The sequence below is a fragment of the Megalobrama amblycephala genome, linkage group LG5 (assembly GCF_018812025.1).
Source record: "Megalobrama amblycephala isolate DHTTF-2021 linkage group LG5, ASM1881202v1, whole genome shotgun sequence".
Taxonomy (NCBI): domain Eukaryota; kingdom Metazoa; phylum Chordata; class Actinopteri; order Cypriniformes; family Xenocyprididae; genus Megalobrama; species Megalobrama amblycephala.
This window is the reverse complement of record NC_063048.1, coordinates 22,581,619-22,653,089: the sequence shown is the minus strand read 5'-3', so window position 1 is coordinate 22,653,089 and position 71,471 is coordinate 22,581,619. Positions and strand designations below refer to the sequence as shown.

At 36.2% G+C, this 71,471-nt stretch overlaps 2 protein-coding genes across 2 annotated transcripts; both read right to left on the bottom strand.

Annotated features, from left to right (window-relative positions):
- Positions 1–321: 321 nt before the first annotated feature.
- shtn1 (shootin 1) lies at positions 322–33,055 on the bottom strand. Its single transcript, XM_048191282.1, is given in 18 exon segments — positions 322–1,264; positions 5,719–5,865; positions 5,947–6,073; positions 6,259–6,309; positions 7,005–7,111; positions 8,311–8,396; positions 11,561–11,615; positions 11,618–11,686; positions 12,610–12,763; positions 13,409–13,555; positions 13,696–13,790; positions 14,430–14,511; positions 14,867–14,964; positions 16,359–16,524; positions 21,400–21,494; positions 30,377–30,437; positions 31,235–31,287; positions 32,879–33,055. Coding segments are annotated over 17 exon segments (1,638 nt in total). The 5' UTR covers positions 32,937–33,055; the 3' UTR covers positions 322–1,264; positions 5,719–5,731.
- A 1,497-nt stretch (positions 33,056–34,552) lies between these two features.
- On the bottom strand, positions 34,553–69,044 carry atp6v1ba (ATPase, H+ transporting, lysosomal, V1 subunit B, member a). The gene is made up of 14 exons (XM_048191268.1): positions 68,811–69,044; positions 58,051–58,106; positions 57,121–57,219; positions 56,900–56,993; positions 56,718–56,795; positions 55,860–55,999; positions 49,851–49,952; positions 48,962–49,059; positions 48,753–48,876; positions 41,908–42,058; positions 40,557–40,639; positions 38,550–38,654; positions 38,323–38,452; positions 34,553–35,606 (listed from the first exon to the last, which is right to left on the bottom strand). The coding sequence occupies exons 1-14, from the start codon at positions 68,917–68,919 to the stop codon at positions 35,455–35,457; spliced, it is 1,521 nt and encodes a 506-aa protein (XP_048047225.1). The 5' UTR covers positions 68,920–69,044; the 3' UTR covers positions 34,553–35,454.
- Between the last annotated feature and the right edge of the window lie 2,427 nt (positions 69,045–71,471).

The window sequence follows — 71,471 nt, the reverse complement described above, 5'->3', positions numbered from 1 at the left end:
ACACACACAGTAGTGGCAGATACAGTAGTATTTGTTTTTGTACAACCCTACAAGTTTGATTAAATAATTAAAATATGAAGACTAGATTTTATAATTGTTAGATATTTTAAATATGAAGGAAAACAAAACAATAAAACTTGGTTACAATTATTACCAAATGTGACTGACTGCATACTAAAACAGTGACAAAATTTCAGTTTAAAATTTCCAAAAATCATTTAAAAACACTAGAATTTGTCATTTCAGCCAATCATAAGATGTCACTTAAATTTTGAAAAAAAAAAAAAAAACCCAAACATAATTTAAATAAAGCCCACCCAAAATTTTTGATATATTTTAATGTCACAGTAGTCACAGTAAACATTTCCAAAAAGACTTGTTCTGGAACATTAACATGTATTAGATATGAAGGCAACACACCAACAAATACTTCATAAATAAAGGTGTACAATGGAGTTATTAGAAAAAATGCATACAAAATATATCTTAGCCTTTACAAAAGACTTTTAAACCTAAACTCTTGAAATATCTATATATAACAATAACAGTATATATTGTTTTTCGTGAACAACAGTAGATTAACCAACATTTAACATTGTTCTTTACCAGATTCACAATATGTGGCATTACAAACCACCTCATGGCTTTCCTTAGACTTGAAACTGCAAAAATTCCACAAAGCTCTTCAATTCACAATGAAATAAAACACTTCTCAAACACAGCCCTGAAATAGAGTGTACAGTGTGTGTTATTCTCTGTTGCAGACCAGGGTCAGGTGAGGAACAGAGTGAAAAGGGGAGAAAGAGAGAGTGAGCAGGGAATAAAGTTTCATCTTGTGTCCGGGAAGATTTAACCCCATGAAGAGCTCTAAGCCGCACTGGAAATTGTGCCTAAGTGTGTGAAAGCAGTGGAAAGGCGTCACTGAGCCTTAGCACAGACACACACATCTCTTGTTTCACTGCACAACAACATCACAGCAGCTGCAGCTCACCGGAGGAAATGAAATCCTGTTGTGTAACGAGGCATGACAAACGTCACACCATTGTATAAATTTGATCTAGTGTGCGTTTAGGACAGAATAAAATGCTTCTCTGTGGAGTGGATGGGGAAAGATACAACATTTCAAGGATCAAATTCACAGCAGACAATGTGAAACATAGAAGTTGTTTATCTAAAATGCCAGTGAATGGACCGAGCAAACATTTAATCACTGACCTCAAGTCAACAGGAGATGCTTTAAACCCATCCTGAAAGATTTTCCAGCCTTGTAAGACAATCAAAAAGACCTTTAGATCCCATCAAGGTCTGAAAGACCTTATTCACTTTAAATTTATTTGTTTTGATTAGTTTTACACACACAATACCATCAGTAAGATTTGTTTTTAAAGAAATTAATAGTTATTATGAGTAAGTCTGCATTAAATTGATCAAAATAAGACAGTCAAGACATTTGTTACAAAAGATTTTAATTTCATAAATTAATGAAATTAATAAAAATAATGCTGTTCTTTTGAACTTTCTATTTATCAAAGAATCCTGAAAAAAAAAAAATGTATTAGTGTTCACAAAAATGTTTTCAACATTGATCAGCATTCTAGAATAACTTGTGAAGGATCACAATATTACTGTTTTTACTGTATTTTTGCTCAAAAAAAAAAAAAAATTAAGCCTTGGTGAGCTTTAAAGACTCCTTTCAAAAACTTTTGAATTATAGCGTATATAATTCTATAGACATCTAAAGTTTTGAAGGGCATTAAAACGGCATCATCCAATACTTTTTTCTAGTAGCTTTCATGTTATACTATTTTTTTTTTTTTAAATGAGTTTTTTTATATTGCACTTCAGCCCTACTTAATGGAATGTGCAACCACTTAGAAATCATAATTTGACTGCATGAACATTTTGAACTTCAGACTGAAAAAAAAAATATGAATCTTTAAAAATTTGCTCCTTCCATTGACGTTTCAAAAGAAGAATCTTATGTTGTCTTTCCTGGAGGCAGGCATGTGTTTAGCTCCAGAAAAGGGGTTCATTTCTAACTAAACCAAAGTATTTTTCTGTATAACAACACCTTACGAAAGTCTTACCTCCTTAATGAAGAATTTAATGTCACAAAGATCAGCCACCTCTCACAATGTCTCTTCAGGGTTGCCATAAATGAAACCTCCTCAGGCCCATGGCTATAGGCGCTTTCAGAAAGCTTCAGACACTTAAGCCACCCATTTAAACTGCTTTATATATACCATTCAATAGCGCTTTATTGTCATGTTGGCATGTGAACAATTTGAAAAAGAATAACACATTTCATTACAGCTCAGTCAATAGATGTATAAATAGCATCAATTTATTGTCTGTTATTTTAAAAATTTGTCTCCAGAATAATAGTTGTGTGATTGATGACCCAAAATTGTTTCTCTTCTCTATTGTTGGCAAAAACACCAATTTCTGTGAGAGAAAGACCAATACTGAATGAAAAAAATATCCAGGTTCATGAAACAGTAAAAAGACTTTTAAAGGGGGATAAGTTCACACTAGTGGCTTGTAATTACAGAGCGGGACATTACAAGGTTAATACTAGTCTAGCCAAAGCCATTTGAAAACACACTAGGCTGGCACATGTTCAAGGCTAGTCACCAACGCCCCTCTAGAAATGCTTCTCACATAAACAAAGCATGTGTCAATGACTTTGTTCAGAGAGGATGGTCCAGCCAATGTATAAGACTGTGGGACCGAGGGGATTTCGTTTCACTGCTATTAAAACCATTCAGACATTCAAAGTTCATCAAAGCGAAGAAAATATTCAAACATTACACCACTAAAAGATTTGTACATGTACTCAAGCTAATACTTCAACTAATGTTTCTTCTTACAAACAGAAGTTATTGCCCAGGGGTTGCTCTTTCACAGCTTAGGAGGATATATTTATCAGCTTTAAGTATCAACTTTGTGTCTTCTGAAGTTAGCCAGAAAAAACTAAAACAGACTCAAATTGTTGACATGCAGGAATAGTATAAAGATAAAAAACGATTATGGATGAGACAGTTTAGATAATTAGATATGTGAAGAATATTTGAGCTATTCTGAAATCCCAGACTTTGTCTCAAACTGTGCTCAAATTTGCTAAACAACATTGTTGAGATTACTATAATAATATCTGAGATCTCTTGCGAATTTCAAGCAACCTCTTGTACAAGTGAAATGTTCAAAAGTTTGGGGTCGGTAAGATTTTTAAAAATGTTTTTGTAAGAAGTCTCTTATGCTCACCAAGGCTGCATTTATTTGATCAAAAGTACAGTAATAATCTAAAATATTATTACAATTTAAAATAATTGTTTTCTGTTTAATATATTTAACCCTCTACCGCATAGTGTTGCCATATGGCAAAAACTCTTTGTGCTCATTTCCTTACCACTGTCTCTTTAAGAGAACATTCTCGTTTTTTTTTTTTGTTGGCAAGAGAAGACCTTAATTTAGCTAATGATGTGCTTTGGTTAAGTCATATGACATGCAATTTTCTGACAGACTGCAGTCTCTTGTCGGTAGTTGCTGAAAGCAAACTAAAACGTCAGTAACAAACAAGGACCCAGTCATGTCACATTCACAAAAAAAAATTGTTAACATCATCTCAGGTAAGTTATGATGACATTCACCACTCAAAAAAGTTATGAAATTAGTTTTTGGTAAATAGATAAAATGTCTGTGTTGCCATATGGCAACACTGTGCAATAAAGAAATGACATTATTATAATAGGTTAGCTAGCTAGCAAAGGTCAGCTGCAGTCTGTTAAGCTGTAACAATAACAACATTAATGCTAGTGATATAATGTTGATTAGTCATATGTTAAGGACTGCCATGGCATTTGTATTATGGATTAAATCAACATCAGAGACCTGCCACCACAGCCAGTACTACTGGCCCAGACCAACCACTGGCCTACCATGGTGTCTCAAAAAGGCAGGTGCAAGTGGATGTAAGTGTATTGTTAGGGTGAAGTGCACCAAATGTGATGTGTACATGTGCCTCACCTCTTAAAAAAAATGCTTTTTGAAGTTTCGTACAGAAAAAAGGTGAAGTTTCAAGGATTATGGGGGGGTTCATGTTCATAATCTTCCTCTCATAAGATTGCGTAATGTTGAATTTTTATGAACTGCAATGTTTTTGGTTTTATGTCAATGTTTTATGATACATGATGAACAGTATTAGATTTGTTTTTAACTGTCTACATTTGCAATTTAAATAATATTCACAAAAAACGTAATGAAATTCAAAGAATATAAAGCATTATTCAGCAAAGGAGAATGGAATAAATAAAAGCACAATATGTTGGAAAATAAGTATAAGGTGTTGTTTATATTTACTGCTAAAGCTTATAATATCACCAGTTGATTCAATACAAACAACATTTCTGAGGAAAAATATTAACTATGTACACTTACACTTATTCCAAGTTATTTCCACTATTGTATGTTGTTGCCACATGGCAACATTTCATAAAGTACCTTAAAATAATATGTTTTTCCAGTTTTTTTTTTTGTTTTTTTTTACAGCACTTCAAGTTAAGCCATTCTAAGAAAAGAAAAAGAGTCAAATATTTTTTTCTATAGATTTATCATAATGTGTGCAGTGGAGGGTTAAAATGTAATTTATTTCTGTGATTTCAAAACTGAATTTTCAGTAGCCGTTATTCAGTCTTCAGTGTCACATGATCCTTCAGAAATCATTCTAATATGCTGTTTTGGTGTTAAAAAACATGTTATTATCAACATTAAAAACAGCTGTGCTGCTTAAAGGCGCTCTAAGCGATTCTGAGCGGAGTAACTTCCTGTTGACGTTCGAAGTGTTGTCAAACAAAACAGAGGCTAGCTAGACCCTCCCTCCTACTCCTCCTGGCCCTCCCCTCCGTGCTTCCTGAAACAGTCATGAACGCGCATTTAAAATGTAAGTAGCTTGCGTATTGATGCTGCTTGTCGGTTATTGGCTGGAGCATGTTTATTATGTTAAGTGGTCCAGGCTGCACCAGTTTGTTTTTATTGCAGTTTTCGGAGCTTGTGGCGACTACAGAGACCGCGTTTTTTTACAGTGTGTTCAGGGGACAGGCAGCTAGCGCATAGTGAGGAGATGTTTGCGGTATGTGACAAAAAAAAAAATTAGGCCTAAAAACACGTCAAATCGCTTAGAGCGCCTTTAATATTTTTGTGGAAACTTTGATACTTTGAGTAGAACATTTATGCGAAAGACACTTTTTTTTTTTTTTTTTTTTACAATGTAAAAGTCTTTACTGTCACTTTTGATCAATTAGTGATCAAGTATTTTTTTTTTTCAAAAAAACATTTTTTTAATGACAATGTATGTTAATATGCTGAATCATACAGTATATAAAATATTTTCTGTTATGCATTTGGAAGATATGGAAATTGAATATAGAAACTATTTTTGAACCAAGCAAAAAAGAAAAATTAACTGAACAATTGGGATTAAATGGTGTGACCCAAAACTAACAAAAAAAAACAAAAAAACAGCACACACATTTTCTTGCCGCTGTCAAGTCACATTACGGCAGAACTTCTGCAAGTATTTTAAAAATAGTATGTAACTCAAGGCATTTAAACTTTGTAGTCGCACGTGTTTGGTTAGTTTGGATGAATTATGCTGGTGCAAGAAGACATATTTTGTGTGTGTTTTATTGTATGGCTCTGCATAAAAGAGCAGATACTCACAACCTATGAGCTCCTATGAGGGCTTGAGTAGGTCAGTGCATACTGTGGTTGGTGTGTGTTGCGGTGTGTCCTGTTCCCTTGTGTGCTGGCCTGGTTCTGGCTGGCTTTGCTCAATCTGCGTCAGATCCAGAACACTAATGGGATTTGCTGGAGGGGAAGGGTTGAAAAGTTAAACGGATGATCTGACTCAAGAAAATGTGGTGAAATGTGTGTGTGTTTTTGACTGACTGTTATTCTTTGCAGCCTTCAATGCTTCCCTCCGTCTGTGCAGGGCTTTCTCTAGCTCCGACTTCGGTGATGGTGATGGAGGGCGTGTCCCAGGCGAGGAGGAGGGAGGAGGGCGCTTGACGGAGGTCTAAACAGAAAGATTCCATTACAATGCTAACAGCTAGTTTTCAATTCCATTGCAATATTTTTGTTACATTATTTGTTTTTTTTTTAATTAAAAACATATTTACGTCCATATAAAAATCTATACATTTTTAAGTGATGATAATAATAATTTATATATTAAATAAAAATAAATAAAGCAATCCTGACCAGGATTCCCTGAAGTTCCTGTATAGCAGAATTTGACGGTGTCTGTTCTTTCTGCAGGGAAACCCATCAGAAAAATAATTAAGCAGCATGTCATGAAATCAAAGACTATGTAAATGGGTGTTATTATTTTTAAAATGTAAATGTTTTTATTAATAATAATAATAATAATAATAATAATAAACTGTTATATGGCCTACTCACAAGGCTGCATTATTTGAGCAAAAATACAGTAAAAACAGTAATATTGTGAAATATTACAATTTATTCCTGTGATGGCAAAGCTGATTTTCATCAGCAGTCTTCAGTGTCACATGATCCTTAAGAAATCATTAATATGCTGAGTTGTTGCTTAAGAAACTTTTATAGTTATCAATGTTGAAAAAAGTTGTGCTTCTTAATATTTTTGTGGAAACCATGATTCAGTTTTTTTTTTTTTTTTCAGGATTATTTGATGAACTTGTAACTCTTGTAATTCTTTGTAACAAGTATTTACTGTCACTTTTGGTCAATTTAAAGCATCCTTGCTAAATAAAGAATTAATTTCTTTAAAAAAAAAAAAAATGAATTGACCTCAAACAATTAATTGGGAGTAATTTGATCAATTGGTCCCCAATCATAAGTAATTTAATTTAATTGCAATATTTATCTGTACAGAACATAAAGTCAAGTACAGTTAAAGTGGAGAATTTGTGTGGCAAGTTGTATTCAGGCTGTGAGTGTTTTGTTTGAGTTTTTATGAAACGTACCGGTCCAGGTCTGGCTCTGTCGGTTGTCTGGGTAACACGTCGGAGTTGAACTCCGTTTTTGATTCGCTGCATCATCTCATCCACAGCTTGCTGTTTGATGTCCTTCTCTGTCAGATTAAAACACAGATCAACACACATTCATTGCGTGAATGTTACTTCAGTTATAGAATATGCAGATGCACTTATGATAAACAGCATTTATGTAGATGAACACGCGTCTGCCGCTTTTCATCAGCGGTCAATTTAGATACAGAATAATATCAGACATACTGACACAACTAAACAGAATTACGAGGGTTTCTTTTTGAGCTGGCAGGCACAAATACTAAAAAACAAACCAAAAGAAAGGTGATCTATGATGTTTGTCTTTGTTTAGCGGCCTTGAAAAACACTTTTAATCATTCCGTCATTAACTGGAACAAAAAATCTGAATATTATCTGCTTACCAGTATGATGTTTTTCTGACATGATAAAAATCTCTAAAAAACATCCTCTTTTCCGAAGACATGAAATTGGCAGTGCGTTTCAGAGCTCAGTATAGTCCAATAAAAACCTTCTATTCATATGAGATCATAAAAATGTTGTTTGACATTAACAAGAACACCAGAAAGAAAACCGCAATTACGAGAAAGTATCTAAGCTTTGGCCTGCACTTATACTTATTATAGGATGTGAAAGAATTTTAGTCAGTTCGTTCAAAAGATTGGATTCCTCGTAAATATTCAAACCCAGTGAAAAAGTAAATCCAGTGCTAGTGATAAAGGAAAGGCTAAAGTTCACCAGTCAAACTGTATAAACCTGAACTTTGTGCCAATAATTGAAGAACTGTTGTAAGCATAAAGTGTTTGTCCTTCAGCAAAAAGCTGCAAGTCTTTTTTTTTTCCTTCTCTTCCATCTTTTTTTAGTATAAGGCTGAAAGAAATGGCTCAGGACAAACTTGAACTTGACCCAAGTCTTTTACTTTTACCCACTGCTGTGATGAGGAACAGAACTTTACTAGTATGCATTAATTACATTCCATCTGATTGAATTTACTGCAGCATTTTAATTGACACTTAACACTGATCATAAAGGTCTGAGATCTTTCACGCGGCTCGATGATGACGAACACAACTGCAGCCCTGCTAAAGAAACAATGAAAGAACCCTGAACCATCAGCCATTGCTGATTACGGTGCTTTTAAATTATCAATCTATGTAAACTTTGTATTTATTAATTATTAGACGCATCCTTCAAACAGCAGAACTTTTAACCCAAGTAGATTTATAGAATTGAAATGGAAATGTGCCAGAACTTTGCTCTTTACCTGGGGTTTTCTCAGAGGAGTCTTTCTCCACTAATGCAATTTCAGCGCTCACATTTTTTTTCTTACGAAGTATAGACAGTAATGAGCTGAAGGAGACAGAGAAAAAAGAAAGAATTAGAAAAATAGCTACTGGCTATTAAACTATAAAAAAAGAGAAGAAAAAACGACAAAAGGACAAGCCCTTCAATATGTCCTGCCCAAACTTCCTGTTTCAACAAGAAAAACTGTCATTAAAACTTCCCAATGAGCAAACAGCCCAATGAGTGCAACCAGTTTCCATCAGATCTTTTAAAGGGCTAGTTCACCCAAAAATGAAAATAATGTAATTTACTACTCATGAGTCACCCTTATGTTGTTCTACACCCGTAACACCTTCATTCATCTTCGGAACACGAATTAAGATATTTTTTAGAGATGCACCGATTGCAATTTTCTTGGCCGATTCCGATTTCCGATTTTTTGTTAGTGAGATCGGCCGATACCGATTTTTGCCGATTCCTATTATCTTTCTAAGAACTATAATTGACATTATATACAAACAAAAATCTACTTTTCTTCATTGCAAAGTTTTATTTTCATTAAAAATCAAGTAAAAGTCAGTAATAAAATATAAACAGCTCAAATAAATGCAATAAAATAAAGAGAGCTATGAAGCTAAGTTTTTTGGGTTAATGGGTTTCTATTCAGGTAAGAAATACTACAGAAATTAAAGTAATCAAATGTAAAATGACACATTCAGTGTTATTTTACATCGGTTACCTTAATTTCTGTAGTCTTTATTGTAAATATTAATACAAATAAATTCTTACCATTAAAGATATAAAACGTATTCAGTCAAGAGCAGAAAGGGATTTTCTTTGTCTGTTCTTTGATTAACATGACAGACAGCAGCAGAAATATTGGACTGCTGTCCCTTTAAGAGTTTATGAACGGTGTTCAACAGACCCAATACTGTTACACACAACATGGGTTCACTTTGACGTCACGCCGCGTTGAGTTCTGGGTAACTTCTTTGTTTATACGCCATCTTGACAGGATCGCGCAGCCTTTCCGTCATTGAGTTTAGTTCAGTAATTTGTTTTCTGTCGTGATTGTGAAAAATTTCACCATTGTATGTCATTAATGCTGCATCGATAATGGTGATAGTAACTCTGATAATCATTCTGAGAGAAAACTGGACAATGAACAACGTTTTTTGCCTTTTCTACGTGTAAAAACAGCAAGGGAAGCAGTTCGAGGAGATGACGAGAAGACGCTGGATGGCAAATCTTTTAGTAATGGCACTGATTAAACCCACTGCATATCACTCAATAAAAGAATCACATTGCTGAGTGTTTTTTGAAATTTTTGGTTTAATAATTAACATTACCTTTTGCGAGTCTGACTCTCACTCCGCTCGTGAATTAGTAGAACTTGAACGGGGACATTCAAATGCTTTTAAGAATGAAGAAACGCTTAATGCACCGAGACAAACACAAGATTCTGTACATATCTGTTAAAGCATACTGTGTGGAGAACGCGTTGCGTTCATATTCAGGGCTCGTCTGCACATATTTTAATATAATGTCATCATAATACACTAAGCCAGCATTTTTAAAAGGTGCCATTGCAAGGACTCACTACTAAACTGTTGACAAGCTCCTAGGGTTTTGATTTTGTTTGTCATTTGTTGAAATAAATATAAAAATACAGTGTGTTCGTGTCCGTCTGTCCGCTGACTGACCCATAATCTCTGATTCTCTGGGATCGTGGAAAGGAATATTTACAATGACAACAGTTGTAGGCCTACTCAATATGCTTGTTTAAGCATCATTTAAACGTTTCCAACAAATAAATGAATCGATTTTTCTCAGCGTGATGAACACATACTTTTATTTGGATATTCATATGGCTGAAGCAGCAGCGAGCGTCCAGTGTGCGACACGGTAAACAGATGAACATTGTAAACGAAATTCTACAAAACTTCAGTGAAAAAATAAAAAATAAATAAAATTATCATGCGATGCTATAAAATAGCTTCTGTTCCCTGCAAACGATACCCTTAAAAATGTGAATGTTCCACTTAATGGCAGAAACAAAACAAAAGGTAAGCAAGTATCTGTATTCATTTCAGTGCAAGTAGTAGGGGGCGATCCTGTCAAAAATGGCGGCGCCGCCCCGGCATGCAACACGACATGACGTCGGTTCGTATTCAAAACTGACTGTGTTTATCTGTATACTCGCCAAGATTGCCTGTGCCGCTGGTTTTGACATAATTTTGTATGTATTTGACAGTTTAAGCGCATTATGCTACTCGTTTTGGTACTTGTGAGTGTGTTTGGCTTCTGTCTCTGTTTGAGACTGAGCGTGGCTTGTTCGCTTCACTAATATAGATCAGTGGGGCGTGTGCTTTCGGTGTGAGCGCGAAACCTGCGGGAATGACTAAAATTTATGCACAGTAAGCACTATTTAACCGGAGTGAATGAGACGAGAGAGAGAGAGGAGGCGCCCGCGCGGATGTGTGTCACTTCACCGTGACAGAGAAGAGAGCGGGAACGCGCAGCTGACGTTATTGCCTGTGCCGCTGGTAACAAAACGGATCGGCTCAGAATCGGTAAGAAGTGAGGGAAATCGGCCGATTCCGATCCCTGGCCGATCAATCGGTGCATCTCTAATATTTTTGTTGAAATCTGATGGCTCCGTGAGGATAGCCAGCAACGACATTCCTTCTCTCAAGATCCATTAATGTACTAAAAACATATTTAAATCAGTTCATGTGGGTACAGTGGTTCAATATTAATATTATAAAGCGACAAGAATATTTTTGGTGCTACAAAAAAACTAAATAACAACTTATATAGTGATGGCCGATTTCAAAACACTGCTTCATGAAGCTTCGGAGCGTATTCTCGTCGCTTTATAATATTAATATTGAACCACTGTACCCACATGAACTGATTTATGTGATTTATATGTTTTTAGTACATTAATGGATCTTGAGAGAGGAAATGTCATTGCTGGCTATGCAGGCCTCACGGAGCCATCAGATTTCAACAAAAATATCTTAATTTGTGTTCTGAAGGTCTTACAGGTGTGGAACGGCATGAGGGTGAGTAATAAATGACATTATTTTCATTTTTGGGTGAACTAACCCTTTAAATGGTATCTTTTTCATCAGATTTTCAGATTATATTATTGGACTTTTGCCAAATGCTAACTCTCATGTATACACTAATTTTGACAGCTTTCGCCAACACAAATAGACACTCACCTGAGTGGGTTGCTTGAGGGGGCAGGGGGTGGAGGTGGAGGAGGTGGGGGCGGGGTGGTGGAGGGGGTGCTGGAGCAGCTGGTGGTGGGTTGGAGATCTGCTGGAGCTTCTTTTTAAGTTCCTCCACTGCAAAACACACAGGGTTCTCAGAGATACAAACACCTGGTTGGTTTTGAGTGCTGTCTGAATTTAAGCAGGTGTAACATACACTACTGTTCAAAAGTTGTTTTTTAAAGAAATTAAATTAATACTTTTATATTCAACAAGGATTCATTAAATTAATTAAAAAGTAACAGTCAAGATATTTATAATGTTACACATTTCTATATCTAAAAAATTTCTATTTCAATTAAATGTTCATTTGAACTTTACTATTAATCAAAGAATCCTGAAAAAATGTTATCATGGTTTCCACAAAAATTGTAAACTGTTTTCAACATTGATAATAATAAGAAATGTTTCTTGAGCACCAAATTTAGCATATTAGAATGATTTCTGAAGGATCATGTGACACTAAAGTCTGGAGTTACCTCCCGTCATAGGAATAAGTAACATTTTTAAATATATTAAAATAGAAAACAGCTATTTTAATATTATTTCACAATATTACTGTTTTTACTGTATTTTTGATCAAATAAATGCAGCTTTAGTGAGCATAAGAGACTTTTTTCCAAATTTTTTGAACAGCGTTGTATCTGCAACTGATATAAATAAGAAAATGTATTTCAGGCATCTGTCCTACAACACACAGCTCAACAACAGACGACACCTGATGAAGTGGTTTATGTGGCTTAAAATTAAAATATGTGAACCTGTCAGGGTTGTACATCATTTTGAATTGAGAATACTGTTTAAATTCCAGCTCAATTCAAGAATTTAAACTGAGGTATCAAACAATATCCAGAATTGAATTTAAACTTGAGGAAGAGGAATGAAATTGGAATGAAATTCCAATTCAACTTCCTGTGGCCAATGGAATTCCAATTGCAGATCAGGAATTCAGAACAGCTTTTAGTTCTTAAACTCTGAATTATTCACAACACCGGTACCTGTGAATCTGAGGTCTTTGGCTTCAGTTTCAGCTTTAGTGTGTTTGTGCTGCCACTCTTTATTTTCCTCCTCCAGCAATTCTGTCTGTCTCTGTAATGCTGTCAGCTGCTTCTTTAATTCACTGCTGTGTATCTGTTCTTCAAGAGCTTTTACCTAGATTCCACCAAAATACACAGAGCACAACAATCGAACACAAAAAAAACATTGGTTATTAAATTGGAACGTGACCTTTGAATCATAAAGAATAGTTCACTTACAAAATGAAAACCCTGACATCATATAAAGATTATGTCATCAAATTAAATGGTGGCCAGGCTCTCTCTGGGTCACATCCACTTTTACAGTATAGAAAACAGCAGCAAGATTTGGGACACATTGGAACGACAGGAGTGTGATGAAATTATGACTTTTTTGGGTACACCATGCCTTTAAGGCAGTACAACATAGTGACTGGTCATGATCTTGTCATAGTAAATATGTCATACATTCTGGCTAAAATTTATAGTGGTGACAGACACCCACAAAGTGAGTCAAGCTGACTCCAGCCATTTTCCCCAATCCTTTAATCATACATTAATGATTGTTTAAATGCAGAACACTGCTCAATTTTTCTCCTTTTACACAAGCAGGTGATAAACTGCATGTGTGAGTTTTTGAGTGACTCTGGGAAGGGCTGGTGTGGTTGATTTGATTGGTTTGTCTGTTATTATTTTAATGACATTCAGTCTGTACCCTCTCAGGACACTGTGACCTAAAGGATACTGTGGGGATTAGTGTGTGTGTGTGTGTGTGTGTTACCTGCTGTTGATGCTCCAATCTTTGTGTCTCTAGAGTGTGTGTCAGTGAGTTGATCTCTGCCAGAGCTTTCTGCAGAGCTTCTGCTGGAGACACAGTCTGGATCAACATCTGGCTTTGTCTTTTCAGCTTCTTCTGTTCTATTAGCATCTTCATACACCCACAGAGAGACAAAGAGAGAGAGCGCACATATGAAACACATTCACACACCACTTAATTAACATATTCCAGAAATACATACATATTCAGAGTTCCTAGAATGTCTTATGCATTTCAATAAATTATTTCACCTCATGTGCAAACTTCTCTGCTTCAGAACGCAGGTCCCTCTCAAGCTTTAGATCTTCCTGCAAGGCTTCAAACTCATCTAAAGCATACTGAGAAACTACACACACATACACAGGCAAGCATTCAGATGGTTAGAGTTTGGATCCTTAATGTCTGTGGCAAACAATCTTTGAAATGTCTATGGTGCACATCAATGAAATGTACATCATTGTTGAATAAAAGTATTTATATTAAAAAAAATTAACTCTGACTTTTAAATAGTAGTGAACGACAACAAATTCAACATGGATAAAAAAAAAGTAGTGAAGCACTAAGGGCCTCTGGAATATTTACCATTATCTTCTATTATAGGTAACAAATGTGCAGTTCTCTCATGCATTTCATATAAAATGGGTATTTTATATTATTAATTGGAAGTTTTTTAAATTCATACATCAAACTGTTGAACAACTCAAAACACAAAACAAACAAACAGAAAATTATGTATTCTGTTCTTTTTCGGATTTTTCATTATCTGTTATGTGTCTATAGTCAAGCAGAAGGTGTCAGAAATCACTGTAAGACTTTTGTAATTTTAATAACAAGACAGGCAACACAGTAAAGGCTTTGAATGAAGCAATGAAGATGTACCAGAGTGTAAGTACAGAGGTTAGGATCAATAAATGTCTGGATTGGAAAGCAGTAAAGAGAGAGAGAGTGCTAAGAGGATATAGTAGAGAACAGGAGCACAACTGACCTCTGTTGTATTTTCCCAAGAGCTTCTTTTGTTGGAATGTTTCAGCTATTAAAACAGTATTATCATGTTTCTCTTTCAGGAGCTTAGGAAGAAAGGGAGAGTGAGGGCTTCATTTATTTGGGTATTAAATTGGGTCATCTGAAACATTGAACAACATGAAACAAAGACAGCCCCCTGTTTTCAATTTGATAGTCGTTATTCTGAGTGAAAGCCACTGTGAAATATGGCAAGGGTTAACGCTAATGACATTAAGGAGGTGGATCAAAACCCTTCCGTTCTGTCATGATGAGAGGTTTTTACATCGATTAAAAAAGTGAGTGATTTTAGACTGTATATACTAGACCTTTTTTTAAATTATGTACAGAAGATTAACCTTAAAGATGAGTATTGTTTCATTAATGCAGTAAAACCCAAGATTAAATGTATTTCTCACATACCTCCTGTCTAGTTTGGCAGAGCTGCTCTCTTGTTGCCTCCAGATCGATCACTATCTGCTTCTTCTCAGCTAGGATCACCTCTAGTTTATCCCTCAGCTCTACCACAAATAAACAAGAAATGTATAAAAAAAATATATATATATATATCACTTAATTTTCAGTCTATTTCCCACACAAAAAGCTGATCTTCTGTTCTTGAAAGCCTAAATTAGGCACGTTAGTATTATTAAAAAAAAATTAAAAATAAAAGGTTTTACTTTTAAGCCAATTATTTATATCTTTTGCTGTAGTGTGTCAGTAGGAAATGTCAGTTTACATTTCCAAACATTCCTTTTGCCATTAATTGTAATAATCCAGTGAGATTTTTGTATGCACAAGGAGTTTGACAACACCCGGTATGCTCCACACCAGAGTCCATCAGGGATTACATGAAGAAAAAAGAAAAAAACTGAAAAAATTGAGACAGACTATATCCAGAAGAACTGCAGGAATGTCTCCAAGATGCTTGAAGAAACCTACCTGCAAAGCTACAGTACTGTGAAAAGATTTAGGCACTTAAAAATGCTGTAAAGTCAGGATACTTTCAAATATAATGTCATAAATAGAATTTATTTATCAATTAACTTTATTAACTAAATCAAATCAATCAGGTACACTTGCAAATAGTTTTTCAGGTAGCCGTGGAGGTAGGTTTCTTCAAGTGTATTGGAGACGTTGCTACAGTTCTTCTGGATTTAGTCCGTCTCAGTTTTTTTGGTTTCTTCATGTAATCCCAGATGGACTCAATTATGGTGAGATAAACACACACATATTATATATATATATATATATATATATAAAAAAGGTGGAGTTTATCATTTCTGCTCTAGTAGTAGCATCAAACTGCAAATATAATGACTGCTTTCTCACAGGTCATCCATTATTTGACTTAACAGGGTGTCCTGCCTTAAAGGTGCTCTAAGTGATCCTGGGCGGAGTAACTTTCTGTTGACTTTCAAAGTGTTGTCAAACAAAACAGAGGCTAGCTAGACCCTCCCTCCTCCTCCTCCTCCTCCTCCTCCTCCTCCTCCTCCCCCTCCCCTCCGTGCTCCGTGCCGTGAACGCGCATTTAAAATCATTCTTGTCGGTTATTGGCTGGAGCATGTTTATTATGTTTTGTGGTCCAGGCTGCACCAGGTAGTTTTTATTGCTGTTTTCGGAGCTTGTGGCGACTACAGAGACCGCGTTCTTTTACAGTGTGTTCGGGGGACAGGCAGCTAGCGGATAGTGAGGAGATGTCTGCTGTATGTGACAAAAAATGTTTTGGCCTAAAAACACGTGACATCGCTTAGAGCACCTTTAATTTCATGAGGAGCCGGTGTTGTTAGACCCAGTTGAGCTGCTTATTCTTTAGCTGCAAGTGGTGTAGAAATTACACACTTCACCTTTAATATTTAGATACAAAAAAAATATTTGATTAAGAAATACATTGTGGGACAGTGCATTGACTCACCTGTGATGACAATCTGACAGTGAGAGGAGCAACAGACACCTGACGACTCCTCCTGTTGATCTTCTTCATCTTCATCGTCAAGATTGATGTCGGCGATGACATCAGCACCAAGACGGGACATAAAGAGCATACTCTTCCTCTTCAGAGAACGGTTCTGTCTGTTCAACTGAGAGAAAGATATACATTTATGTAGCGTATTTGGCAGAAGCATTTATCCAAGGTATACATCTGAACCCATGACCTTGGTTTTGCCAGTATCAAGCTGTACCAACTAAGCTACACTACCGAAATGCTAATTTGCTTAGTCTTGGAAAAGACAGTGTCTTTTGACAGTGCAAAAAAATGTGCAAAACCAGCACAAGCTAATCTAGTGAGGGTAATGTCATCACATTTATAGGAATAATCAGAGATCAAAATGACACCAGTAACACCACAAATGATATAAAACCCAATCCGGTGATTTTCTGCATTTGCCTCGGAGTGAAAAGATATGAGAAATCAAATCAGCAGCATGTAGACAGACCAGCCCACTGGAACCCCAGTGGGCGCCCATGCAATTCCCCTCAATCACACAGCCAAACAAGCACAGCACGAACACTCTGGAAAAGAGCAATAATCAAGGGCAAAATAATAGACATTTCATTACATGTATGCAGGGGCAGCAGCAGCAGACACTCCTGTTTTCATAAATAATTACAGCATTCTATCAGGCACGGCCACGAACCCCCACCCTCGCAACATGTACATACCTGCATCCGAGAAATTTTACCTTTTTGAACATCCAATTAAAGTAATTTAAGACTGGTGATTCACACTTCAATTAGGAAGGCCACTTAATGGAAACTCAGAGAGCCAATGGGGGTGGAGGTATGTAAATTAGTCCCGGATGACATTCCAGTCAAAGAGAGAAAAAGAGCAGGAGGCAGGGATAAAATGCCCCCTCTTTAACAAGCCTTTATTAATGACATCCAAGTGAGGACACACACCACGTGAATCCATTTCCTGATGGCGTCCTTCCTGCTGAATGCATCTTTTAAAAACGCAATCAACAACACATAATATGGGGATAAACACACAGAAACACACACATACACGCTCGCTCTGTGATAATCATCCAGCATTGATGAGAGCGCAGCGGCAAAATTACACAGTGGCAGAAATCAGACGTGCGTCCCGAGGTGGCCAGGCCCCTCATCTCCTCTGATCACACATCAAAACAAAATGTCATGTGTTTGGATTGCACTTTGATTTGCCTGCCACCACCCGCGAACCCTCATCCATTACTGCTTTTTAATTCAAAATGTTCCAGAGTTTAAGAAATTGATTATGATTTTCTTCTTTTTGTGTGTGTGTGGTGGGGGGGGGGGAAATGAGGTGTCTGCCAGCCTCGGGGTCTCTTGGCAGACAAAATTACAGCCATCATACACAATAAATCATACAGCTGAAATGTAGAGACTTTTTGAGACAATTCCACTCGCTATCCTCCAATCACACCTACCAAAATTTTTGGACTCATTTAAATGTAAATTTGGGATGAGCCAATGCTGTAATTTTCACAACGTATCCTTCACATTTTCAGGAAGAGGTGAGATTTTTTTTTTCCACCATGCAGTCTGAGATGCAAATCAAGTCAAAGTCTTTCACACTTGTTTTATAGATATTCGCAAGACTACTTCACATAAATACAACAAGCAACAAGTCAATATCAATATTTCATGTCCAGATATTTATTTACTGGATAAGAAGGATAATGTACAGTCAGCTGGTCATTGTGGCAAAATAAACCTACACTGTGAAAAAGCACTGTTGGTTTAACTTAAAGTAAGTTACCTGGTTGCCTTAAAATTTTGAGTTAATACAATGAAGGTGATTAGTTTAATCATCAGAAACTCAAAATATTATGTTATCTGAACCACATTAATTATTGAAGTTGATTTGACAAAAGAAAATGTTGTCATAAATCATGAAAATCATTTTTTACAGTGTAGGAAAGCAACAATATTACAATTCTGGCCAATACTGACAAGGCGATTATTATTATCATGTTATGGCAGAAAATAGATAAATGTCGAGTATTACAATTTTATTCAAATTTATGTGTATATATATATATATATATATATATATATATATATAAAAATCAAACACTAAAAACTAAAATTAATAATTTTAAATGCAATAAGTTAATATATTAAAATATAAATAATACATTAATTAAAATATTATTAAGCATTTATTTTGAATTGTAGTAATATTTCACATTATTACAGTTTTTTTTCAATATTATTATTTTTGATCAAACAATAAATAAATAAAAATCTTACTGTCCTCAAGCGGTAGTGTAAAAAAAAAATAGAAACTAGCAAGAAACTAGAACTTAAGAGACCAATGCAATGCAAAGTGTTTCCTGCCTTACAATAAAGATAGATGAGGCACTTGAGCTAATTCGTCTATGTGCTGAAAGAGCAACTAGTGACAAAAACAACTGCATCCTCAATCAGACATGTGTCCTGACAGATGGAAGATGAGCAAACCTGTTGAGGTCAAAACCTTGCTGTTAGTTCCACAGACGTGAGGGGCTCGGTGTGTGTCTGTATGTGTGGGGGGGGGAATCGTTCACAGTGCAGCCAGGACAAAGGGCATCTGTACCGGTTTTCATGCACTGTGGCCACCGGCGAACACAGAACAAGCTGGGCTGTGCATTTAAGGATGTCAGGAAACCACTGATTGGTTAAATCAAGCTTTTATCCAACACATAATGCTGGGGCACAAAACGGCCCAGCTGCAGGTCTATTTCCTTCTCACAAATGAAATGCTCTGTGGTCTTCCTCAACCACAGCGTTCAGAAACATCTGTGATGGCTTCACATACAGTACTTCAAGGAAAAAAATGTATACCTCAAAAGAATACCATAGAACTACATTAGGAAGTGATTTTTAAGAAATGGCAGTAACAAAATCTTTGTCGACCATTCTAAATAACCAAGAGTCCACAGGGTTTTGTCATCTCAGTCTATTTTGCCATACAAAAATGGAAGTCCGTTTTCCTTTGCACAGAGAAACGTCTTCTTTTCTTGGACAAAGAAAGACGTCACACGACAGCTAGCCTGCTTCTAAAATGCAGGACAACAGTGTCCTTTTTCAATCTAAAGACTATTTTCTCCTGGTCTTTATCTCTTTTATCTGTGTCTATTCCTTTCACTGCTACTGTTCTCTCATTTCTCTCTCTGTGTGTGGTGATCAGCGCTCATCACCGACAGACATCAGAAGAAAGTTGATTCATCCATCAGAGACAGCAATGAGCCGGTAATCGTTCCCGCTAATTTGCCTCACATCTGGGCTTTTAGAGATCCATTTACCTGCTGAGCGCTCAGCGTAGATGCCACTTCACTTTTCAGACCCAACTGAGCCTGAGCGGCGGAACCGAAACCCGACTAAACAATGTGCGGAGCAGGGACTGATGGCAAATTGAATACTTCTGTAATGAGTGGGTCCAATGAGGTGGACAGGCAGTCAACACCAAGATGCAGGTATACCGGAGGGAGATGGTCTTAAAATTGACTCAAGCGTGAACTGAATGGAGTGACTTCCCATGTGGAGTACAATTGTATGTATTTTGCTCAGGATGGAGGAGGAAATAAATGGAAGGTTGCATGGATGGAGGCATAATGGATCCCTACCTATTTACCATGAAAGCATAAGCGAAAACATGAGAGTATGATTCAAGAAGTACTGTTTCTGAGAAGAGTAGAGCAATGACTCAAATGAATCAGAACAGAACAGAGGAGAGCAGAACGGAAGACAAACAAATGAAACAGAACAATATGGAACCAAAAAAATTAGAACAAAAAGAGAATCACATGTAACAGAACACAAATTAATTAAATGCAACAAAAACATCAGAATCAAATAAATAAGAACAAAACAGACTTGAATGAACCAAAGGAAATTAAATGAAACCGAACAGAACATAATCAACTGACACAGAACAGAATATTAAAAAATGAACCAGAACACAACAGAATCAAATAAAACAGAACAGAGGAGAATCGAATGATACAGAATAAAAAAAAATAAAAAAAAAATAGAAACAAATAAATAAAAAAAAAATTATCAAATGAACAGAACAGAATGGAATACAAAAAAAAAAAAGAGAGAATATCATGAAACAGAACACAAGAGAATTAATTGAAACAGAATCAAACCAAATAAAAAAAACGGAAACAAAAAAGGAAAGATATAATCAAATGAATCAGAACAGTACATAATGAAACAAAACAACATAATCAAATGACACAGAACTGAATCAAATTCACAAGAACATAACAGAATCAATTGAAAAAGAACATAAGTACAAAAGAGAATCAAATGTAACAGAAGAAAATCAAATCAAACAAAAACAGAATCAAATTAAAACAGAAGATAATCAAATGAACAGAACAAGATCAAATCAAACAGAGCAGAATGGAATAGAAACAACAAAAGAGAATAGCATGAAACAAAACAAGTGAATTAAATGAAACAATAAAAAACAATCATAAATAAGAACAGAACATAAACAAATCAGAACAGAACAGAATCAAATAAAGCAGAACAGAACAAAAAAGAATCACATGAACCAAAACAGTACAGAATGAAACAAAAACAACATAATCAAATGACACAGAACTGAATCAAATGCAACAGAACACAACAGAATCAAATGACACAGAACTGAATCAAATGCATCAGAACACAACGGAATCAAATGAAACAGAACAAAAAGAATCAAATGAATCAGAACAGAACAAAGGAGAGTAAAATGAAACAGTACAGACAGAATCAACAGAAATAGAACAAATGAGAATCACATGAAACAGAACAGTCGGAAAAGAGCAGAACAGGACAGGACAATCAAATGACACACAGAACTGAATCAAGCGAACCAGAAAAGAATGAAATGAAACCGAACAGAATCAAATAAATCGGAAAGGAGGAGAATCAAATGCAATATAAAAGAATAAAACAGAACAGACAATCATAACTTTATTGCAAAACCTCACCTTTGAAGCCAAGGCCTCTACACTCTCTCTGCATGTCTTCTCGATCTCTAGATTCTCCTGAATGTTGTTCACCTCCTCTATCACCCTGTGTGACACTGAAGACAAGAAAAATGTCAATTATTTTGATGGTTTCCTCAATAATGCAAATACACTACAGTTGTCACTACATTGTCACTGCATTCATAGACAAGGTCACAACAATTACTCTGCTCTGAAACTTAGAACAGCCCTTTATCCATTGTCTCCAGACTCCTTTCACACAAGTTGACTTGGGACATTTGGTGAACAATCTCAGCAAGGATTTGAACTGTTTGAAAAGTTGAAAACTGTTTGAACAGCACTCACAGCAGTCTTCTGTAGCGTTACGTGCAATACTTCATCTAAAACATCTTTTCAACATTCTTATATAATTATTATACATGCATTTTCTATGATCTAATAAAATGGACATGGGTTTTATATCCACCTGTCTGTCATTCTATAGGACTATTTCCATCATTTGCTGCATATTTTAACCTTTTGCAACAGTGACTATATGATTTTTATATACAGTATCTCACAAAAGTGAGCACACCCCTCACATTTTTGTAAATATTTTATTGTATCTTTTCATGTGACAACACTGAAGAAATGACACTTTGCTACAATGTAAAGTAGTGAGTGTACAGCTTGTATAACAGTGTAAATTTGCTGTCCCCTCAAAATAACTCAACACACAGCCATTAATGTCTAAACCGCTGGCCACAAAAGTGAGTACACCCTAAGTGAAAATGTCCAAATTGGGCCCAATGTGTCAATATTTTGTGTGGCCACCATTATTTTCCAGTACTGCCTTAACCCTCTTGGGCATGGAGTTCACCAGAGCTTCACAGGTTGCCACTGGAGTCCTCTTCCACTCCTCCATGACGACATCACAGAGCTGGTGGATGTTAGAGACCTTGCGCTCCTCCATCTTCTGTTTGAGGATGCCTCACAGATGCTCAATAGGGTTTGGGTCTGGAGGCATGCTTGGCCAGTCCATCACCTTTACCTTCAGCTTCTTTAGCAAGGCACTAGTCATGTTGGAGGTGTGTTTGGGGTCGTTATCATGTTGGAATACTGCCCTGCGGCCCAGTCTCTGAAGGGAGGGGATCATGCTCTGCTCATTCATGGTTCCCTCAATGAACTGTAGCTCCCCAGTGCCGCAGCACTCATGCAGCCCCAGACAATGACACTCCCACCACCATGCTTGACTGTAGGCAAGACACACTTGTCTTTGTACTCCTCACCTGGTTGCCGCCACATACGCTTGACACCATCTGAACCAAATAAATTTATCTTAGTCTCATCAGACCACAGGACATGTGTGCGACGTATGGTCTGAGCACTGACAGACTGCTTCACTATCACTTTTGATCAATTTAATGCATCCTTGATAAATAAAAGTATTAATTTCTCTTCTGTTCTTTTCTTTTTCTTTTTTTTTAAATCTTACCACAAATGTTTGAACGGTATCACAAAAATGTTAAGCAGAAAAAAAAATAGTTTTAAACATTGACAATAATAAGAAATGTTTCTTGAGCAGTAAACCATCATATTAAAATTATATTTCTGAAGGATCATAAAACACTGCAGACAGGAGTAATGGCTGATAAATTCAGTTTTGGAATAAACAGGAATAAATTACATTTTTAAATTAAAAAAGAAAATGATATTTTTATTCAGCAAGGGTGCATTAAATTGATGACAGTAAAGTGACAGTAAAGACATTTATAAAATAACAAAAGTTTTCTATTTCAAATAAATGCTGTTCTTTTGAACTTTCCATTCATCAAAGAAAAAAGTAATCCCGAAAAAAGTATCATGGTTTCCACAAAAATTTTAAGCAGCACAACTGTTTTCAACAGTGATAGTAAGAAAATGATTCTTTAGCAACAAATCAGCATATTAGAATGATTTCTGACTCTGAAGACTGGAGTAATGATGCAGAAATAAATCATATTTTAAAATATATTAAATTAGAAAACAGTTATATTAAATTGTAATAATATTTCACACTATTACTTGAGCATAAGCCTTGATGAGCATAAGAAACTTCTTTCAAAAACCGACCCCAAATATATAACCTGATGCTGAAAAATGTTCATGTCCATCTTATTTAGCAACATCTTTCAGACTCTCTTTTTTGATGTTGTTGTATCACCTCTCCACCTTGACCTTCAAACAGCTGTTGTCTGCTGTATAAATCTGTTCAAGTCAGCTCAGTGCTGCCCTTCATACTGATCCTATAGGGCCAGGAGACAGAGATCAACACAGACCTTTCTAGCCGTGCTTATTGTTTGTTATAGGATTGATAGAGTTGTCTATGGTGTCTCTTTGCTTTCATCGACAAATACAAGAACCTTCAAAAGGTCCACAGTGTCTCTAAAGATACATACATATATATGCATATACATATTATATACACGGAAAGTATTCAGACCCCCTTAAATTTTTCACTCTTTGTTATATTGCATTTAAGTTCATTTTTTTTCCTCATTAATGTACACACAGCACCCCCATATTGACAGAAAAACACAGAATTGTTGACATTTTTGCAGATTTATTAAAAAAGAAAAACTGAAATATCACATGGTCCTAAGTATTCAGACCCTTTGCTCAGTATTTAGTAGAAGCACCCTTTTGATCTAATACAGCCATGAGTCTTTTTGGGAAAGATGCAACAAGTTTTTCACACCTGGATTTGGGGATCCTCTCCAGTTCTGTCAGGTTGGATGGTAAATGTTGGTGGAATTGGGTTTAAGTCAGGGCTCTGGCTGGGCCATTCAAGAACAGTCACGGAGTTGTTGTGAAGCCACTCCTTCGTTATTTTAGCTGTGTGCTTAGGGTCATTGTCTTGTTGGAAGGCAAACCTTCGGCCCAGTCTGAGGTCCTGAGCACTCTGGAGAAGGTTTTCGTCCAGGATATCCCTGTACTTGGCAACATTCATCTTTCCCTCGATTGCAACCAGTCGTCCTGTCCCTGCAGCTGAAAAACACCCTCACAGCATGATGCTGCCACCACCATGCTTCACTGTTGGGACTGTATTGGACAGGTGATGAGCAGTGCCTGGTTATCTCCACACATACCGCTTAGAATTAAGGCCAAAAAGTTCTATCTTGGTCTCATCAGACCAGAGAATCTTATTTCTCACCATCTTGGAGTCCTTTAGGCGGGCTTTCATGTGTCTTGCACTGAGGAGAGGCTTCCGTCGGGCCACTCTGCCATAAAGCCCCGACTGGTGGAGGGCTGCAGTGATGGTTGACTTTCTACAACTTTCTCCCATCTCCCGACTGCATCTCTGGAGCTCAGCCACAGTGATATTTGGGTTCTTCTTTACCTCTCTCACCAAGGCTCTTCTCCCCCGATAGCTCAGTTTGGTCAGATAGCCAGCTCTAGGAAGGGTTCTGGTCATCCCAAACGTCTTCCATTTAAGGATTATGGAGGCCACTGTGCTCTTAGGAACCTTAAGTGCAGCAGACATTTTTTGTAATCTTGGCCAGATCTGTGCCTTGCCACAATTCTGTCTCTGAGCTCTTCAGGCAGTTCCTTTGACCTCATGATTCTCATCTGCTCTGACATGCACTGTGATCTGTAAGGTCTTATATAGACAGGTGTGTGGCTTTCCTAATCAAGTCCAATCAGTATAATCAAACACAGCTGGACTCAAATGAAGTTGTAGAACCATCTCAAGGATGATCAGAAGAAATGGACAGCACCTGAGTTAAATATATGAGTGTCAAAGCAAAGGGTCTGAATACTTAGGACCATGTGATATTTCAGTTTTTCTTTTTTAATAAATCTGCAAAAATGTCAACAATTCTGTGTTTTTCTGTCAATATGAGGTGCTTTGTGTACATTAATGATGGAAAAAAAAAACACTTAAATGATTTTAGCAAATGGCTGCAATATAACAGTGTCTGAATACTATTCGTACCCACTGTGTGTGTATATATATATATATATATATATATATATATAGTCTCTTATGCCCACCAACGCTGCGTTTATTTAATCAAAAACACAGTAAAAACAGTAATATTGTGAAATATTATTACAATATAAAATTGTCATGCTGTATCGCTGAAAGCAGGACTTCAGATCCACATAAGTTATAGTTCAATCCAAAAACAGAAGACTTGGGAAACACAGGAGAAAATAACACAACTAAAAAGCTTAAACAAGAGTAATATCAGACAAGGAGGTAACTGAAGCTGAGTCAAGAAACATTTCTTATTAATATCAATGTCGAAAACGGTTGAGCTGCTTAATATGTTTGTGGAAATGGTGATACTTTTTTCAGGATTCTTTGATGAATATGAACAGCATTTATTAAAGCATTTATTAAGAAGAAATCTTTTCTAACATTATAAACAACTTCACTGTCACTTTTGATCAATTTAATGCATCCTTGATGAATAAAAGTATTAATTTTTTTTTCTCTTTTTAAAAAAAAAAATCTTACCACAAATGTTTGAATGGTATCATTTCACAATATTACTGTTTTACTGTATTTTTGATTAAATAAATGCAGCCTTGGATATTAGAATGATTTCTGGCACTGAAGACTGGAGTAATGATGCTGAAAAATTCAGCTTTACTATCACAAGAATAAATTACATTTTAAATGTAATAATATTTCACAATGTAACTGTTTTTACAATATTTTGATCAGCCTTGATTAGCATATTTCACAAACAGGCCCCAAACATTTATATCTTGATACTGAAAAATGTTCATGTACATCTTATTTAGTAACATCTTTCAGATCCTCTTTTCTGTTGAATCACCTCACTTGACCTTCATACAATAGTTGTCTGCTGTATAGATCTGTTCAAGTCAGCTCAGTGCTGCCCTTCATACTGATCCTATAGGGACAAGAGACAGAGATCAACACAGACCTGTCTAGCCGAGCATATTGTTTGGATTAATCGAGTTACCCGTGGTACGTCTTTGCTTTCATCTGAAAATGCAAGAACCTTCAAAGGTCCACAGTGTCTCTAAAGATTCTCTCCTTTTGAAAACGTTTGTAAATGACCGAGATTTGTCTCTCGTGCACAGAAAGAATCCCAAAACAAGACGGATTGAAAGGAAACTTTCAAAATTCAAAACGCAGCCAGTCTGACGAGCAGCCGCAATCTATCAACTTCTAAAGAGGCGGAAGATGGGGAGACGGAAGAGGCAGACGCTCTTAACGCCTGGAGCTCTTACCTTATTTGTGTCCGTAATCACCAGAGACTGGCCACGGACCAGCTCACAGCCTCTTAACTAATTACACATTGTGGTTGAGAGGCAAAAACAGGAATTAGCACCATCACGGCCAGCGGCTGCCTCCCAATGACACCTAATTAAAACTTGATGAACGCCCGTGTCTGCGATATCCAAGTTCCCGCTGTAAGCCTTTCCCTGTCACTCATTAAACAGTACTTAGCTGCCAGTTGGTCTCCCTCCACCCCATCTTTCATCTTTCTCTCTCACTGGTAGTACTAGCACTAAGTGACAGGTTAATTGTAATAGCTTCTACACATAAACCAGGCTAAGTGTGAGGCAGTTGCAGAGCAGGAGGGGGACGGGGGGGAGAGACTTCACACGTCAGGCTTGGCAGCTTTAATTGTAAGTTTTGGCCTCCCCATCAACGTTACATCTTCAAATCTCTTTCTTCTCGTGCCGTTCCTCGTGCACGCGTCTTCTCAGAGACAGACAGTGATTACGTGCACGAGGACGCCGAGTATAATGCTATCGGGCCTGCGTGTTGGAGAAGTGAATTAGAGCCTCTGATGCTGTTTCTACAGCACCGAGCTTGATGAGGGGGCAGATGCCTTTGTGGTCTTATCATTAGAACACAATGGTCATGTTGTCATCAACCTTGCCATCTCCAATTGAAAAGACATGATTGTGTGTTGGGGGCTTTTTCCTTGCTCGCTCGCTCGCTCACCACCTCCCCCCCCACCTAGCCAGCCTCCCCCTTGGTCGCTTTGCGCTGAATAGAAGCAATTTTCCGAGAGCTATGAAATCACGTAATAGCTCCTAATATGCAGCTGCTCTGCTAGAAGCTGCAGCCACTATTTAAGTGGAAGTCATACACAATACGTTTTTATGGCGGAGGAAACATGAGCAAAGGCCAAGATTATTCACAAAAACACACGCTCTTCTCTATCAAATAATGACCTATTTCGTGCATTAAAATGAGAATGTAATGGATTTTTTCTCTCCTCCCCAACACCAGCGGCCATTTGTTGTGCTTTTTAAAATTTCGCCTTTTAATTCACGTGTTTGAATTCCATGTTTCCCTGGAGAAGAAAAAGAAGGTGACATTTGTACAGACATGCGAGAGAGGTGAAGTGTGGCGATTTGGCGAGGGAGGGACCACGAAAAAACCCATTTGAGACTGAAACCTGTCGCATTCCCCCTCACTCAGGTGTGTGTGATTGATATCAACTAGGGATGCTCTGATCAGGATTTTTGCTCTCGATAAAACTACCGATTTCTTGTCACCATAATCGGCCAATTCCAATCTGAATAAAGATGTGCGATTTACTTTATTTTACTAATGTTTCATGAAGTTACAAAGAAGAATGTGGCGCAAAAGTCTCATCTATATACTGTTTACATGTATCGACAACAGCGTTTTATGGATTTACCTCATCAAATTGCGTTTGGTTCATGAGATCGGCCAAATTTAGTGACTCCCGATCTAGTCATAGAATGCGATTATTGGCTAATACCGAACTGTGGCCAATCAATCGGAGCATCCCTAGTGCACGGTAAATCAAAATCTGTCAATCTAAGTGACTGATCCAATCCAAGCACGCTCCAGTGTCCGATTGGTCTCGACCATAGACTGTAAAAAAAAAAAAAAAAAAAAAGATGGACGGCGCACCTTCACTCTCTTCTATTGTAGTAACTGAAGCTGTCAGTGTGCCAATTATGGCGCTGACATCTTGAGTCTCGAGCCTGCGTGTAGTGAACTTGGAGCCCGAGTCTGCACAGTAGTGAGCATGAAGTAGAGCCGTGATATCAATGTCCCGCCAAAACTCAGAACAACTCATTATGTCGTGTGAAATAAACAGTTGTGGAAATGTAGAAATTAAAGTTAAAGCTCCAATCACCTCGCGAAGATCTAGAAAAAAGTCAGTTGGCGCCTCAGTGAATACTTCACTCAGTGAAGCTGTCAATTTCAGCTGTCAATCATGACGTCTCATCCCTGTTTTTATAGCATCAACTAACTAAAACCAAACTTTTTTTAACCCATAGAGTGCCTCAGGGATGACGCATTTTTGTAGGCAAAACCCGGAAGCGAGTTAGCATTTTAGGACTTCCGGTTCCAACGCCGTAAAGTCTATGGGTTTTTTGAATGGGTTTTTGCTAAATCGCCTGAAATAAGGTCTGTGGTTAACAAAGCCTCTAAATACTTTCACGTTTTGATCTATGACATAAAACACACCAGTTATAACCCACTTGTGATTTTTTAAACTTTTACTGTGTCTTAAAATCGGCGGTTGCTAACAAATTGCTAACAGGGACTACTTCCTTTGGCGGGAACTTTAGACGTCATCATTAAAAACGGGACATTTGGACAGCATTTCTCATGGAAAAGTGGATAAGTATTCATAACAGCACAGATCATAATCAGCGAGCATGTTTATAAATAAAGTTGTTTTCTAAATAAAGTTTGAGGAAGCTTGATGGTGACGAAGTTGATCCGCGACCATGGTGTGCTGTAGTCCGTTTATAGCCTACTGTTAGCCTTTTATATCTGACGACTTTATTTAGGCTTCAAAATCTATAAATGTTGTGTTAACTTGTAAAGATTATCTTGATAGACAAAACGTGTAAGTGTAACACAGAGCTTATTTTCTGCGATTTTCCAAAAGTCTATGGGAAAAATGCATAGGCTTTCAATCGAGGGAACCCGTGCGCCGCTAACTTCTGGGTTGGCCTACAAAAACACATCATCCCTGAGGTACTCTATTGGAATACATGGAGAGGGCGGGGTTTATGACCTATACTGCTTCCAGCCACCTGGGGGCGATCGAGATGCTTTGGCTTCACTTTTAGGGTTAGGGTTAGTTCAGTAGTCAGGGCACTGATCAGGGAGTCAGCCATTTTAAGGGCCATTTCTAAAAAGTCCCACAATGCACTGTGAAAACCAGGGAGCATCGAAGCTCACAATGCTCCCTTAGCGGAAGTTCTGAAGCGCGAAACTTAAATCACGTGAGAAAACTCACTACACGCAATGACGTGCAATAGATGTTTTTTAAAATACAAACTATTATTTTATTATATTTCAGCATAAACATACATTGCTAGACAGGTAATGAACATAATCTAGCTAACATTTATAATTTATTTACGGCTGAAATGTTGCATGTATACGTAACAAGCAAAGTATTTATCATAAAGTACTTTAAATAACATTACAAGTAATGACAGAAAGTTATCAGCTCTGCTTTTGTTCATAAATACCAGTAGTGATGTTGTACAATGAGGACGTTGTCACGTCGCCGGAAATAGAGTCATAAATGTCCAATGTGTAGTGAGCCAGTGTCCTTTACTGTCCAGTGGCGAATTCATGTGCTACACGATATACTGATTCACGAGCTACTACTTTTGTTCACAGAAGGGATTTTAGTAGGATTATGCCTATTATTTTGACAACTTGCTTTGATTTAGAGCAGTCTGAATAACATTAAAACATTTCCAGGGAAATGATGATTACGGAATACCTAGGTGTGTCTATATGGAAGAGTGTCCTAGTTGTTGCAAGATTCTGGGATCAAAGTCCAAAAGAGCAAAGCACACAGCCAGTTTTTCCCACAGAAATCGAAGCAGCCTTTATAAATCACTCTGATTTACAACATATTATTGTTTTAATGTACTACACAAAAGAATGTCATTTGATAGACATTAAATGAATTTGAAAAGTTAATGAGATAAATCTAAAATATTTAAAACCAACCTTGTTCAAATTCTTTCAGCTTCTGTAAGGCCTCATCTCTCTCCTCTTGCATTTTTTTACACTGAAACAAAATAATAAAAAAGAAGTTTATATCATTAAAAAAATATGTAATAAATTTGGTTCAGTGGCCAGAGTATATAATGCACTGATAGAACAGATTTTTTATTTAAAAGAACATCTGAATTTAATTTATTAAAATCAAAAGCTCTGAAAATATCATTTTAAATGTATAGATCACCCAAAAATGAACATTCTGTCATCATTTACTCTACTTAATGTATGCAACCGTTCAAACGTTTGAGGTCTGTAATTTTTTTTTATGTTTTTGAAAGAAGTCACTTATACTCAACAAGGCTGCACTTATTTGGTCAAAAACACAGTAAATACCATAACATATTATTACAATTTAAAATAATGGATTTCTACTTTTATATATCTTTAAAATGTAATTTATTCCTGTGTTGGCAAAGCTGAATTTTCATTATCATCACTCCAGTCTTCAGTGTCACATGATCCTTTGAAAATCATTCTAATATGCTGATTTGCTTCTCAAGAAACATTTAATATTATTATCACAGCTGTGCTGTTTAATATTTTTTTGTGGAAACCATCAAAATTTTCAGGATTATTTGATGAACTGAAAATTCACGGTATGGACAGAAACTGCTGAAAAATAAAGATAAAACTATAAACTATTGATATATATTTATAAAGCTAAGATAAGTTAAAGATTTTCAAAATATTTTCTTTTATATTTGGGTGAACTATCCTTTTAAGACCACACACAGATGTAGCAGAAGTGCAAAGAACAAAACAAATTTTTGAAAAAAAAGAACAACATGACAACAAACGTCTTACCTCCTTTTTGATTTTCTCGTGTTCTCTTTGGAGGCTTTCATACTGGAGAAGTACTGCAGAAATACAAGGCCGCCAGTTAAACATCTCACAACTTCCAATAACTACGCAGTTAATTCAATACATAAGAGAAATCAAACTCAAGAGGAAACTTTTACAGCAACCCACAACTCATGTCCAGCATGAGGATCGCTCATGGAAACTAGTGCTAATTTACACATAAGTATTTTTAATGTTGCAAAAATATATAATTACAAATAGAGGAAATTCTCCTCATGGATGAGAAATACATTTGCTGGTCAAGACGATGACAGTTCCACTCATATCTGTCTACATGCCGCCTGTGGTATGAATCAGCATCAGCTCTACTGAATATGTATCTAATATTAGAACAGAAGCCATGATCTGTAAAGGGTTTACAAACCACACTGTGTCTGGGTTATTAATGTCACAGTGAGACAGACTACCATGGAAAAGATCGTAGCACAGAGTCTCTTCAGTTTAATTTTGTAAAGTTTCAGAGCACAGCAGAATAACGTGAATAATCTCTCTGTTCTCTGCCTCTATTTATGAGGTCTGCAGGGCGCTTTGAGCAAAAGGATATAAGCAAATCTTGCCTGAAAATGTCTTTCAGAGAGTTGTTTACTAACCTAATTCAAGAGGGAAATTATACAGCAGTCAGGAACATTTACTCATGTAATCATAACAGTAACATTTGTGGGTTCAAAAAGAATTTATGTATTTTACACAGCTGAAATGAAAGTGCAGCCTGTCTTAAATTGATGCAGTTTTACATGGTCATATGACTAGAGAATTCAGAGATGATGTCTGCATCAAAGCTTCATAAAACATGTCATAATAAAGACACAACTACAATATTAACATTCAAAGGGTCGATAGAAATCGAAAATGTCATAAATCATGATCAAAAATATGTTAACATGTCAGTGGTCACATTTGTGTCAACTGGGAAACCAAAGCCCCATTCTGAATAAGTAGTGTAAACACATTAAAATGATAGATTTCTATAGTAGTTATTGAGTATTATCCCAGGTTACAATTTGTGATCAAAGATAAAGCATATACATATACCATTCGCATTTATCTCATTTATTTTATTTGGGTATCCAATGAGTAAAATAGTTACACTGCTCACCTAGCTGGGAAAAATAGGATGACATAAGTCAATCAAAAAGATACCTGTCTTTTAAGACAGACTGCTATTGCATACATGAAAAACAAAAGAAATGCCAGGATGTTCACCAAAAATGTGTGTGCATGTCCAAACAAGCCTCTCAAAGCAAAAGAGTTTATAGAATTAAAAGGCTTTGTAGTATTTTCCTCTGCATGCAGAAGGGATTAAAACCACATGGGCAAAGAATGCGATACAATCTTTGTTCCACTTCAGAATTTGTTGGTTGGTAAATATCCAAGATTGTTTTCCAGACTTTTACAAGAACTATTATGGACTTTTCTTTCTGGGAATAAGGATAATCAAGTTTATATCGAGATGAGAGAAGAAAAATCTTCACGTAGGCCTATTATTATTATAATACCTGTGTGTAGACTGTTACAGACAGTTAGCAACATTGTTCCTATACACTGAGATACCCGCACTATTCATGCATTTGACACCGTCACCCTTACCTTGGTTGGACAGCTCTGAAACCATTTTCACTTCTTTTTTCTTTCTCGTTGACGCCATTTAGAGTTCCTGTGGTTACTGATTCAAAACTTCGATTAAGCACAGCGCTTACGATACAGGAAATGGTAACGTTACCTGGACACACCTACTATCACTCGCGCGCTCCGTTAAAGTAAAAAGGCACCATGTTAACGATAGTTTCAAATACAGTAAAAACCGATGACATGCATAAAAATTAGGACCTTAATGCTATTTTAAGTGTCTGCTGTTCTGTAAAACAAGTCTCCATTACCAACTTGAACTGCATTTACTACACACTGTATTTGTTCGACCCCAGGAGGCATGGTATCAGCAAAGTGGCATTAAAATAATTAATAAAAATTACATTACCTACGATTTTACAGTAACGTTAGTGTTACTTAAACTATAGCCTTAGTAAACTTAAAAACATCGCGTTTCTAACTCTCAGAAGTTAAAGGATTAGTTCACTTTCAAATTAAAATTTCTTGATAATTTACTCACCCCCATGTCATCCAAGATGTTAATGTCTTCAGTCAAAAAGAAATGAAGGTTTTTGATGAAAACATTCCAGGATTTTTCTCCATATAGTGGACTTCAATGGAGCCCAAACGGTTGAAGGTCAAAATTACTCAATTACAAAGTTTCAGTGCAGCTTCAAAACGTTCTACAGGATCCCAGACGAGGAATAAGTGTCTTATCTAGAGAAACCATCACTCATTTTCTAATATATATATATATATATATATATATATATATATATATATATATATATATATATCGCTCTCTTCTTCTCTATTTGAATTCCAGCAGTGTAGACACTGCTAAGTGAATTACTGCCATCCACAGGTTAAAGTTTGAGCTAATTGTTATAGTTATATACTTGCACTAGCATACTGTATATGACAATTTAGTTCAAACTTTGACCTGTAGAGGGCAGTAATAGACGTAGCAGTGTCTACACTGCTGGAATTCTAATAGAGAAGAAGAGAGCTAGTTCAAGATGAGCATTTATGGTTAAAATGTACAATTTTTTTAATTGTTTTTTTAGAAAATGAGCGATGGTTTCTCTAGATAAGACCCTTATTTATCGTCTGGAATCGCTGTAAACTGTGATTTTGACCTTCAACAGTTTGGGCTCCATTGAAGTTCACTATATGGAGAATAATCCTGGAATGTTTTCATCAAAAACCTTCATTTCTTTTCGACTGAAGAAAGAAAGACATGAACATCTTGGATGACATGGGGGTGAGTAAATTATCAGGAAATTTTAATTTGAAAGTGAACTAATCCTTTAATTTACTGTAAATAGTCCACATTGGTTATAGATAGATAGCCCCCCAATAAAGGTGGAAATCGGACCACCTTTAATGACAGAAGTGATTTGCTTGAAAAAACGATACAATACAATAACTATCAGATCTCTACATAAAAAACATTAAAATAATAGCAAAACAAATTGTAATTTGACCTTAAATATGACATCTTTTACTTCAACCCCTTGGGCAAAGAATTGTCTAAAGTTAAAGAAGCACCCAATAACTAAAAGAACTATGATATTGATGTGAAAACTTATCTTGGTAGACAGTCCCACCACACACAAAATAACATTAATGTTATTAATGAAAAGAAAGAAAAAAATTAAAGCTGCCAGCCAATCATGATATAATAATATAATTTAATTTTTCTGAGAGGTTTGACAGGTTTAAACAGCAAACAAAACAGGTAAAACACGTTTACACATACAGAGCAAGAGGGGAATGTTTAATCAGTCTTACATTGCAGAACATATTTCAAAGAACAGATGCTGTAAACATCCTCCATTCTCTTCTAAAAGGGAAATAACAGCTGTCAGTGACAAGCACACACGCTATACGATCATTTAACACCTACAATTACCTGTCTATCAGCAGAACAGAAATTAAGTTTGGTGTGCAAGTATTCATTTGATTTTTTTTTTTTTTTTGAATATTAACATAAATAAAAGCAAATATTTTCAAGGGAAGGGCCGTAAATGAATTTGTAAATTAAATGTTCTCATTACTTACATTGGAATGTTTGGAAACATTATTTGTGTGCTTGTTACAGTGATGAATGGAGGATGTGAGCAAGCACACAAATGTGCGAGTGAGCCCTGAATATTTCCCTTTGAGCGCAAATGTTTTTAATGTTCTCTTTAGGCTGCAGACAGTGAAATACTTCAAATAATAAAAAAAGAAGAAATGAACTACATGACAGTATGCATCTCCAAAACAAAACAGTGAAACAAAAGCAAAGCACAATTACACATCCTATCCACATGATACAGCACACACAAACATGTATAACACATCAATGGGGGACATTGGAATAATCTCTGGGGGTCATAACACATGAGACGATAACATACATGTTTTTGAAACAATTTTATGCATGTTAAATGTGTATTATCCCAGAGTTATGCCCTGTAATCCTAAACATCACTTGTCAGAGTAAGGGTGAACACAAGGGATGAGATTTTTTTTTTTGTGAGACAGGTCATGGTGACCTTTAGCCCAGGCCTCCAGAAGGTGTAGTGGTCTTAGGAGGCTCCGTGGCGGGCAGCGGACTCTCTCGGGTAGAACTCGGCCAGTGTGCTCTGAGGAATTCTCTTCAGCATTTCTTTGGGGAAGATTCGGAGCAACTGCCAACCAATGTCCAGTGTCTCGAACACAGTTCTGTTGTCATAGGGACCTAGAGAAATGGACACATAGCTCAAAACCTCATCTAAGTCACATGACATAACACTCAAGCTTCCATTATGCATCATATTAAGATATTATATATATATATATATATATATATATATATATATATATATATATATATATATATATATATATATATATATATATATATATATATATTCACATCAAATACAAAGGAATTAAATGTTCTTTAAGAAACTTTATAGCCTTGTATTTGGTTTCACAGTGTTTGAAAGAAATATCCTATCAAAACCACTGAATGACACATAGCATCTTTAATGGTGTATTACAGTTAAACAGAACAGTGATGTACTTGAAGGAAACACTGTATTGTTCTGGGAAGATGAGTTAATGCATGTTTTGTTCTCTGTAAATAGAAGCAATAACTGAGAGTGTTGGAGTCCCTTATGTGTCTGAGACAATATCCTTTTCTACCAATGACGGTAATGACACAGCGACTGTGTGACAGACACAAAGGAAGCAGAGAGATTTCATCCCAAAAATAGGGCTGCGATCAATATTAAAGATGTATATACTTCTTTTTAAGTAGAGGATTTGATGGAGACAGAGGGCCTTGAACTGAAGGCACACTGAAGAGCAGCAGCATTGAGAAGAACATTCACTGAGGTCAAAGTGCTTTGCGGCAGAGCAAGAGCAGTGGCTGAAATACGGTCTTATGCCGTTTTATATTCCAATATAGAACATAAAACGGCATAATAGTGAACGAGCACACGCACAGTCGGCAGAACCTTGGGATCTGAAAAAAAATCTATAAAACTGCTCTAGTGTGTTGAACTCTCCTTGAAATAAAGCAAAAGTTCCATTTAACAGGGAAAGACTGAAATAATTGGGTCTTCCAAACTTTCCTTTCTAGTGCAGACATGAAAAACAGTACAACTGCTACCTTAAAATCTGGTTAAAGGTGGGGTAAGCCATATTTCAAAAACACTGTTTGGAAGTTAGTCGGACCGACACAAACAACAAATGTGCAGCCAATCAGCATTAGGGGGTGTATGACGGTTGAGGAGACAGAACGAGCAAGAGGGAGATTTGAAGAAAGACTGCAAAAAGAGAGATGATGAGACACTATACAAAAGAGCTCAAAAGAATATCACTGGAATGAAGGTTTATGACTGGGCAAGTGCTTTAGGACCAGCGTTAAGGCCCGTACACACCGGGACGAATATCGCACGCGTTTATCGTCAGCGTTTTTCGAGACGTTTTTTGTGTTCACACCCAAGCGATTTTCACCGGCGACGCGCCGAGTGAAAGTGCAAATTCACTCCCTGACAGTATGTGGCGCTTGTGCTTAACGGTAGTGCAAATAAACATATGATATTAATAAAGTTAAAGAAGATAAAAAAAAAATGCATATATAAAATGGCATACATACATACATACATTATATATATATATATATATATATATATATATATATATATATATATATATATATATATATATATATATATATATATATAGTGCAAGTGAACGGTAGTGTAAATAAACATATTTATGAAACAGACATTCTCAACTATATTTCTTGAATGTAAAAGGAAAAAAAAGGAAAAATACAGAAATAATACACATCTGTGGCAGAGCACCCATAGTGTGCGTCTCAATCAGCTCTCTACTTCACTAGTCAGGGCACTGATCAGGGATTCGGCCACATTCATTTACATGGTATACTGATACACGACCTAGGAAGCTAGGGAGCGGTTTGAGACACAGGGATAGTTTGTAGGGGTCTTCCTCGTCTACTTACTTTGTCTTCGTCGTCTTGTGTGCTCGGCAAGACCGTTTTGTGCTTGAGCGCCACCAAGTCGTGTTTTACGGTAACTTCAGCAGCTCCAGGCACGTGAACAAAAGCGCCAATCTCATTGGTCGGCCAGTTTTTAACACGGCGCGTCAAACCAAAAAAAACAACCCGAGGCGTTTTTTAAAAAAATGACGCTTTTACGCCTCGCGTTTTTCGCGTCGGTGTGCACACTCACATTGGCGCCTGTTGTTTAGTCACGAGGCGTTAAACGTCGGCGAAAATCGCGCGCGATATTCGTCCCGGTGTGAACAGGCCTTTAATATTAGAAAAGCTTTCCAGCGCTGGAGAGAGCTGAGCGGGAAAACCTGAAAACAGATGCGGAGGTTTCTTTAACAGTGGGTTTGAGTGTCATTGATTGTCTGGAGCTGCTGTGTTGTTGGCGACTAACAACAAACTCTTGTTTGTGTTTACTCTTGTGTACTGTATTGTGTATGTTCATTTTTTGTGCTTCCTTGTCATTCGTTCAATCATCTGTTATGTTGCGCATCAGCTGTGATAAACAGACATCCACTCTTGCATTGCGTGTGTAACAGTGGCCAGCTAGTGAGAGTCGTGCAGATAAACCACTGCGCACTGACGACCGCTAGAGAATGAGGTGTTCAGCGTTATTGTTAGTGCATTCGCCTCGCCTTCCAGTAGCTGACGGGGTTCGAGACTGACTCGGAGCAGGGAGGTTAGGATTGGAGGGCGAGTTTTGAAGCCAGAGCAATGAAGAGAGGGGTGGGTTTGTTTGGGTTAATTTCAAATATCAACAGTCCAACAGCATTTCCTGAAATATCGCTTAACCCACCTTTAAAATGACAGTTTAAACATTTTGAACGTTTAAACAAGCACCATGAATGGGCTTATGCAGTATTGAGAACCGCACATTAGGGGTTTGTACCTTGAGCAATGAAATTCCTTTCAAACTTCTGCAAGAACTCCAGGTACAGCAGGTCATCTGAGGTCAAAGCTTCCTCACCCACCACAGCCTTCATGGCCTGAACATCTTTACCAATGGCATAACATGCATACTGTGGAATTGACAGAGAAACAAAGCAAGTATTAGCCTGGGGGAAAAAAAAAAAATATTAAATGGAATTCTGTTGTATGAACATTCAACTTCTTTACCAGCTGGTTAGAGACATCAGCATGATCTTTGCGGGTCATCCCCTCTCCGATAGCAGATTTCATCAATCGAGACAGAGATGGCAGTACGTTGATGGGAGGATAGATCTTTAAGTGGAAAAAAAGAACACCAAAGAGAACAGTTTTAAAGATATATACGCTCATATTCATCTGGGACCCAGGTGAAAAAAAAGTACATTTCTATAATGTACTTAAAGTGCTCTATTTTCATGCATAAATTATATTTAGTGTACACTTGTAGTACACTATGGGTTCAAATGTACTATAAGTGGTATCTAAATACATTTTTTTAAATACAGAGATAGTATATTAAAAGCACATTTTAGTTCATATTTCATGGTCTCTCAAAATAGCACAGTTGAGTACACTTAGATGTTCTTAAGATTATCTTAAGAAGTACTAAAGAAGACTTTTTTTGTATATTAAGTACAAAATTAGTGCACGAAAATAGAGCACTTTAAGTACATTATAGAAGTGTACTTTTCTTTTCCACCCGGGGGGAATCAAGTGTGCAAGAATGTGTGAATGTACTTCGGTATAGTTTGGAGACAAAATTATCCTTAGAAGTGATCCAAATCTTGCAAAACCTTTCTTAAGGAACATTAGGGAACGTCGTTATTTGGACAAAATTAAAATATATAAACAAACAACTAACTAAAATATATAAATAATTAAATAGATACCTAAATAAATAATTAAAATAACTGAAATAAATAAATGCATTAAAGTTGCAGTCCATAATTTTGCCTCTTTGTCTCCATCTCTGTTTGAAACCTGCAATTACAGTTGTTTGCGGAATTATTATCTTTACGTGGGTTGTGCCTCGGCACGGCTCCTCAGCGAGGATGAATCTAATGTTTGCTGTCAATCACCACACCGGTGTGGATACTGTACTTCGGAATCACAGATTGTAGTCTTGGAAGTATGACCAAAATAAGAATTTTCACCGGAGAATGTCATCTGTAACACGTCTGCCACTTTTGTTCTGACTGAGGAAAAAAGCATTACAGTAAATCGCGCTGCCAATGGAGATTAAATCTAACGATCGCTTAGCTCAGATCACGTCAAACCGTGCAAATTATTGTTATACTTTGTTCTCAAATTGTTAATGTTAACAACATCAGCATTCCGTGACTATGTGTATTTAGTAGGGCTGGGCGATATATCGCATGCGATTGTCACGCGCATTTCGTCAGTAAAGCCGGTTCCCTGATTACCGTGAAATCGCCATCACCTGCTTTCAAATGGAGCGGCATTTAATAAACAGAACCGTAGATCACTGACAAGCTACGCAATATCGCGTTCATTATCGCAGATGAATCGCCTTCGATAATGAACACGATATTGTGTAGCTTTATTTAGTCTGTATTAGCCTTACCTGTAGATTTCAATTTCGCTACAGTCTAATCACTAATGTTAATTTGTCATATCATTTTGATGGCAGATTGTATGGTAAGTTTAACTATTGCAGCTGCTGAGAAAAGGCTATAAATGATCCACCTCACATGCGATATAGCCTACTAGCTGGGACTCGTTCTTTATGTAAACAGACGTGACGCAATGACGCAAAGACAAACGGCGACATGCTCGAATTTCCCGCGAAAACCCACCAGTACCACCTGAATTAGAAAACATTATTACAAGCTTACCATTGTGAATCGGGCTAAGGTAAGGAGATAGTTTTTAACACTGGCTGGTTATGTTCATGCTCAAAAATTGATTTTGGGAAATTTTTAACCAAAAAAAAGTTACGGACAGCAGCTTTAACTAAAGGACAACAAAGAATTTCAAAGAAACTGTATGCTAACTTCAAAAATGAAGATCTAAAGGTGAAGTATTAAATATTAGTAATAATATAATCCTATGTAAGAAACATATTAATGGGTCCTTCTGTACTTTTGCAGATTTTGAAGTGGATTATGTACCCATCTCATCTATTTTCTAATCACAGCTTTTCATCTGTTTATTATGACAGGCAAAACTTCTCACCTGTCTGTTATGCAGTTGTCTGTCTACATACACCTGTCCCTCTGTGATGTATCCAGTCAAATCAGGGATCGGATGGGTGATATCTGTGTGAAACGGAGAAAATGAGAAATTTGCAGATTTGAGCATTTATCAGTTTTTCATTATTATTACTCAGTCAGAATTGCTTGTTCTTGTCATAAATTATAATATTTATTAGTTGTTACTCATTTTTAAAAAAATCATTTCATTTGCAGCATCTGAAGATATTAAACGATGTATTAATATTGTGATGCCCGAGATAGAATGGCAAAGAAAGTGAGGAAAAAAGAAAGATGGAGGTTTCTTGGTGCTGCTATAATGTGGAACACCTATTCAGAAACACACAGGGGTCCTTCACAAGGATGTTTCTATAGTAACCAAAGCCATCAAGAGTGCTAGTTACTGGGCGCAGTTGCTGTGTCCGGCCAGAAAACAAAATAAAGCACATTTTATATCACAAACTGTCCACAATCTATCCACAAGCCTGATTCTGGCAAGTTTTAGAACTGCACCATTAAAGAAAACTAATGAAAATTATAAAATCGCATATATGTTATCTGGGAATCAAGTGTGCAAGAATGTATGAATGTACTTGGCAATAGTTTGGAGACAAAAAAAAGGATCTAAATTTTGCAAAACCTTTCTTATGGAACATCCTCATTTGGAAAAAATTGAAAATAAATCAACTAAATAACTAACGAACCAACTAATAATAATAATAATAATAATTAAAAACAAAAATATATATATATATTAAAAAAATAACTAAAATAACAACTGAAATAAATAAAATAAATATAACTAAACTAAGGCAACTGACTAAATATATAATAAAAACTGAATTCTAAGTTTCACTTCATAGAAAATAGCACACTTCTAAACAAATTCCACAATTTCATAGCTCAAATATAGTTACACGCTGAAGTTAATAGTATATTATAGTTTATTAGTATATAAATTAATGTTATATAAAAATTAATGCTGGGCAAACGATTAATCGCGATCGCATCCAAAATAAAAGTTTGTTTACACATAATATATGTGTGTGTGCTGTGTATTATTATGTATATATAAATTCACACACATTGTTATATTTTTATATAAAATATTTATATATAATAAATATATACAGTTTATACAATATATATTTAAGTATATACTTGTGTGTGTATATAAATATACAATATAAGTATACACAACACACCACATATATTATGTAAACACAAACTTTTACTTTTGATGCGATTAATCGTGATTAATCATTTGCCCAGCATTAAAAAAATAGGTCTATGGTCTAATTAAGAAAGCTAAATAAATGTGTATGTGTTTGTACCATCATTAGGCATAGTAAGAATAGGGATCTGGGTGATTGATCCATTCCTGCCCTCCACTCTTCCAGCACGCTCGTAGATTGTAGCAAGATCAGTGTACATGTAACCTGGGAAACCACGACGACCCGGCACCTCTTCGCGAGCAGCAGACACCTACAAACCGCAACACATCAGGACAGAATTGACGTTTAACATCATCAGAAGTGAAGTTCTGTGTGTGCTGTGTGTATAAAAGTTTTCCATTGTCTCCTGTGAAGTTACACAGAAGCATCTTATAACAATGAAGTTACAAAAAAAATGAAAGAGTAGCATCTGTTCCACACCAAGCAATCAATGATGGCCATTTCAAGCCAGAAAATGAGGTTAATCTGTTTTCTACTTGTTGCATCTGCACACTAAGGCACTTTTATAAGCAGAAAAAAACACTCAGATCTTCTCCCAAGGTTAAAACGAGTGTAGACACTGTTCTGAGCCTCACCTTTACAAGGCTGAATGGGAGAGGGAGTTAAATGTTAACGCTCCTGTAGCTCTTTGGAAGTGGCTGCCAACTGCAGAAGCCAAAGCAGGCAGCTTTGATAGGGCTGAATGTATCCCAAGGTTACAGAGGCACAAAGGCAGGAGAGAATGGTCCATTCACATGCACGCAAACTATTTAGAATGAGCATTATGCATTTGACACGTTTAGACATCAAAATATGTTTGTGGCACAAAAATGATAATCACTGGCATGAGGGTTTAAGAAAGGAGATACTGCCAGTAAAAAAAAAAAAAAAAAAGTATCTTCAGGAGATTGAGGAACATAATGGAATGAAGTATACACAAATCTTATTTTGTACAAATCTTCTGTTTATATAATGCCCCACTGGTGTATTTAGAATGGCATACTTCCTTACTGCTACATAATATGTATATTTTTTTGTATGCATGAAGTACAGATTAACCACCATGTGCCGAATACAACCAGAGCATACAGTATCCATAATGCAACACACTCCATTTTACCCTTCCAGCGTGACAAATAAATAAAAAGCAACATCAACCTTGATTGTTTTTAAAAAAAAACATCCCCTTCTTCACTCATGATTTAATACAGAAACCCGGGTGTGCCTCATACGTCCTGAAAAGTGAAGCTGCGGGCTCTTTGATCGCCCCCTGGAGGCTGGATGCAGTACAGGTCATAAACCCCACCCTCTCAATGCAGACGAATGAGACTTAAAGGATTAGTCCACTTTTAAATACACTTTTCCTGATAAATTTACTCACCCCCATGTCATCCAAGATGTTCATGTCTTTCTTTCGTCAGTCGAAAAGAAATGAAGGTTTTTGAGGAAAACATTCCAGGATTTTTCTCCTTACAATGGATTTCAATGGCTACCAACAGATTGAAGGTCAAAATTACAGTTTCAGTGCAGCATCAAGGGCTTTAAACGATACCAGATGAGTAATAAGGGTCTTACCTAGCGAATCGATCGGTCATTTTCGAAAAAAATACAACCGTTTATGCTTTATAAACAAAATATCGCCTTGAACGTACTTTCCGCTTCCGCATTCTTCATAACGCTTACGCTGAATGTCCTACGCCTTCCCTATTCAAGTTACGGAAAGAACGCGGCGCCAGTTTCGTTTTTTTCAACCTGTTGGTAGCCATTGAAATCCACTGTAAGCAGAATAATCCTGGAATGTTTTCCTCAAAAACCTTAATTTCTTTTCGACTGACGAAAGAAAGACATGAACATCTTGGATGACATGGGGGTGAGTAAATTTATCAGGAAAAGTATTTAAAAGTGGACTAATCCTTTAAGTTAAAACATAAAAATAAATTATGCTTCAAATAAAATTTTCCGAAAGATGGTTTTGGTCATTTAAGGTAGTTGTTATCACGCTGATATATATTCAATTGTTCGTTTTTGTGATAAGTTTGATTTTAGCTAGCAATTTGGTGCTATAGAAACGGGGCGTGTCGTCGTGATTCACAGTTGATTGACAGCTTCTCTGAGGACTGTCGGGGCTTCGAGGGGAGATTCAAGATATATAACTAACTATTAATTTTCAATTTCTGTGTTATTTCACCCCGACAAAATGAGCTGTTGAGCAGTTAACTGTACTAACCGACCTACAGGATCTGACGGATATCTGAGCTTTTCTCTGTAATGTTAAATTTGGGCTTTATAAGCTAATTAATAAATGTTATTAGTTAAGATAACACGCCTAACGTTAGCCATGATGGGGAAAAAAGCAGGTGATCGTTATCTGGCAGTTACTAATTATTTTTATGGGTATAAAATAATAATTAGCAGGACAAAACTAATGATAGCCTACTCTAATTAATTATAGAGCACTGTCTACAGCAATCGATCTCCTGTAACGTTAGTTTAACCCTTTATTTAAAATGGCAGGACCGTTTCTGACATTTTAGAGTTTCTAGTGGCATATTTTATTGAGTTTATCTACTGAATTTGCTGTTTCAAAAATATTATTGCTCTAGAAACAGAAAAGCCTATTAATTTATAGGTAGACTTTTAAATTGTGTATAATTTATATAGCCCATTTAAAATACATCAATGATGACGCAGTCGTCTGGGCGGAAGTTTGATACCGCGACTCCGCCTCCGGACTCCACTGACGATTCTTTCTGCGCATGCCCAGGCTCCAAACTTTATTTTTGACGTTTTTGCGTAACGTGTCAGCGTTTTGGCTTCAGTTCAATACAATGGAAGGAGGCGGCGGCGTCGCCGCGTCGTCCATCTTTTTTTTTACAGTCTATGACAGAAACGCAAACAAATGTATATATATTTTCTTGTAAAATCGTCAGTCTGATCCAATAATGAGTCAAGAAAAATATATGAAATATTGAGGCAGATATTACTTCTGGTTCATTCATCACACAGCAAGTGGAAGGTTTGCAAGTTGAGCACACTGCATTTCAGAATAAAGTACCAAGTGTAGTGTGCTGTAGTTGTGTGCTACATATTTTGCCAAATGTAGTACTGTAGGGTCCTCTGCGGATTATAAGCATACAGAACATTTTCATATATTTTATACAGTATATGCACAATTTACAGCAGAAATAATGTTAGTAGTATGCCATTATGCTATTCAGAACAAAGCCAATGTCTTGGTCTTACATTGGGTTTGGTTTAAAACATGATTCTTACACTTTGGCAGATGGTGCTGAAATCCATTCTTTTTGATTAGACACAGTGGCTCTTCAACATAAGCCACACAGGAAACATGATACTAACCGTAACGCTGGCCATTGCTCCAACTACAGTTCTAAATGTCAAGAGGGGGATACTGTGCTTTTGTTACAGGAGATTGTGCTCATAGCTGTTTGTTAACGGCCAAACAGTTGGAATATGATATGACAGAAATGGCTCTGTACATGCAAAGTCAACTACTCGTATTGCTAATCAGAGTTGAGAGGCTACGTAAGGTTGTTATATACATACATACATACATACATACATACATATATACAGTACTGTGCAAAAGTCTTAGGCACGTCAGTATTTTCACCCCCCAAAAAAGGTTTTTAAGCCAGTTATTTATATCTTTTGCTGTAGTGTGTCAATAGGAAATATCCGTTCACATTTCCAAACATTCATTTTGCCATTAATTGTAATAATCCAGTGAGATTTTTGAACACACATTGAGAATGATAACAGCCGGTGCTCCACGTGGAGATCAGAGCTCACCATCATCAAATCCGTCTGTGATTACATGAAGAAACAGATGAAACTGAGACAAACCAAATCCAGAAGAACTGTGGCCGTGTCTCCAAGAGATTTTAAGAAACCTACCTCCAAAGCTACCTGAAAAATGATGCCCACGTGTACCTGGACAAGAGCTGTTTTAAATGCAAAGGGTGGTCACACAAAATATTGTTTTGATTTAGTTAATATAAGTTAATTGATAAATAAAATCTATTTATAACAGTATTTTTTAAAAAACATCCTCACATACAGCATTTTTACATAAGTGCCTAAAACTCATCACAGTACTGTATCTTTGCAGGCAGGTTTCTTCAAGCATCTTAGAGACACGGCCACAGTTCTCCTGGATTTGGTTTGTCTCAGTTTCATCTGTTTCTTCATGTAATCACAGACGGATTTGATGATGGTGAGATCAGATCACTGTGTGGAGCACCGGCTGTTGTCACTGGATTATTACAATTAATGGCAAAATGAATGTTTGGAAATGTGAACGGATATTTCCTATTGACACACTATATATATATATATATATATATATATATATATATATATATATATATATATATATATATATATATATAGACACACACACACACACACACACACACACACACGTCTGCTGTGTATCTAGTCTATGAAGTGCACAGTATAATGGCTGGGAAATCGTAAAATAATAAGGAAACCAGAAAGAGAGACTTGGGATTATTTACATGACAAGGTCAATTATGCTTCAGCAGGTATAAAATCCAAATGGCAAACAGCATGATATAGCATATAACAGGGCACTGGAAAAATCCCCACAAAGCAAAGAGTGTGTTGCAGATTTGTTTTGCCCTTGCATTTAATAGAAAACCTACTTGTGCCTTGAAAGCTTTCATAGGTATAAAATGTCAACAGGAACTGTTTATGAGGTACATGTGCATTATGCCTTTGTAAAAGAGACTTTCCAACATATTTGTTGAAATGGCTGGATTCACCATAAAAAGACTGAATAAATTAAGAAATACAAATGCATTGAGTGAGTTCTTACAGCTTGTCCGTTTACCAATATAAACCCATTGGAACACTGAAATTGCATCAGTTTATTCATTTGTGGTCACTGTAGTCCACAGGGACATTTTTTTGTGTACTAGAGCAGCATTCATTGGAATGTCACATACTTATTTCTTCTGAAGGGGCACTGGTGGAAGCCCTGAATCCTTTGATTTGAAGTAAGATAAAATGTGACCAAAAGGAAAAATAAGACATTTTAATTACTTTGTGAAATAAGGCTTTTATGCTCAGCAAGGCTGCATTTATTTTGATGATAAATGCAGCAAAAACAGTAATATTGTGAAATATCACAATTTAAAATAACCGTTTTCTATTTCAATATACACAATATGAACAAGTATTGGGACACACCCCTTCATTATTAAATTTAGGTATTTCAATCAGACCCATTGCCACAGGTGTATAAAATCAAGGACCACGCAGTCTGCATTTACAAACATTTGTGGGGGAAAAAATGGGTCGTTCTGAAGAGCTCAGTGAATTCTAACGTGGTACTGTGATAGGTTGCATCCTTTGCAATAAATCAATTTGTGAAATATCATCCCTACTAGATATTCCATGGTCTACTTTAAGTGGTATCATGGAAAGTGGAAGCACTGAGGAACAGCAGAAGACACAGAGCGGGGTCACCGAGTGCTGAGGCACATGGTGTGTAAAAGTCACCAACGCTTTGCTGATTCCATAGCTGAAGATCTCCAAACTTTCACTGGCATTAAATTCAGCACAAAAACTTCATGGAATGGGTTTCCATGGCCGTTCAGCCGCATGAGATCATCACGTCAAGTGCAATGCCAGGCATCGGATGGAGCAGTGTAAACTAAAGCAGTGGAACATTGTTCTGTGGAGTGACAAATCACGCTTCTCTGATTGTCCAACATTAGTGCCTTACTTTACAAATGCTCTACTGGATAAATAGGCAAAAAATCCCATAGAAACACACCAAAATATAGTGAAAAGACTTCCCAGAAGAGTGGAAGCTGTTATAGCTGCAAAGGGGGGGAGCAACTCCATATTGAATTCTATGTATTTAGAATGTGATGTCATTACAGTCCCTGTTGGTGTAGCGGTCAGGTGTCCCAATATTTTTGATCATATAGTGTATATATATTGTACATAAAGTATCATTTATTTCTGTGATGACAAAGCTGGATTCTTAGCGGCCATTATTCCAGTATTCGGTGTAGTTCGGACATCATTCTACGAACCTTCAGAAATCATGCTTATATGATGTTTTGGTGCTCAAGAAACATTTCTTATTATTAATCAATGTTGAAAACAGTTGTGCTGCTATAGTTTTGCAGAAACCATGATACATTTTTCAAAATGAAACAGAAAGTACACTGCATTTATTTGAAACAGATTTTTTAGTTTTTTGGTAGCCTAACCATTTTAAAGTCTTTACTGTCACTTTTGATCAATTTAATTGTTCTTTGTTGGAATAAAAATGGTAATTTCTTTAAAAATTAAAAAAAAAATAATAAAAGGATGGGACCGTTTAAATGAAGACCTGGGCAAAATAAACAAAAATAAAATGTCCAACTTCCAGCGATCCTCGTTTATTTTTGCAATATGAAAATGAGGAACTTTGTTATTATATTCCACCAGACAAAAAGGAATATGAATTTTGAGCAACAGAATTTTCCATTTAAAGCAAATTATAAAAAAAAAAAAAAAAAAAAAAAAAAACCTGTTCTTGGAATTTGCAATTAAAACCCACCTTGCTCAAAAATCTGAGGTTCGTGCATATTTGTCCCTTGCTTCTAGCAGACATTATGAAAAAAATAATTTTATTAAGGTGATCGAGCCTTTTCGGTGGCTGCTCCAAATCTCTGGAACAGTCTACCTGTTCACATAAAAACCGCTCGGACCTCTAAAATTTTCAAGTCACTGCTTAAGATCTAGCTGTATATCTTAGCTTTTATTACGAGTTAAGTTGACACTGACATTTTTATTGTGTTGTTTATCTGTGTGTATTCTGATATATATATTGTTAAGCACTTTGGTCAACCATGGTTGTTTTTAAACGTGCTATATAAATAAAATTGAAATTGAAATTGAAATCCATATGAAATGGTCCTCACCTCTCTCAGAGCCTCTGCATAGGAGCTCATATCCGTGAGGATCACCAACACGTGCTTCTCGCACTGATAAGCCAGATACTCCGCTGTGGTCAAAGCCAGACGTGGGGTGATGATGCGTTCAATGCTATGTAGAAAAGATTCACATATTCAATATGTTATACAAAATGCATTACAAAAGAGGACAGAGGTCATTTAAATGAATTTCTCACGTAGGATCGTTGGCCAGGTTCAGGAACAAGCACACATTGTCCATAGAACCGTTCTCCTCAAAGTCTGACTTAAAGAAACGTGCAGTCTCCATGTTGACCTGGGATTCAAACAAACAAACACATGAAACGCCGAACAAATCCGAAGCAAGTCACTTCCTGTTTCACCAGACTCTATTAAACTGACAATGTCAGGTATTTCTTGTTCATTGTTAAAGCAAAATCTCCACTACTTAGTTCAAAATGACCTCTTGAAGTACATTTCCTGCTAGGACTGAAAATCCTTTTCCCTTTATAAAAGAAGGTCTAACATTTTGACCACCCTGCAGATGATTCAAGATATAGAGTTACAGGGTGTCAAAAGCGAATGCATTAGCCATGAGTCTGCACTGGGAGCCCAGCGGCCACAGGACACAAGGCTGGGTCAGTGACATTTCAAGCACGGGTTAATGGAAGCCCTCCACACTTGAATACACAGGTGAACCTGACACCTGACGCTGGTAATACCTGTCTGAGAGGACAGACCGCAGCCACTCAGGTGACAATAACAAAGGTTTGAAGAGGAAGCAGACAGTTTAGGGCAGAAGGTTGAGGTGGTATTGAAGAGCAGGATTAAGTCACGTATGAGGATAAACATTCAGCCACTCACACAAAACGGATACAATTTTACATTCCATCCACTAAGAGGATCATTTTACACAAGCATCCTCAAATTCATGTAAGTTGACAACTCATGAGACCTAGATGTAAAACAGGATTTACTATTGTAAAGAAAATGAACAAACAAGGAACCTCAAGTAAATCAAGAATTAAAAAACACAGACAAAAAAACAAAAAAAAAAACACATGCTTTGACACTGTGGCACAGATAAAGACACAGAAAACCACTCACCCCCATAGCAGCAAAGACGATGGCAAAGTTTTCTGCACTGTAGTCCATCACATCTTTGGATTTTTGCACCAAACCAGCCTGACGACAGATCTGGGCAGCAATCTGTCAGGCACACACACACAAAAAAAAAAAGGAACCAAAATTAGTTACACCTGTACTTTTTTGGTTTTATCCTGGAAATTAATTTAAAAATATTTTAGGAAAAACATTAAAATTATTAATTAAAATAATATACACTACTGTTCAAAAGTTTGGGGTCAGTAAGATTTTTAAATGTTTTTGAAAGTTCCTTTTTTTTCTCAGGATTCTTTGATGAATGAAAAGTTCAAAAGAATAATAAAATAGAAATCTTTTGTAACATTATAAATGTCTTTATGATCACTTTTGATCAATTTATTGCATCCTTTCTGAATAAAAACATTAAATTCTGTCAAGAGAAAAAAATCCCAACTTTTGAATGATAGTGTTTAATATAAAATGAAAGAAAAAAAAAATCAATTAAATTAAATTGTAAAAAAAAAAAAAAAAAAAAAAAAAAAAAAAACATTATTTGATGCTATATACCACACTATAGTGTTAAAATGAACCCGTTTATGTAATGTACTCTATACGTGTGTGGATGTATATTTGTGTATGCATTTGCAACAAAGAGATTAAGACTATAAGCATGAGGAATTTCACGCTTATCACTTAATGTAATGGTCCTGGACATCTAATCCGGCCTGACCCCTGACTGAACTCTGACCCTGAACACCTGTTTCTCTGAGTGGATAAAGCCGACTGTGACCCCATGACTCCTGCTTAATGAAACGAGAAACATTTATATCACAGCACAGCGCCTTCATTAGTGAGACACTGAAACCCACTTTACACTTGGGCTGTTGGAAGTTCACACCATTCAACCTTGGCTTTTGATCATATATTTTCATAACTGACAATCTAGAGTTTTATTCTTTCTTCACAGCCTATATACTGAAAAAAAAAAAAAAAAAAAAAAAAACTCTTTTTATCTCTGGAATTTAATCCGATTCATTAACTATTGCCCTATTCATCTTGTAGCCATGACAGAATTCAATACTCTTCCTTCTTTGATACATGCATTTCTCACAGGCCTGGAACATATCAGATTGGCTTTTCACAGTTGTAATAGTTAACCAACAGTCATTGTCACCTTGTAATTGTTAACTCACGAAGCTACTGTAATCCTGTTCCTTTAAATGCTTTCAAAATGCTTTTTTATTAATGACAAGGACGTTTTAAGTTATGGAACTTGGAAGATGTAATAATGGACCTCTTATATACTAAAATACAAAGGAAAATTTGATTTCCACTTGAACATTCTAGCACAGCAGTTTCACACTGTATACCTTTCAATTCAGGGTTGGAACTGCAAAGGCAAGACAAACCCTGGTCTGGAGCCGGTTGTCATGACTGATTTTCTATACCCAGGGTCAAAAGTTGCCTTAACACAGGGTTTAAAATGACATAAACCCAGGGTTAAGCATAGTGTGAAAAGCACCAAAGTGTTGTTGTTTATTATTATTGCCTTTGTGCATGAGCTTAAGGGTGTTAATGGGAACTTTCATGTTGATGGTTTGTAGAGAACAGCTCTCTCGAGTGTTAAAATCTCAGGGATGAGTGAACCAGCCAGTGCTACTCAATGACATTCACACAAGATAATAATTGTGTTTAGGGTAGGAAAATGTACACAAAGCCTCATTTGCCAGTAACTAATTATGTCATGCATTAAAGTGGCACATCTAATAATGTTTTGTAATATCTGCGACTGGACCTAAAACATTACAGATGTGGTATGTATTTGATATAAATATTTCAAAATGATGTACCATTTGTTCATAACTGACAAGAAGATACAACATTTACTAAATAAATGTCTTGATCATGTAGCAAAAGCATTTAAAGGATGGATAAAAATAAATAAATAATTTTGGGTGGCCCTGAAAAAAAATAAAAATAAAAAAAAAATCACGTCACAAATCACAAAATATACAGGCAAATTAAAACATACATAACATTAATGAGAGTCAATGCTTTGAGTATGATTCATGTTCCTCTTTACAGTTCAGAGCTGAGGAGAATGTAAAGCCATTTACTCTGCAGATGACACGTGTTTGAATGTTTGAGGCACTTGACTAACGTTAGGCGCCGTAATTTTTTATAATTCTAAACAATATTCTCAAGACAGCACCAAAACTGAGGGTAAAATGATGGCACTGAGATTTAGAAATTATTTGACCTTGAATTACTAAGAAGTGCTTGACAAAACCTTCACCATACAAAATTAATTATAAATATGAAAGTAAACCAGACTGAGAACTATTATACAAAATGGTAGAAATGATTGACCTTCCCACACATCCAACTATTCCTACTCAATAGAGTACTGGCACGGATGATGTATTTTTGTAGGCCAAAACCTACAAATGTGTTAGCATTTTAGCACTTCTTGTTTCAGCGTCTCGAAGTCAATGTGTTGTTTTTTTTTTTTTTATGTGATTTTGGTTTAAAGGACTGAAATAAGGTCTGTGGTCAGTAAACACAAGATCGAAAAATTTTCACTTTTTATTTTATGACAAAACACACCGGTATTACTCCGCTCGTGACGTTACGTAGTTTGTTTATAGCTTAAGGTTATTTTTTTATTTCTGGTGATTGTATTTAGTTTAGTTGTGTTCATTTGTGAAAATCATCTTGATGGACAAAATGTGTAGGTATCAAACACTTTTGTTAATCACAGCTTTTTTTGTGATAATTCAGAAGCATATTGAAAAATCCTATTGGGTTTTTGTTGAGGGAACCAGTGTGATGCTAACCGGGTTGGGAAAGTTCCCATTAACCGGGTTCCGGGTTGGCCTACAAATTTACGTCATCCCTGCAGCACTCTATACAAGGCAGCCTATTTATATCCTTAACAGCTCATGTCGTGGGTTAAAACATTCAATTTCAAGCCTGACGCCAGATAAGTTTGGCAGCTGAGTCACTTACAGCCATAGCTGGTGGGCATAACCAACTACAACATCTCATTTATGATCTTTGGGACAGAAACTACTAAAGCACAAGCAACCTATTATCTATGTGGTGGTGTTGTATACTTAGAAAGCCCTTGTAAGACATCACTAAAGGGTTTGAAAAGTATGTTCCCATATGTGTTCCACTCAATAATTCCTCTAATAAAGTGCTGGTGGCAAATAAATTGACTGTGACCTCTGCCACTGTTCTTTGAAAGTTTGAGGAACAAACTCAGAGTTCCAGAATCATTTGTAGTTCTCGTCATACTGTAATTAAATTACCTATCCACTGAAAAAGTAAAGGAATTACTGTTCATTTTTAGGTGATTTAATTACAGTTACTTATAATGTATTTGCGTTACATACTGTAAATTATTTCATATTAAATTTGTAGTCTAAAGGTAAAAGTGAACGCTGCCTCTTTAAAGTCGTTAGCTATAGTGCAGTTGTGCGTGAGTCGCTGTCTGAAGTTGTTGGCTGAAACGAGTGGCTGCTTTCCAGAATGGAAATATTGCAATTACTGCACTTTTTTGACACAGGTAGGCAAGAACATTATGGTAAAATGTCTTTAGTCAGTGCACTCTCGACCAAAGCATACACACATTGCTGCCTCTTGGGAGTGTCAGATTTTCATGGTTTATTACACATAAACGTTCAAATACACACACAGTTATGTCAAAATGCCCATCTTGGCGTATATTCGCGTTGGTTATGTGAATGTGAACAGCATGTGTAACAGCATATTGTCTCTGTCCATTAGGTCTTAGTGATAGCAGCATTCAAAACATGCTACTATCTACTATTGGCTGTCTGTATTGTAAATGACAATGAAACAACAAAAGAAAAGCTTTAATAAGGATTAATCTATATTTAATTTATACAGTTATGATTATGCAGAGTTATTTTATATTTGATTATTCAATTTGAAGTCGATACCATGGTAAAAACATTTAAAGATACAAATAAAACGATGCTATATATTTTTTCAGGTAGGTCTAATAGTACACGGCAAAATCCCCAGAGTTAATTCAACTCTGCTCAGAGTACATATGGTCCGTCTCTAAATAGTGTTAAAGTAACACTGAAGAACAGTTAATGTTAATGAGATAATTAAGCAATTAATAAGGCTGTGACTGAAGTCACTTGTAGTTCTTGTGTTTTTTTCTTATTTCTTCAGTGATTCTGCTTGTTAACAGCAGGTGTTCATCACTAATGTGCAATCATTACTTAATTGCTTAATTATCTCATTAAATTTAACTCTGCTTCAGTGTTATTTTAACACTATTTAGAGTGGAACCATATGTACTCTGAACAGAGTTGATTTAACTCTGGGGATTTTGCTGTGTACTATTAGACCTACCTGAAAAAAAATATAGCATCGTTTAATTTGTATCTTTAAATGTTTTTACCGTGGTATCGACTTTGGTATCGAGTATTGTGCACTTTTGGTGGTATCGGTACCGACTACTACATTTTTGGTATTGTGACATCCCTATTTGTTACTAAAAAATTTTAAGTATTATAGTATGTTTTAATAAAGCTAAAATGGTTTTAAAAGCTATACAAGGCTAAACTATTCCATGTTTGACTAAATTATTAAAAGAGTTCTATTGTCTATCTGGTCAAGGTTTACAGGGATATAAAGAATTAATTAGTAATGAGTTGAATTACTTATTGAGTAATTAAATTACTTTTCAGACAGGGTAATTAGAAAAGTATTTTAAATCCAACATTGATTATGTAATTAGTAATTAGTAATTAATTACTTTTTTGAAGTAACTTACCCAACACTGATCATAACTAAGTGGTTGGTTTTGTTTGCTTACTCTAGAGCTCTTGAAATCATACTGGTTCTTCCCACATTCATACGAGAGGAGAATGTGATGAAACGAACCCTGACCCACCTCACTGTTTCCACAGAAACACCACAGGCTGAAATCAATTACAGATCCATCTCAAATTAACGTTAATCACACAGCCTTGTCTCACTCGCAAGCATAATACAGAAAAAGGAACTGTGGCTGCCTCAGTGCTACACAATAAAGTGCTAAATTTGATCACAACACTTCAAATGAGGGAATTTAAATAAATCCCTGTAGGTTTCATTAAAATAATTAAAACACACTGGCAAGCAGCATGGTCTGTATTGTATCATCGGTTCCTGAATTGGGCTCTGGATAAAGACAGATTCCTGTGGAGCATTTTGGAGACAGTTAAAATCTGGCTAGCTGAATGGAAAAATAAGGTGAATCTAAGTCCATCTGAAACACTAGAAATGTATGCTAGTTATAAAACAATATAAAGGGTCAGACTGAATAATTATCCAATATCAATAATCTCAAAAAAGGCCAAATATCATCAGGCTTACCCTAGTAAAAAAACCTATACCAAAATCTATTTAAAATACATTGATTTCATACTAAGTACACTTCACACATTAACATATTTATTGACAAATCACTTAACACTTACTGATATGAAATTATTATTAAACTTTATTTGGAGTATTTCTTTATTGCACAATGCACATTTCTTAATATTATGCCTAAAGTGTTTTAATATTACTATTAATAAGGACCGTACGAGCTTTGTATAATATCAGTCTTTAAATGTAAGATATTTAAAGTGTACCTACAGCATACTTGCAATAGTTCCACTTTAGCACAATCAAATATACTTAAGTATATCTTTAGTTGGACCTCAGCACTACTTCTGCATAATTAAAGTGCATTAAGTACAAAATTAGTTGTTCCAATTTAGCAGACTTTAAGTATACCAGTTTAGTATACCATCATAGTTAATTGATTATTGGATGACTTATTGACTGATAAAATAAAATAAATGATGATGAATTTTATACTTTAATTATTTTACGCAATCTAGATATCGGCCAATGAAAAGTCCATATTGGACGAAAACAGCCAACCAGCAGAACAAGAATTTCTGTTGTGTAATGAGCTACCTGTGCTGTTAAACACACCTCATTATGTGGTAGTCCAGCAGCGCTAAAGATGGGGATCTTCTGCCCACGGGCGATACTGTTCATGCCATCAATTGCAGAGATGCCAGTCTGAATCATCTCCTCAGGGTAGATACGACACTGAGGGTTGATGGGCTGACCTAAGAGGAATCAAAGGGAGAACAGTGATCTCACATGAGCAGAAAACTTAGAGTACTTAGAGTCTACAAGGTACAACTTCTATTTCTAAAGAAGGAAAAGAGAGCTAATAGAAAAAAAGATTTTCTTCAGGCAAAACGATCCACATTGACTACTCAAGGCAAATGATAAAGGCTTATATTTTAGAAAAATGTTTTCTCGTTATATATCAGCATGCTATACACTATTTGGAGTGGTGTGACCTTGACGCCTGATCAACCTTTTATTACGCCCCCTCTTATCCATTTGGCTCATTCAAACGTTGCTTTGAGTCACCATTGTATACCTTTGATGGCTCAAAAGCTCACCTTTGCCATTTCAGCTTAGCAGAGATCAGGGTCATGAGGTCAGTAAATGGCTTAAAAAGCACACAAAAATTCAATCATTCAACCTCTCAAAATACTTTTAAAATAATATTTTAAGCATTTATGAACATTTCTGGCCATGCTGGCCTTTCAACTAAGCTGCAGACAAACTGAGCACACGCAGACAAAAAACATTTAACATGGCTGATAGTAGCCTAATTGGTGAAGATTTGAAAAATTTGAAATCAAACAGGACCCAACATCTAGAGTTAATGAGATCACAGTACTGCTTAGTCACCTATGCACCTCTCAAGAAGACACTTGTTCCTGCAAATGTTATATAAAGCTTTAAAAAAAAAAAAAAGAAGCCTTTTACCCATGATGTCCAAATAGTCCTCAGCCAGAACAGTAGGACCCCGGTCAATGGGTTTACCCGAGCCGTTGAAAACACGTCCTGACATAAAATGACAAGATCTTCATGACATCTGTATTGGTTATGTAGAAGACACATAAAGACTATGATTACATAAGCTGCATGAGCATTAGTCACATGCTTACCAAGCATATCCTCAGACACAGGTGTGCGCAAGATGTCACCAGTGAATTCACACGCGGTCTTCTTCGCATCAATACCTGAGGTTCCTTCAAACACCTAATTGGCACAAAATGTAAATATTTTTCAGTTGTGATCTGATCTTAACTTGAGATACTGTAAGTATTTATGTCTAGCAAATACTTATAGAGAATAGTTATATTTTTTAAAAATAATTTCAGTGCACCTGGACGACAGCTTTGGTGCCAATGACCTCCAGAACCTGCCCACTCCTCTTGGTCCCATCAGGCAAGGTGAGGTGCACAATCTCTGCATAACGTGGAAACTAGAGGAGGACAATAAAGACAGATGGAGATGAGGATCAATATGTACTACTGTTCAGTTTTTTTGGGGGAAAGAAATAAATTCTTTTATTTAACAACGATGCATAATCAAAAGTGACAGTAAAGATGTACATTGTTATAAAATCCAATTTCAAATAAATGCCATTTGTTAATAATAATCATCATTTAAAAAATAAGAAGAAATGTTTCTTGGCAAGGAAATAAGCATTTTAGAAAGATTTCTGAAGGATCATGTGACATCGGCAATAATGATGCTGTAAATTCAGCTTTATCCATAGAAATAAATTACCAATATTAAAATATAGAAAAATGGAAAAGTAATTTTATATTTGTAATAATATATTACTGTTTTTTAACTGTATTTTGGATCAAATAAATTCTGCCTTGGTGAACATGAGAGACTTATTTCATAAACAACCACACGTAATTATTCCAAACTTTTGAACGGTAGTCTATGTTCTTACTTAAACATATATGAGCATTAAACAGAAATATTTTAATCCAAAATCTAATGTTCAAAAGTTTAGCTATAAAATTATTCTCATTTTATTGCTGCATTTGGGAAAAAATGCCCTTATTTCCTTTTTCTTTTACATTTGAAAACTAGGACTATTTTCTGTATTGTCTTGACTAAAAATTAGAGAGTTAATGTTACAAATTAAAAGCCAAAATAGGAAAATAACTAGGTGAAACTTTATAATTATTATTATTTTCTGTACTCCCACTTTAAAAAGTTTACATCAAAAGAAAAAAAAAAAAAATTCTCATATTTAGAGATACTTTGTATGTTAAAACATGGAAAAAGGTCTTACTTTGACATGGTCCAAGATAACCAGAGGCCCATTTACACCGGACACAGTAGAGTAGGCTGTGGACGACAAAAGTAACACAAAATGTAAAATCATACATAAACCTTTTTACAGAATCTGTACTGCTTGGAAAGAATGCTATACAAGACCTCAAAATTAAATGTTTAAATTTATATCTTCAATTTGCATTTTTATTTGACAATTTGAGATGCCCATGACTAGTAAACATGCAATTATTAAAACAGATAAATGGGAAACTTTTATTGATTCTAGGTTGCTGCATGTCTTCTTGACAGGTGTGAGTGCAGACATGGTCACACACACACACACACACACACACACACAAGCACTCACTGTGACCAATAAAGTGCATGAAATTTGCTACAAAAGCCCACAATCACATGGAAATGAGGACTCTTTCTCTTGACACCTGTGCATCTAATTGTACACAGTGACCTTTACTGGCGTATTCTAAATGGCTTTCATAAATTTCCATGTCCAAATGTCAGGGCTACAAGAACATAGTTAGCACATTCGAGGCAGCTTTTTCAGAAGATGTCACGATGGGGGACGACATCTTCACTTTGTTCCATAAGGGACAATTACTTGGCTCAGACTATGGTAATTTATGATGGTTCCAGGTGCCCAAAAAGTCTCATACAGCCTATATAAACAATGACATTCATTTTAGGGAGACAGAATGTCTATCTTTGGGTTGAACAGGCCAAGCAGAGTGGGTCACGGACGAGACTTTAAGACGACACTCTTTTTCCAACATGACCGGGGTTCATGTGACTCCTGAATCACTCTTGTCTTTAACAAACTATGACTCAGAGATCAAGCTTAGCATGCCCCAAATATAACAACAGAAACATTAGACGGAAGGAAGAAATTCTGCTAAATCTGCCAGAACAGTATAAGCAAGTATTTTTGTTTTTGGTCGAGGGTGCAGGTGCATGCTCAGGGTGGGCCGTCATTAGGAGCAGAGAGTGTGGTCTCATACTTTGGCCTTTTACTTTGCATGGGAAAACATTAGCCGTCCTGTCACAGGAGCCAATTTGGTGTGTGTCCTTTCACTTTGTTTCAGCGTGTGTGTATACAAGTGAAAGAGGGAGATATTGCATGCTAGATGGAGAAGAGTCGGCTTTGTCTGCTCTGGGTCGTCCATCACGCCTCAGTGTGTCGGTTTTGTGTACGCCGTCAGACACTGGTCTGATATCAAAGGCAGTAGGAAATGAGAATGGACTGTCTCTAACGCCCAGCACAGCAGCTCCACGGGGAACAGACACTATGCCACTAATTAGGCTTCAGAAAGCAGAATCATTTGTCAATGCACTATTGCCGTTTCCCACACACACACCTGCACATCATGACTTTCTTTACAGGCTGAGGAGAAAAGGAAGACTAAAAGAGAGAAATGTGGTTCCTTCCTTTCAATTTTAAAGTGTTTAAATTTTGACATATATTTTGAGAGAGATATATATATATTCCTACTTTTGTTGTGACATCTTAGCAAAGTAACCCTTAGGGCATCTACAGTGCCTAACATATTATTATTTTGTGGTTGTGTATTTTATGCATATTCATTTATAATTATTGCATTCTAGAGCCCAGGTATTTAGCATCTGATTTTAGTTTTAAAGACAGAAAAATAACCATAAAGTATAACAGAGATTTCAGCCATTTGTTCACTTTGACCTATTATTTGTTGGTTTAAATCAAGAATTTACTTGGTTGCACCACCTTATGAATATCAGTTGTGCCACCTGACAACATTAATAATGACAGGGAATATGGTGAATACTGAATTTCTTTTTCATTTCAATTACATATAGAATAATCTGTAGCACTAAAACAAGTGTTTTAGTCAACAGTCTCTACTGGAGTAAAAGTAGTTAACTGATCAAAAACTGAATAAAATCACATTCAGAACTTAGGAACTGGAATAGGCTACAGGTCAAAAGATTGGTTAGAAACAACAAAGTCATGTTTTATATTGATACAAAAAGAACCATCAGCTTAAACAGTTGATAATTTTTCATTAAAATGTTACATTAAAACTAACATTTTAGAACAATAATTAAAAAAAAAAAGCTTAGCATAAAATTATTATTTATTTAGCTTAATTTTTTTCAATTTCCATACAGGGACATTCATTGCAGTTGCACCACCTGGCTTCCCAATAAAACTGAGGAATTAAAGGAATAATGAAAAATTTGTCATCATTTACTCACCCTCAAGTTGTTCCAAACTTGTATGAATTTCTTTCTTCTGTTGAACACAAAAGAAGACATTTTGAAGAATGTTGGTAATCAAACAGTTGAAGGTAGCCCGCTGACTTCCAAAGTAGGAAAAAAAAAAAAAAAAAAACTATGCAAGTCGATGTGGCCCATCAACTGTCTGGTTACCAACATTCTTTAAAATATCTTCTTTTGTGTTCAACAGAAGAGAGAAACTCATACAGGTTCGGAACAACTTGAGGGTGAGTAAATGATGACAAATTTTTCATTATTCGTTTAATTTACTTGCACTGAAATTAAATTATTTTTATTTTAATGTGGTTATCCAAAATCCTATTCTACCATCAGTTACTGATATTACAACAAAATTAAATGAAAAAAAAAAAAAGAGGACAGATTATGATATTGACCATCTGGTATACTAAAGTGTAGAGAAAACAATCTTAAAAGATGTCTAAAACAAGAAAAAAGATATCAGCTGCACAGGTGAAAGACTTGAGCTACCATTATTGTGATTCCCTGAGTGACACGTCTTCCCTAAATAAATGATTAGTCTCATAATTGCCGTTATTACAGTGAAAGAAAAACAGTAGTCAAATCAGCCTAACACTGAATATTTGCTCTCTCAAAACACACAAAAACAGATGCGTTTGGCAAATTCGCGAACACACTAAAATGCATGCTTCCCGCAAATTCCATCATTTTTCAAGACATTATGGCTTTTCCTTCCCTGAGTCCTTTTTTGCCCCAGCCCAGACAAATTGCAGTATGTGCTTCACAGGGAGGTGCTTATAAAATGGATTTAATAGCTACACTTACCCTACAAATTGCCCATATGTTTCAAAGGAGATGCATATGTCTATTTACTGAGAGGTGATCATAATTACGAGGCTGGAAAATTGCGGCCATATAATTGTACATCAACCCCTTAAAAGTCTCTCGAACGCAACGCAAACTGCTAATGGAAAATAGTAAGGAGATGAAATCTTTACTCAAACAAAGCTCATGATACACTCCTTTATTGTGCACAACATTAGACGAACGCTAAATGAAGGCACGCAGGTGCTAATCTGCTCTGCCGAAGCAGGACGCAGCTAGTTTTTAGTCAAACAACGCAAGCAAAAAATCAATTTACATCTAAATACTCTGGAGAAATGGCAAAAAACGAGCTGTGCAAATCACAAATACGCAGTGTAGAAAAATCTGATCATAATTAAGAAAAAAAGAATTGCTTATTTATATATATATAAAAAAAAAAAAAAAAAACTAGGGCGATGAAACAACCCTGCCGAACCATGAGCCAATCTCCTTCCAGCTCTGTGATGAAGATGGCGGCCCACTTCAACTCCACACACAGAGGATTCAGTGCCGCATAAGAGGCCTTGTAAAATAAAGATTAAAAAATGGCTATACATTCACATGGTGTGAAGTAGCAACATTTCCCATTAGGCTTGAAAAACTTTCCCCACCCCTCCCAGGACACTTGAGTTTGAGTGCGCCGGTCCGAGGGCTAGGCATGCAACACCAGCGCGGGTCAACGTGAGGCCTGTGGAGCTGCCAGGCCCTATTGTGTGCCGAGATGTTAATTGGTTCTAATCCGGCGGTAGAAGCTGTTTTGGTAGCCTGACCCCGCGCCCTGAAGGACACCTTGGTGTGAAATACTAAAGGGCCCATTCAAGTGGTGCTGAAAGGAGGCATGGAGCATTCCAACACATTTCCATTTCTGCTGTGAAAGAGAAGCGCTAAAGGGGGGGGGGGATGCACGGTGGGACAGGCGTTTTTTGGGCCGGCCGGTAGCGTTGCGCTGAAACTGAATTAACGATACAAAAGCGCAGGCAAAGGTGCCAGGCTTCTCTCATTCACGCACATCCTCCTGCATTTCTTCTTTTTTTTTTTGCAGAGGATCCACATGGTGGTTTCCCATAAGACGATATAAAAGAGAGCGCTAATTGCCCCATGTTTGGGATCAGATGGACACAAATGCAACTGTCATTAAACAGACAAACAAGCCTCACACAATTCCGCCATGACACTCGCTAAACTTTCCCCGCAAGGCCCACATATTAAGATTTGCTAATGAATTCAGAGACTTTATCTTTGATAGCGTGACTGAAAAAGACTGATCCTGACGGAGGGGAGAGCGGTATCATGTTTTAAAATGTAGACTAACAAAGCAATTTCATAAAGAAAAAAAAATTCTCATTTGTGCATTTACTAGGATGTGTTTGTTTTTTTACGCCATGTTAGCATCATGGGTATTTACACGGCCATTTACGACAGTGTTATGGACACAAAATCAGAAATCAGCTACTGAAAGTGCAGATGTGCAACAAAATCCAATGTTGGCAATGGCTTCATAGCTCGTACTCATAATTTACAGACTCTGAAATGACTAACAGTTTGATATGACACCTCTACTTTTTGACTGAGAGAATAATCAATAGACTGTTTAATCTGTATAAGTGAGCAAATGTTCAATGGTAGAATTAAACAAACCACCTGCCAAAAAACACTACAAATCACGCAGCTATTCTGCGAGAACGGACAATGATGAATACGACCTGTAGCCGCAAACGTAAATGGCACAAAACGTACGTACTGTGCTTTTGATTAAATGCACATTAGCACATTTCTGTGAAAATATAAATGATTTTCATGACAATAAATGACAATAATTGCGACCGCAGTCCTGTAAAGACATATAATAGCTGCTGGATTCTAAACTCAACTTTATGCCTATTCAGAAACATGCTGAACAAATGTAAAAATTGTAGGACACAAAATGCTTTTTTGTTGGATGACCAATAGATAGACATATGAAAGACAGTGAATCAGAGCTCACAGGGGACCTTGATGGTTTTCTCTTGGACTTCAATGCTAACAGAGGGAATCCAATTATGGCACTGACAGCACAATGTGCAACACATTCAAAAGGGCAGTTTTTGGATTTAGTAGACTACGTATCAAAATAAATTGAGCAAAATCGAAAGATGATCATTTTGAATGTATAAAATATTAAGAAGATATTGTTTGGAGGGCCTTCATGACTTCACGCACAAACAAATGATTATAGCCTCTTTGAATAACCCAGAAGTGCTAGCTAGTTAAATATGAATCTTCCCCAGCAGAACCTTTACTGTCATTGTAAACTGAAAAACTTCCTGAAATAAAAAAATAAATAAAAAATGCAAGAGAGGAAAAAAATAACTAATAAATTATTCAATTAAATGTAAAGTATTACATAATGAAACATTAAATAAAAACAATCAAATAATTTAAAATTGCAAGTTAAATCAAAGTTTGCCATGTATGTTTTCCATTCAGTTCAGGTACTTTTAAAAAATTCTTCAAGAGAAAAAATGCTTCAAGAGCCATTTAAGAGATGCACAGAGTCCGTCTGAAGTTACACTGTTTGGAATCACATAACATCAGGATTAAATGGGACGAGAGAAATTAACTTGAAATGCAATCAAAACTACGAAAGCTACCAAACAAAAAAGTCCCGTAAAAAATAAACAAAAGCAAGACCTGCATGCGACACACAGTCAGTCTGATAAAGACACACACACACACACAAGCAATTGTGGCTGTTCATCTGTCCTAACAAAGACCTCCACAGTGATGACACCCCCATCAAACAGGAATGCTTTTAACCCCACAGGTAGAGGCAGAGGCTGTAACGGAGGACTCCCCACACGCATGCACTGATTGGGTCGTGTGTAATCAGACGACTGCGTGTGCGTGTGTGTATGAGGGGGGAACGGTGGGAAGAGCTGTAATCTGTGTGTGTTTCCTGGCGGGATGCAGACTGAAGGGGTGACAGCTAAACTGAGACAGCTGGTTAACCTCGCTGCCTCTCGAGGAGAGGTTGCAAAGTGGTGCAGTTACAATAGATCGAAACAGCCGTAATGTTACTGCAACAGTTTGAGGGTGATTTGCTTGGATAGGCGGGTTTTCACCGGTACGCTGCCTAGCAACAGATCTATAACAAAAGTCCTTAGTGGGCCCCCATGACAAGCCAAGTTTACACTTGTTTGTCATATATCATATTCGAGTCGATGCGGAAGTTACTTAAGTAATTTGTACTTCGATGTTGGAAACGAGACAAGATCTTTTAAATCAAAAAACTTTCTAATATCTCAGAATCTATATATTTTAAAACATAGCTACATAAAACTGTAAACAAAAGTTCACGGGCTATAGAGCATTTGACAGCTATTATTTTATGTACATGTAATGCACTGTGCATATTTATGGAAAATGCATATTTTGATAGACAATTAGCAGACTACTTTCTGAAACATTTTTATATCAATCATTTTTATATAAATTTTAATATAAAGCATTATCAACATAATGTAAACATCTTAATATTTGAAATAATATCAATTAAAATATTATTAAAAATTAAAAGAATTATAAACAAATACATATTTTGTATATTTTATATATTTTAATTAAAATGAACGTGTAACTAGTATTACATACGGTGTAACTAATAGATAGATAGATATTTTGCTAAAAGCTTAGCATCATTTAATGTTTTCATAGAAACACACAACAACAAAATAATTTTAAAAACATATTACATGCATTTAAGGCAGAACATCGTTCTGTGAAGAAAAGTAGTGTGTCGTATGTGACGTGCATAATAGAATAAAAAGGATTTTTTCCCCCCTATTCAATTTAAGTAGTCCATAATTTTATATACTTGGATACTATTTTTGAAAGTTGACTGTTCTATACTCGTCTTTCATTTACTTTTCTTTGATGGCAAGATGAAGTCGAACGCCCACCGCGGGCTTTCTTTTTCACTGTCACGACAATTGATTAATTACAGGCGGACAAAAGGATTAGCAACAGGAAACAGTGGATAAAATAAAGGAGGGCTGTGACATCTGAAAGATTTGTTTATAACCATGTCATTACGGGTAATTGTTTCTTCACAGAAATACCATTACCGTGCTGAATGTCTTTTCAGCACATTTAAACGTCTATTCAGCATTAAAACAAAGCGAATAGACAGTCTGGGTTAATTGCTTTTGTTGCAAATGACGTGATTAAGACAAAAAAGGCCTCTACTTCCACAGAAAAGATGAATGCACTGTACGTTTACTTTGTTTGTTTGTTTCTTCAGGCATCTTCGAAATTTGACTGGGTATAAGAATTATTTAAACACACCAGCAGACGAAAGTGTTGAGAAACTGAAAAATGTGTGGAAAAAAATAGAATAAATTGAATTGCAAATATTATAACACTTTAAATCTACATTCTCTACATACCAAACATTTGGTAATAAAATGCCAAAATACCTTTCAGCTGCTGCTCCCTTTCAAAGGCCTCATTTTTAGTTTCTTTTTTTAAATTTGAGATTTTCAAGTTTTAAACTTGAAGGTCTTTTCACCATGTTTTTCAGCCTTTTCTAAGGACAAAGCAGGACCAATCAGACCAGGGCTGACAGACACGGCCTCTCGACTGTGACGGCATATCAGGCGTTGCGAGGACTCATGGGTACAGATCTATGTGTTTGCCTTCCCATCAGTCTTCATTGCTTTCAATCACAGCCCACTATCAGCATGCACTCTGCCGCTGATGAGGCACAAAATGGTGCTGCTATCTGGCATGCCTACATTAGAGGGGCTGTTTTTTAACAGTATGCTGGGAGGCGGATCAGATCGGGGGTCTTTACGCATGCAGCTTCTTTGGCTTTCAGAAGGGAAGGCTTCAATTCTTCCATTAAGTCATTTATTTTCTTCCTGGTTTGCTAAGAGGCTTTCAGCCTGAGCTTTCCTTTGACACTCTTAGGAAAAAAAAGTAAACAAGCTACCTGTGCTCCTCGGTGAGACGGTGTGTTTTGAGGTCTAAATTAATGAGATTTACACTGAATAACATCAATAATACACATGAAGGGGGAAAAAAATGAGAGAAAGATGCCAGACGTGCTGTAATTTTAGCAAGGTTCTCCATTAAAGGGGTAAACAAAATTAACTACTCAAGTGCTGAAACATCATACACAAGAGTCAAATTATGTTATTGAAGAGATGCCAGTAACACATTATAACTGCGTGGCGTCATCTGATGTTTCAGCAGGTTGAATGCAGGATATTTCAAGGTTTCGACAGAAAAATGGAGAGAACAAAATGTACACAGAAAAAAACAAATCTACACATACACATGAAAGATCAAATAGAAAAAAATGTTCAATGATAATACCAGTACCGCTTCTCAGTCTGAATTTGGCTCATATGATGTCTACTTCCCCATAAGCAAAATATACACTTCCTCTGGAATTTAATCACGAGAATGCAAAAAAATCTCACACTTCCAAAATCAGTGGCAGTTTGAGGTCAGTAAGTTGTTTTTACTGCTTTTTCTCTTTTGAAAGCAATTAGTACATTTTTTATTGATATAAAATAACAAAATGTATAACATTTTAAAACATATTCCATATTGTTTTACTGTATTTTTGATCAAATAAATGCAGCCTTGGTGAGCATATGAGAATTCTTTCAAAAAAATCGTAGCAACACCAAACTTGTGAATACTACAGTAAGTGAATGACTAAAAAAAAAAAGGGAGGAAAGAGGAAAATACACAATTTTGCAACTGGAATACAAAAAATATGGTCATCAGCAGTATACCTAAGCTCTACTTCCTCCATTTAGCCAACTATTGCATCGCACTGGGTTTTCCATATGACTGCTAGTGCCAGGTTCAAAACTGACCATACATGTTGGACCGCACCACAGATCTCATAAAATTAAAATTCGATTTCAGATCATCCATCTATATCCCAGTGAACTCCTAAACATTGACAAAATACACTTTCAGCATATATAAAGACTTAAAATTTACAGTCCGGGAAGTCACGCTAAAAACATTGATGACTCATCCTGCACTACACCACTTTGTCCAATCAAACACTTAAGAATGAGAATGCCCCTCCCCCTAATACCACCTACAATCAAATAGGAAAACAGGTAAACCCTTTAATATGACCCATTCGAAATTACTAGGAAATATTTCAACACAGTTTTGAACGATTTTCTATTAGGTTGCATCTGTCAAGGCAAACAATTTGACAACAAAACCCCTGACAACAAATGTCAATGACAAGAGTCAGACTGGCAGAGGCTGAACACAAAAAGTCAATTTAAATAGGCATGATGGAAAAGTATGAAATGCACTCCTCAATAGATTAGATAGCCCATATTTCTGATGGAATAAAACGGCATGAGCAGATTCAAAGATGGATCTGTCCCACTGGATTGTTCATTGCGTTCTAAACTGCCAGCAGGCGGTGAAGCCACCGAAAGTGTTGGAGCGCCCATTAAGGATTCCCAACCGACAGAGGGCATCACTGACTTACAGCAAAACATTGACTTAAAATCACCTGATTTGCATCTTGCTCGAAGTGACAGTGTTTGGAAATAAAGTCATGTCTTTACCAGTCATAGTTTCACACACCACTGTAAAATTAGAGCCCGGCAAACAAATACTTTCTGGTGTGTAACTGTTAATTAACTTCCAAACAGAAATCATTATGAAAAACACTATTCTGCAGCCGGGCAGATGGAATATAGGCTACTGATGTTATTCCAGAAGGAAATAATGCAGGGATGAAAACTCTCGCTGCAGCTTTTGAATTAAAAGATTATGAAAATTATTTAAAATGTGACAATATGCGACTATACACTTCAGTAACAAGAGGGTCTAATGCAAAAACATATTCAACTATTTCTGTTACAAAAAAAGTCACATGATTTGTGTGGAGCTGAAGGTTCCTCATTGCACAATATTCACCAGCTCAGCTGGGTGTCACGTGATCATGTCACATGAGAGGGATCATCACTGTCTGTGTGCATTACTAACTGCGTGAGAAGCGAAAACATAATCTTAATAAAAACGTCCATTCCGATCCCTAAATACAGACCTAAACTGCATATTTATATAAACACAATCATACAATCAGTATGAAACTAATGAAGCTCAATACGCCATTCATAGATGGAGCCTTAACATTTCCAATATTGCACAGATAAATACCAACTTAAAGCAATCTATGACACAAAAATATGTTTTATTGTAGCTTTGGATGAAGATTCCAGATCAGATTATAATTTATCTGCCTATAAAAAGATTTAGCCCTGCTTGGCTAGCTAGCATGTTTACGCGTAGACCTTCAAAGACACCAAAGGTTATCCACTTTCTTATTAACATGAGCTTAAATAACACATTTAATTTGTTTATTTACACATTGGTCGTTCAAAAAATGAGTAAAAAAGGCAAAAGTGATGAGCGACGACCCATGACCAGCTCAAGCTAGTTTTAGCACGACAGACGTATTTATTGACTCAATTCTGACATTTGACAACACTAGCGGTAGCTCAGCTCCGTCCTGGCGTTCTTTAACCTCTGACCAAACACGAAATGCATATTAAAGAGAACTAAACGAGAGAGAGAGAGAAACGCCAGATGTGTTGATGCTGTTAGCTGTATGAATGAAAGGTGAATGTCACTCACTCAGTCTGGGCTGGGAGATGTAGTTTCTGACCACGGCTTGCGCGTGCTGCCGTGCCGCTGCTTCAGGGCCATTCAGATCCACGGGTCGATTAGCTAGTAATGTAGACATTGTTATTATTTTTCTTAATTAATTGAAACTGTCTTTGTGTAAACAGATCGACGCAGAGAGCGGATGAACAGACGGAGTCATATGACACCGTGATCAGGAAGTAGCACTCGTGCATGCGCACGTACAAGACGTGAGTTTTACGAGCGCGTGCATGAGTCAGCAAGTGTCAGGGTACAGTGCCTATAAAAGGACAATTTCCACAAATTTACACTTTGGTGTCCCGTGACTTTTTTTTTCTGGCACAAACTTTTAACACAAATCCCATGTTCTTGTTTTTTTATGTTGTTGTGAGAACAATTAGATACCTTATGGTATTTAACATAAAACTAACCTAACGTGAGTAGGCCTACCAAGTTTTAACTTTTAAAGATAAATGTACAATTTCCACATTATTACCCATTCTTAATCTTTCTCCATTGTATCCAACTTTTAAAATCATTCAAGAATATAATTTGACATATAGGCATACTCTCTTGAGTTTATCTTTAAATTAAAAACGATTATTTGATAAAAGATTCACCCCTTGGACATAATTTAACTTCTTGACACTGATGGAAAAAAGACAATTTAATGCCAAAGTGTACTCTACATAATTATCTAAAATAATTTACAAATGTAAAATCTCAAATAATTAATTTCATTGGTTTCACCCCTCAATCATCACTGGTCTAGTTATTTGGTTTTAGAAATCACATAAATTAATCAAACAGATTCAAGGCTGTGATCGCTGACAATGTGTGATTAAATACTGACTTAAAGAGGATGAATACATACGAAAATTAGTATTTTGTGTATAATAAATGTAAAAAGTTTTGACCATGTGGTTCAATGTTGTAAAACGATAAAACGTATAGGGGGAGGAAACTTTAAAGCCAATATGTGAAGTTAGAATGAATGAATCACGAAGCACCTTATTTTACTGAGGTGAAGGCCTTTCTTATGAAATAGCAGCGCCGTGTTAATTAAGGCTTGAACAATGAAAAGTAGATGCACAATTTTTAAAAGGTTCTTACTTTTTTATATTAAATTGATTTGAAATGTTCTTACAGTATATTCAGAGCTTCATTGACATATGTTGTGTTTTTTATAAGAGAGACTAATAAAGACTTGTATAATCATTGCACAGATATCTCTTTTAATTCACTTCATTCAGGTGCATGTGTTAATGAAAAAGGCATCTTTACATTTTATACAAGGAACACACACACAGAAAATATGTGACATCTTGTTGTTGAGAAAATACAACTGCCAACTTCTTCAAAGTCAGCAAGGATTCTTATTTACTCCAATAAATCTGACACAATAAATTGCAACAGCATTCCAGAAGTACAAAGAGCCATTATTTTCTTTCATGGGGAGAATCAAAACAGACCTATGAAAGAGTTTTAAGCGACATGTGCATAATAAATTGTTAAAAATGTGATTAATTGCCAAATTCCAAGTGATGAATTACACTACCCATAATTCTAAAAAGAGCTCCACCAATAGAAGACTTCACTGTTACCATGGAAACGCAAATGGCAGCAAAAGATCTCAGCTAGAACTGCCCACTCCTAAGCACTGTGAATGACATAATCAACTTTAAATGTATTATTTTACTAATCAATGACTGCATGTCAGTGTTTTTATATTTGACATATTTTAGCATTTTGATTCGATTACAGCTCACCCGTAATTTGCAGCGCTTCCTGAAGCAAATAGTTCCTTCCCTAAATTCTAAATAAAATAACTTTTTTATTATTATTATTTTGAATCAAAACGTGTAATTTAATCAATCTCAGAACTGGTTGATTTACGGAGAAAATAAAAAAAGTGGACTGTCACTATTATTTTGTGGAAAATGCACTACAGAATTACATATTATTCATACAAAAAAAATCTGCCTCTCATAGTGTGACTCACAGGTGCACGGCCTTGGTGGAAAAAAGGGACGTGTGTGCCATTATGAGGCTTTTGTCACACTCGTTCATCAAAAGCTGTTTCAGTTTTTTGGAAGCACTTAAAACAATTTCTGGCTAGTAAAACCAATGGTCATCTAGTTATGATAATATGAAATCCAATTACTAGACTAAAAAAAAGCATACCTTAACAACATTACTTCTTTTTTTTAGACAATTTTAATTTTAAATTTCACATGTGCAACATTACATGTTAAAACTATTCGGCTATCTATGTGGACTGATGTACAAAAATAAAAATGAATCAAGTATATTTTGAGAGACCTTTTATATCTCATCCTTAAAGCTTTATCCTTCTTCTGCCAGCTTTTTATTCCACATTGGATCATTATAGTCTACAGTTACAATTCTTTCTCTATAGTTGAAACCTCACTCACACCTGGAATTAATCATCTAATTATATAAAAGCTTACCTGGAGCAGTTGTCCAAGGTTACAAGTTTCTCTGAATGTAGATTTTCTTTTAAGAATCTTACATGTATTAAAGGATAAGTCACAAAGAATGGGCTTTCTCCCTAGTGTCACTTTCAGGGACATAGAGAGATCCAGCTAACAATGACTTCTGTCACTTTATCACTGTCTTTCCATTAAGGCT

What these genes read in the sequence shown, in the direction of transcription:
- atp6v1ba (XM_048191268.1), bottom strand. Translation starts at nt 68,919, where the DNA reads ATGTCTACATTACTAGCTAATCGACCCGTGGATCTGAATGGCCCTGAA. An exon ending in GGACTATTTGGACATCATGG is followed by an intron (nt 56,000 to 56,717) that starts GTAAAAGGCTTC and finishes GATTCCTCTTAG; the next exon opens with GTCAGCCCATCAACCCTCAG. An exon ending in AAGGAATTTCATTGCTCAAG is followed by an intron (nt 35,607 to 38,322) that starts GTACAAACCCCT and finishes CCATTTCTCTAG; the next exon opens with GTCCCTATGACAACAGAACT.